The sequence below is a fragment of the Podarcis raffonei genome, chromosome 3 (genome assembly GCF_027172205.1).
Source record: "Podarcis raffonei isolate rPodRaf1 chromosome 3, rPodRaf1.pri, whole genome shotgun sequence".
NCBI lineage: Eukaryota > Metazoa > Chordata > Lepidosauria > Squamata > Lacertidae > Podarcis > Podarcis raffonei.
In genome coordinates, this window is record NC_070604.1 from 47,179,032 (window position 1) to 47,251,120 (window position 72,089).

Genomic DNA, 72,089 nt, shown 5'->3' on the forward strand with positions numbered 1-72,089 from the left:
TTAGAGCCACTTGAAAATGCCTGAGCTCAGAAAGAGCAGAACAGACTGAAATAATAACCCTTAAATGATGCAGCCTCTGTCACAGCCCAACTTCGGGGGGGGGGGGAGGAGAGAGAGAGAGAGAAAAAACAAAACCAAAACCCCAACAATTCTTCTTCAACTACTCAAGCATGGGCTCATCTAAAATCAGCTTAGTAACAGTTAGTACCAAGGAGAAATCCAGATGGAAAAAATTAGATGAGAATGAAGAGGGTTCCCCCCCTTTTCTTTTGGATGAACAAGAAAGTGTAGTGAATAGTTGTCATGTCAGAGCTACTATTTAGGCTCACTGCTTCTGGATGAAAGATCCAGGTACCTAATGACTCATAAGCATATGAGGATAGCCTGCAGCTTTGACCTTGACTACCCCTCCCCCTGATATCCCACAGAAAAACACACACACGCTTTACTTGATCCAATAGACCAATGATTCAACTTAACTCTCCATCTTTCCCCCTGACAAGTGGCCTGTACTGCAGGCTACAAAGGGATTGCATAAACCACGAGCAAAGTTTTGAAGGTATATGGAATTGTCAGTCCCCCATGGTTGGCTACCTGCTTCAAACAGGCAAATGCTTTGAGACACCAGAGGGAAGATTTTTTTCTCCATTCCCAAGCCATATTGGCTGAAAGCAATTGATGATCCTAACATCTAGAAGTTCTCACAAGGGGCCTATTTTCATTTTGATTTATTTTTTTAGGAATGTTGGGGGAAGTATAAAGATACTGAAATGGAAACTTTTGCTTTGCTTTGTTTTCCGTTTCTTCTTATCACTGCCTATAAGATAGTTGTTACCGGTAACTCTGCAAATATTTGCTAGTCTGAAAGCCCCTCTGTCTGTCGGCCAATCAGTCTCCCCATGGATGCAAGCAACATCCTGTAAGACAAACTAGTAATAATGCTACCTTTCCCCTTTTGTCATAGCAGTAGTAAGTTCACTAATGGAAAAATGTCAAAATAAAATTGAAAGCAACTATTTTTTATTGTTATGCTCCTCACATAACAGATAGCTCAGTCAGCAGAGCATGAGACTCTTTAGCTCAGGGCTGTGGATTTGCTCCCCACTTTGGGCAAAAGATTTCTGCATTGCAGGGAGTTGGACTAGATAACCCCCTTGGTTCCTTCCCACTCCTCAATTCTATGATTGCATGGTTTGTTCGCCATGAATTATTCCTCAGACCAACAGCAGCCCAGCAGGTGGCACTAGCAATTTTCTTTTCCACAGAGAAAAAACTGAGCAAGCAGGGCCCATCCACACAACACATTGATTTCAGAGGATTTCCATTCTCAAGAATGCCAGCATGGGAGTCACTTTACTCTTTTTCTTAGGAATATCATCGCATCCATCAACTTGTGACTTAAACTAAATGGGAAAGTATTGCTGACACCAATATAGGTAGTATGTGTGTGTGTGCATTATTGTACAGTGGTACCTTGGGTTAAGTACTTAATTCGTTCCGGAGGTCTGTTCTTAACCTGAAACTGTTCTTAACCTGAAGCACCACTTTAGCTAATGGGGCCTCCTGCTGCTGCCACGCCACTGGAGCACTATTTCTGTTCTCATCCTGAAGCAAAGTTCTTAACCTGAAGCACTATTTCTGGGTTAGCGGAGTGTGTAACCTGAAGCGTATGTAACCTGAAGCGTATGTAACCCAAGGTACCACTGTATCAGTGTTTGTATGTGCAAGAGATTGAGATATTTGACCCAGATTTGATATTGAGTTACAAGCATTATGTAATTTGTGGAGTGAAAAGAATGTGGACATGATTAAGAAAAACTTCAGCACTTCTTAGGGCAAAATTAGACAATGGGTTAAATACATAGAGGCGTTTAATAAGTCTCTTTAAAATAGAAACAGTGGTGAAGAAGGGGAAGAAGTCACAGAAAATGCCCCCCCAAACATTCATGGGGGGCAAAGATGAATTGAAGGCAGGTGCTGTGTGGGGACAGCTAAAGGAGGATGATTTTAAGTAGATGGCAGCAGGCAGGAAAAGAACAATGCAATCCTCATCCTGCCCCGCTTCATGCTCTCAAATTCAGCCTACAAGACTGCTTAAAAATAAATCTTTGAGGAAAGAATCGCGTAAACCATGTTTGATCTGACTCTAAGTTATGTCCTTAGTTATCCACGCAAATCAAAGAGCAATCCTTGGTGTGTTTTCTCAGAAGAAAGGGGCATTGAGTTCAATGGAGCTTACTCTCAAGTAAGTGCATATAGAATTACAGTCTGAAAAGTGAATCCTTTCATTAGTAGATTTCTCTTTTTTAACATTTTCCAGTGGTCTCAGTGGGAAGGAAAATAAGTATACCAGCCTCCGGTTCTTTGTATTTTTATGAGGTGTCCATGAGGGCAATGGAGGACTTTGTGGATCCACCCCAGAATGCCCCCTTTTTGTCTTCTCTACCACTGGAGCATCAGTGGTGGAGGAGCAATGGTGGTAGACCTTTCTACAGTGACAGAGAGGTGGTTTCGAATATGGATCTTGAAATATACTCAGAGTCGCAAAGTGATTTCATGCTCTTTATTCAGCTCATAGTGGTGAGGAGGAATGAATGTCCCCTCAAAGTATCTGCTTTATATACATTATTTACACAATGGGCTGCACATGATTGGCTAATTCCGGAATTCTACTGTAAGCCAATCAGGTTGTGGATTCACTTCTATCTGGAGCATGATTGGGTTGTTCCTGCCAACCAATCATACTGCTGCATTGTTCTAGGACCAATCAGACTGCTGCCTTTTGGATCCTATTGTTCTAGGACCAATCAGACTGCTGCAGTTTGGATCCTATTCAACTCAGTACATAACAGATCTCTTTCACTGTTCACTAAGAAGAAGAATGGCGAATCCTTTTTATTGACTCAGATGATGCATCTTCAAATTGCACATTATGTGCAAGCTGTTTCTGCATAGCTCTCATCATCCATCTGGTCCCCCCTCACTCTTTTAACAAACTTTTCTAGGTGCCTGTTTCTGCAACCATTTCTTTCAGGAATACAGTCTCCATTTGACTCTGTTTGGGGGAATGAATATCCTACTTACAATATTTTTTATTAAATGTATAGGTGGGTGGTTTCACTGTCTTACTGCAGATCATTAAATACATTGCCCGGTAGAAAAAATATATCTTGCTCTGGCCTTCTTCTAGTCATCTTTCTTCTCTGCATCTCTATTTTGCCTTCCTTTTCATTACTCTTTTTTTTTTCAGACTGATCTATGTTTTAAAATTTTTCAATCTGCTATGAAAAAACTGTTTCTAAATGAATATGCATTTTCCCAGCATCCAACCTTCTCAACATATTTGTATCTCTAGCTCTTTTTTTTCTTTCTTCATGTGCCCCCCCCCAGCTTTCCTCCTAAGAACAGCAGCTGTCTTGATTTGGGTGGGTGTGGGGTGGCTTTTGATAGCTGCTGTATGAAAGGGAAATCACCCCTCTCTCTTTGCAGCAAAGTCTCAATCTTCATCAAGCTGCTCCTGCAGTTGCTATTTAGTGTTGTTGTTTAGTCGATTAGTTGTGTCCGACTCTTCATGACCCCATGGACCAGAGCACGCCAGGCACTTCTGTCTTCCACTGCCTCCTGCAGTTTGGTCAAATTCATGTTGGTAGCTTCTATAACACCGTCCAGCCATCTCGTCCTCTGTCATCGTCTTCTCCTTGTTCCCTCAATCTTTCCCAACATCAGAGTTTTTTTTCCAGAGAGTCTTCTCTTCCCATGAGGTGGCCAAAGTATTTGAGCCTTCCAGTGAGTACTCAGGGCTGATTTCCTTCAGAATGGATAGGTTTTATCTTTTTGCAGTCCATGGGACTCTCAAGAGTTTCCTCCAGCACCACAGTTCAAAAGCATCAATTAGCACATTAAAACAAAAGTACATTAAAACAAAACACAACAACAGATACGTTAAATGCATTTACACACTTCACATTTTGTCTAGTTTGATCATAGGGTTTGAGATAGCGGGGAAAACCTAACTGCAGGGTTATAATCCAATTGCTTCTGTCCACCAATACTGGCCCTTGGTTTGCCAGTTTAAGGCAGTACTACTGGGACATTAATGTCACATGGGAATATTTTGAAAGATCACAATGCCTCATCATTATCTTTGAATGCCTGACGATCACATATTCACCTGTATTTACATAGGACTGTGATGAATCATCATGATGCAGCTCAGGCCAAGGTCGAGTTTTACTTTAGCAGGGCATTCAACACTGGGTGACTACCGACAACCATCCACCAAATGGGAAACACATCATTGGCTGCCCACTTGATAGCCACTTGGTCCACTAGTCATCAGTTTTGTCCCATGACATAGGAAGAAGAAATCTGCCACTTTCTTGCTTTCCCAGATTTCTGATCAGGTGCAGAAATACCTTTTTTTATCATCTCCCTGAAGATCTACCTGTTATATTGGATATCACTCTGCATTTTATTTGACACTTTCCAGAGTTGTATAGTCTGTCTCAAATTAAAATCAAACCATGTGGGCCAATTGTTTCAAGGACTTGTTCAATCTCTCGTTTAAGCCCTCAGCAGCCGAGGCTGGTCTCAGGAGCTTCTAAACTTAATAAGCATGTGTAACACACAGTGTGACATGTCTTCTTGCTTAATTGACTATCCATGGTTATTGGCTTTATCACAGAAACATAATGTTGATTTATCTGATACAGTGTATATCACCATGAGACGTGCAGGAGGCCATAAAAGTCTCTCCTCCCTTCTAAGGGCACAGGCGATATATTTCAGCATGCAGTGCAACAGACCAGCTCAATTCCTATACATGAACTTCTTGCTCTCTTTTGAAATTGATATTATTTGTTTTTTAAAAAAACTTTATTACTCTGTTATAAAATGTGATTACAGTTCTGGAACAAAGTCATGTATTGTAAATATTGCAAGTTTTGTGGGGGTTTTTTTGCAGGGAGACAGGGTTAAGAATTATGGACTCTCATATAATATGAAGATAAGTCAGTGTGTTACTAATTTATTAGAGCTGACAAGGTTGTTAATTGTTCTCTTTGGTTCATAAACTTCAAGGTCTGCCTGTGATAGCTGTCGGGTATTGTCTGGTCATGTTTTCCAAATATGTACTATTTGTGTCAACTAGGAAGGGAAAAGAAAAGTGTGCCTGGGAATGTAACCATTTTTTTCTTGAATCACTGACAAACTAGGCTTGTTGGATTATTCCAGAGATAGGCAACAAGGCCCCACACGTGTTCTGGACTCTAACACACATCAATCTCAGCAAACATGGCCAATGATGATGGGCTTTCGTGTGGCTAAAATGTAGCTTAATATACAAAGGTAAGAGTCACATCCATTGTTCTACTGATTTTCCCTCTGGTCCTGCCCAACACTGGAATGTGGCCCTTGGAAGATGGTCCACATGGCCCTCATGTTCCCTTTCATTGAGATACAGCATCCAGCTTCAGAGGCTGGGGTCACTTTCTGGGAGCCATAGATAGCCATTGCTATCTATGAAGCACTCTGAAGGCCACACATTCTGTGATGTTTAGTGCTGAAAGGACCCTGACAGAATGTACCACAATCACAGAACAAAGGAAACAAAAGCCCCATACAGGTATATGGAATTAGAACCATGTAAGAGAAGAGCAGGGACATGCTTGCTGGTTCTCCCCCCTCCATCACATTGCTGTCACCCTCTACTATGTACTGCAGGATAAGTTGTCTTCTGTATTCATGTGGCTTAGAACCCTGCATGGTCAGTGTGCGCTTCCTCTCCCTTATCACATCAAAGTCTGTGTAGAGCAGTTATCATTCGATTACTCATGTCAATGTGCTGTAAAATTACTTTGCAATCTCAAGCATAATGGTGTGGCCCTCCGGAATCCCAGTAATTTATGACATGGCTTTTGTTCTCATTTCCTAAGGATGCCATCTATTGTCTTTCACCATGGTTAATCTGCACTGTTTTCACCTTGAAGATGGATGATTGTGGAATGGTTGTGGGTGGGTGGTTGCTAATCCATGGCAGCAGAGATTTTCAATCCACCCCATTACGTGTTATATCAAATATGTGACTGATTAGGAAGGAAAGGGTAGTATGTGTTAGAGGGTGTGGTAGAAAAAGATAAAAGGTGATAATTTTCCTTGCATCTCCTACCCATAAAATGGTTTACATACAGCTCCTATAGAGGTTCTATGGAGCCTACTGCTTGAAATGTTTTCTTTACAGATCCAGAAGGAGTTTACATACAGATAATGCAACATCTGCTATTTCCTCAAGAAAACTTAATTAAAATCAGGACAAGTTTGGTTTTGTCATATTTTTTTTCCCCTAAGAGCAACCTGAAAGAAAAGGAAACTGAGAAAGAAGACTTGGATTTTTTCCCATAGTTTAGGATCAATATATAGGATTTACTCCCTTTCTGTTTATTGGTTTCAATTAATTAGCTATTGTCTGTGGGATGTTAAGCAGATCAATGGATCTACTTCTCTTCCAATGGGTGGAACTTCCATTGATCTTAGTTAAGAGGGCTATTGAATACTGTGTATTTTTACCACAGAGGGCTATGCAAAGAACCCTGGTTGCTACCTCTTTCCTTGCTGTTGAATAAAAGTTGGGAAACATTACATAATTGTGTAACGGGATTAATAGAGAAGAACTGCAAAGAAGGCATGAACATTGCTTTATTGAACTGAAAAACACCGTTAAGCCAGTTAATGTATGCTGGGACAGGAGCTCTTAAATGATGGCCTGGAGAAAGCCAAGCTCTCTGGTGCACTATGGCAGCATAGAATTCTCTCACTTCTTCCAAATTTGTACATATTGCTCAATAACAAATGTATGTTTCAATTTATGCCACAAACTGAAAAGTTGATTTACAGTGGAATCCCATGGATGTCTATTAACTGAATTCAATGGGACTTACTCCCAGGTAAGTGTGTATAGGATTGCAGCCATAGCAGTCTTATGGAGATGCACTGGAATTCCTGAGAAAAACCCAGGATGCATGCAAGTTTTCTTCCATGTGCACACATATAGCTTTCTTGGATTACAGCCATAGAGACAACTATAGCTGAGCTTTAATTTAGAGGCCTTTCAATCATCCATCATTTAAAAGACATGAAGTGATGCAACAGTAGTTTAACATACAGTCATTTAAATCAGTGTTTCACAAGTGTAATGGGTTCTTTAAAAGTCGTTAAAAAGTGAGCAGCTTTGCAGGACCAATTATCTGGGCTTTTACACAAAATAAACTGGATAATGCATAACTCACTCTGGAATAACAGCTCTCTCTTGGTTCTGGCTCAACACAACTGGAACGTCCACTTTGGAAAGGTGGCCAAAAATACCCTTTTCCTTATGTTAAACCACCCGGGTTAGCAGGACTGGCCCAATACATTTTGCTCCCTGAGGCGAAAGGCAAGATGGTAGCTCTCCCTATTCCATGTGCAAAACCCAACCAAATTAGCAGTTGAATCATAGAACTGTAAGAGGCCCCAAAGATCATCTAGTGCAACCCCCTACAATGCAATGAATCCTTTTTTAGAAATGGTGATGGGACAGCACCCTCCATTGTACCAGAGTTGAGAAAAGCTGGCAAATTTGGAGGGTTTAAGGCAGGTCATGTGACACTCACAGCTCTCTCCATGTTGCACCCCTCAGCATCTGACACTTGATGCAAATATCTCACTTTGCCTAATGGGAGGGCTGGCCTGGCCGATTACTTTGTACTACTTAAAAGGGCATGAAAAGGATATCCTATCTATATTAAGTAATATTGGGTTATTGTACTTGAGCAATAACCAATACAACTGTAACAGTTACTGATCTCTCCTGAGAAAGACCCTAAAGCTCATTTTGGGTAAGGCATACTTCTGGGAGGGAAGCCTTAGAAGGAAAGATCATCTGCTGCAGCAGCTGGAAGTTAGGGGTGAGAACGTATCACCAGCATCTTTCCACACACAGCAATTGACAGCCCCAGTTTTCCAGGCTTCTGAGAAAAGATGCTTTTATCATTATCTCCCAAAATATATAATAACATAGTGAGTCACTCCAAGAAAAAAAGGAGAAGATATCAGACAATGGCAATTAACTGCAGCAACAGGAAAACTGCAACCGAGGAAGTGAGAATTGTTTGAAGGCAACTATTGTCTGATGGCAGCAGATGTTACCTAAAAATGCAACAAACTTCGGATCGCAATTTTGCTATTTCTCTAAATGTGAGCAATGAACTGGGTCTGTATCAGAAGTTCAGCTGCTGTGACATAGAAATTCTAAATGTGTCAGTTAACTAAACTGATTTGTGTCCTTGATCTACTTTTGCTGGGTGGATTAAATTTTGTTTTTCTTGCAAAAGCTGCAGCTTATATTACCCCTGTTAGGAATGTAGATGTGCTCTTTTCCCCACAAGGTTTGATCTAACCTCCACGTCCAATACCGTCCCCAAATATATCAACCTTGTTCCATTGGCTCTCAGGCACCACCTGCTGGCCGTTTGTGCTGCAGCCTGATTTTCAAGTCTTTGGGACATATCCAGATGTTGTCTTCATCTATAAAGGGGACAGAGAAAGAGAGAAAGAGTGAGAGAGAGAGAGTTAAGTTGCTCGACCACTCTCTGTAGTTTCTTTGGCAAATACCTGATAACAAAAACCATGAAAACTTTATAAAAATGGATAGCAATCCTTTTTCTATAAGATTTCTAGAGTTCAGCAAATTAAGACAGATTTGTAGTTTGTCCTGCATATAGGATGCAGATCTGGTAAAAATAATTATTAGTATTATTAGTGTTAGTTTTCTTTGTTGAGAAGACACCCACAGTTTGGGGATCTTTCCATTAAGGGTTTTCTTATTAGAGGATGAGGCATTTGACTTTTGATATTTTACCTCATTCAAATATTTACTTAGCAGCAGCAGCAGCAGCAGCAGCAGCAGCAGCACTCCACCATTTCCATGGGGCTTTTGACAGAATCCCTATAGCTTTTCCAACCCTACTATAGCCCGGTCTGTAACTAAACGTAAGCATGTGTCACTGAACAACTGCAAATTGCTCCCCTTCCAACAGCCTCAACATACCCAATTTGAGATGGTAATTTCCTTGGGGCAGGGTACAGCGATCTTAAACTATGCAAAGTATTATGCACACTGCACAATGTACATAATAGGTAAGAAAATTTTCACTGTTGCTATAGTTGCGCTTCTAATTAGCATTTTGTTTCTTTTTCCAGGGGAGGGGGAAAGCCAAAAGCAGTATACTCCGCTGTAAGAGTGCACACAAATTATTTCTAAGCTCTAGGGGTCTCAGTTGCATGTCTTGTCCTCAGCACTGACAGTTTCAGAGGGTGAGCAGGGTCTGGCCAAAGAAGAAGAAGAAAGAAATCCATGCCAGCTTCTGAGGCGTTTACAATCTTGGCAGGACTCTCGTCTGTTTGTCTAAAGCATCTTTGAAGTCAATGGAGCAGCACAAAATGGATTTAGGCAAGGCCCATTACTCATAACATCTCATAACCAATGCTGAATATTACCATTATACTCTGACTGTAATGTGAAGGGGTGTCATAGCATTTTCCATTAAGGCTAATATAAACAGGCTACTTTGCAAGCAAAGTGAAACTATCCTTCCTGGCAGCCAAGGGGAAAACCAGCAAAAACAAAGCAACTTTATATTTGTTTTAGTACATTTATATCCTGCCCTTCCTCCAAATTGTTCATGGTTCTCTTCACACCACTTTCCATTCTGTCACAACATTTCTTGAGAGGTAGGGTAGACTGTGAGATGGTGTCTGGCCCAGTTGAGTAGGGATGTGGCTGCATATGAGCCTGGTATTTACCAATACTCTACTTCAACCCAGACTATATACTTTGGTTCTCATTACTCCATGAGCAAATAATAATAATGATAAGTTATTATTTATACCCCGCCCATCTGGCTGGGTTTCCCTAGCCACTCTGGGCGGCTTCCAACAAAACACTAAAATACAATAACCTATTAAACATCAAAAGCTTCTCTAAACAGGGCTGCCTTCAGAAGTCTTCTAAATCACTGACCCACAGTCAAAAGTAGACCCCAAAGTAGAAACCGAGGAAGATGAGGAAAGAAGTTGTTTCAGTGGCATGACTCCCAAATGATTTGAAATTATTTTAGTCATGCATGTGAAATCCCCAGAGCAGGGGCAGACCTTGGTAATATGCTGCCTTGTGTGAGGCCATTTTCTGCCCTCCCAGCACCAGCTTAAGCCAAGTTTTGGTGAGGAGATGTGAGACTCTGGCAGGGTCCTAGAGCCCTCTGACTTCCTTCTCAAAGCCTAGTAAGACCTTGGGAAGGAGGCATTTCTAGTCCCCCCACTCTGGGACTAGAAATTTTCAATGAAGAACAGGCTAATACTGCAAACAAACAAACAAACAAACAAACAAACAAACAAGACGCATTATGTTGACTTCAAAGGAATGCTTCTTTCAAACTTAATTTGGGGGAAGAGGAGAGAGTACCAGGAAAGTTAGCTGTGGGTGTACATGAACCACACTGGTGACTTTTGCAGTACAGTCGTACCTCAGAAGTCGAACGGAATCCGTTCCGGAAGTCCATTCGACTTCCAGAACATTCAGAAACCAAAGCTCGGCTTCTGATTGGCTGTAGGAAGCTCCTGCAGTCAATCAGAAGCCGCAGAAGTTGTGTCAGATGTTCAGATTCCAAAGAACGTTAGAAAACTGGAACGCTCACTTCCGGTTTTCGATCGTTCGGGAGCCAAAACGTTTGGCAACTAAGCCGTTCGAATTCCAAGGTGCGACTGTAGAAACTAAGGGCCCTTTCACTTCCTACCTGTAAACAGTGCCAAGTGATTTGTCCAGTGACTATGTTGAACCAAGAAGTAACACACACACACACACACACACACACACACACACACCCCTAGTAGAAACTGAACCCACTACTGCAGAGGAGAGTGTGACTTCATCTAGAGCAGGCCCTCAGCCAGTGGTGGTCTTCAAACAATGATCCAAGATCTGCACAGCCTCATCTCATTCGGATGGTATGGAGGGACAGAACTCGGTGTCACAACTATTCCCCCACTTGTTCCTGTTTCGGAGACAAGTGAACTGAGGTCAAAAGATGTTTTGCCTGAAGCCACTTTGTATATTTATGGCTGAGCAAGTCAGGTGTGAGGAAGAAAAACCTCTCTAGTCACTTGGTTAAAATGTAGATATATCAGCAGGATGGCTGTAACTAAGACATATTTATAGGTTACAGCACTTTAATCTCAGCAAGACTTAGCTGAAGGTTGGTAGAATGATGAAATAATTGCGGATCTAAAACTATCATCTTTCATGTATTATTTCTCTTTAAGTGAACTAGGTAGTTTTATATGTTTCTAATTAAACACTGAAGACTTGGTTTCAGATTCAAAGTTCTGGGCTATGAAAGGATTACTCAGCCCTGGATCTGTGCCGGCTAAAAGCAGCACATTTTTGATCTTGAAAAAAATGGGAAATGTTAGATATTGGACTTTCTAGCAAGTTTTAGGTGTCACGGTGGACTGGTGAATGAAGATGTCTCCTGGGAACATAATGACAGTCAAAAAGTAATAAATGCAGGCGAGAGGGAACAATATGGATAATAATATACTGCCATAATATAAATCAATGATAACTGTATGTCCTTGAATGCCATTTTCAGAGTTGGCCCATCTCATTTTAAAACGAGACTGCAAAATATAGACACAGCTCAGAGAAAGAAAGGGAGCAAAAATGATTGAAGACATGTGGCTACAGGTATTACAAGGAAAGATTAAAATTCTGGTAAAGACCAGAGATTAAAAAGATAATTTAGCTGAAAAGGTATAATGGATGAGCTAATTCATCCATTTCTGTGCTATATGAAATATAGGTTACTCTTACATTTAAAAAGGAAACATTTAGAAGCAGATCATACTTTCCATAAAAAAAATAATTGATTATTATTATGAATATTTTTTTGCAAAGCCTAATTAATTCCATTCATTTTCATTTAATGCATATAATTCAGAAGACAGGGCATTTTAAAAGAAAACAGGTGTGGTTTTGCTTCATAGAATTCAGAAAACCTTAAACACACTGATATTACAAAGAGAAGGAAGCAATAATTCTTATATTTCAGAATATCATCTGATTATTCAACTGGAGTAATGAAAATAGTTTTCTCCAAAGACAGGTGTGGAGCGGCAGAGTTGAAATGGCCTACTGTAAAATATATGAGTGTCTTTGTAGACTGGTCTCTCAATTACTGTAAAAACTAATCTGCACAGCACACATGCTAGTGAGCATTTTTCTTCAACCACTACTTCTAAGAATTCAGGATTCATCTCCCCAGGCACCAGTAGTAAAAAAAATGTTTTTGCAAGAAGAGCAGTTTTATGAACCTCCCAAGCCCATAGATTTGCTACCCATTTATGAAGCCCTAAACAACTTGGGACCTGGGTATCTGAGACAGTGTCTTCTTGCATATTAACTTGGCCATTCTTCAGGGGAGCACCTCTTGGTGGTGCCACAGCCTTCAATGGTCCATCTGGTGGCATCCAGGTATAAGGCATTCTCTGCAGTGGTGGTACTTGCCTTGTGGAACAGTTTCTCCCACCCTGCCTGCAAGCAAGATATGACCAATTGTTGTTGTTGTTGTTGTTTAGTCGTTTAGTCGTGTCCGACTCTTCGTGACCCCATGGACCAGAGCACGCCAGGCACTCCTGTCTTCCACTGCCTCCCACAGTTTGGTCAAACTCATGCTGATAGCTTCAAGAACACTGTCCAACCATCTCGTCCTCTGTCGTCCCCTTCTCCTTGTGCCCTCCATCTTTCCCAACATCAGGGTCTTTTCCAGGGAGTCTTCTCTTCTCATGAGGTGGCCAAAGTATTGGAGCCTCAGCTTCACGATCTGTCCTTCCAGTGAGCACTCAGGGCTGATTTCCTTAAGAATGGAGAGGTTTGATCTTCTTGCAGTCCATGGGACTCTCAAGAGTCTCCTCCAACACCATAATTCAAAAGCATCAATTCTTCGGCGATCAGCCTTCTTTATGGTCCAGCTCTCACTTCCATACATCACTACTGGGAAAACCATAGCTTTAACTATGACCAGTACCTCCACCAATTAAAGACATAACCCCTTACCAAAGCATTTATTTGACACTAATCCCCTCTTGTTAATTTGGTGTATTTTATTATGGTGCACTGCTTTGGTACTTATGTGAAATGAGGTATATAAATATTTTAAATCAGGGATGTCCAACCAGTAGATTGTGAACTACCGGTAGATCCCCAGCGGATCCTGGTGGATCCTGGGATCCTTATCGTGTTACAAAATTTATGGGGGGAAAGCTAAAAAACTCTGTGCAATCCGCCTCCCAAAAAGCTCAACAACTCTGGGCAATCCACCCACCCCACCCACGCTCCTTCTCCCTCCAATGACAATGGGTAGATCTCTGCACAATGGGTAGATCACTGCCAGGTTTTTTCTTAATACTGGGAGTAGAGCACAGTCTCTTGGGAGTTGGACATGCCTATTTTGAATGAATGAATGAATGAATGAATGAAAAGATCTACACACAGCTTTAACAGAGCATCATCAGGTTCACGGTGGTGTGGCTGCAATAACATTGTTCGTAATGAAAGATGGGTAAATTCCTGCAAGCGGCTGGTCAGTTTCGTATTCATTTGTACAGTTTTGTCATTATTAGACTCTAATACAGCACTACAAGGCATACGAAATAAGGTTGAAGAATCAAAGCAGGTACTGTACTCTGGTGCTGAAACTTTGTGGGGGGTTTTAAGGGTTGTTTCTGTGGGTGAGTCATCTCCATTTTTGCCTCTTTCTTTAAACCTGTTGTGTTCCTTGTCAACTCACTTTCTACCGAGTTGTATCTGGCAGTTTTGGCTGTTACTACCATCTTAGCACTAACATAGATTTCACCACTGATTTAACACACTGTATCTGGTGCCAACTGGTGCATATATGAGACTGGCACAGTATTCCTGTGTTTATCTAATGTGATTTTTCACAGCCAGCCTGTTGGGTAGGAAAATTAATATTTTAACAGGCAAATTAGTCTCAGAGAATTTCTAATGATACCCAGTGTATCCTCAGCAGCAACTAAATTTGCCTACCAAATGATGGAAATGTATATATGATGTAGTTGTACTGCATCCTGTACATTTCTGAATACTGACATGCATTCCTGACCCTCTGCTTCCAGGTCTGTTTAGCATATCTGTCTTTGCTTCTGTCCTGGGCATGCTGCCCTCCCAATCAATAAAAATAAATGCAAATCAATACAAATCTGAGGTTCTGCACCGCCCCCCAAAAGCCTGCCCCTTAACAAAAATACTGGCTATGTCCATGGTCCTGGTTATGAGAAGTGTTGGTTGCTAGACATACAATTAGATCTGAAATGTCAATACACTGCTGGTGACAGAAAGCCTTTTCTATCCTCATATGGCAGAAGAAACCTGTGTAATTTATAAGATAAAGAAGATAATTGGTTGTCTCTTCAAAATAAGAAGTTGAGGGTTCCAGTCTGTTTCTACTCAGCTGTCTAGTTTATTATTCTAAGCTAGAGATAGTGATGATATGTCTAGTTTCTGAGTTAGATATTCAAATACAAGACTAGAATTGTGGGCCCAAAATTCCTATCTGACATAGATTTCAGGACTTGGGAAATCGTATGTCAACCATTACTGGTGAAGAGACCCTCCTCCCTTCCTCCTGCTACCATTTGTTACAGCAGGGGGGAAAGTAAGGAGTGGGGTGATGGGGAGGGAAGCAGGTGAGGGTGGAGAGGAAAGAGGGATTTTTAGATTGATGATGGAGGGGGGTGGGGATTGAAGACACAGAGAGACTGAAGACACAGTTGTCGTCCCAGTGATGGTTTTTATTTGGGGGGGGGGAGGGTGTTTAACAAAATCAGAATTTGGCTTGGAATTGTAGTCCCAATAAACCAAGCTATTTATCTGAGCTTTTTGAGAAAGGGTTGCATTTCCATGAGCCTTGTTTTGACCCTGTGTTCAGCTTGGCAAAGGAATCCATGCTGGAGGGACACTGTTAAAGATTATCCTGCTTGCACAGACATTCTTTACTGCCAGCCCCAGTGACTGTAATCTGAAGTTGTTTGACCTAGGATGAGCAGTGACTCCTGACCCCCTATGGTGTTCAGCTGATGGCCAATTTTCCCTTGTACGCTATTTTATTCTGCAAAGTCAACACGGTTTAGACGTACAGAGAACAGCAGGAACTGACCACGAATGAAGACTAAACACAAAAATGAAATGAACCTCAGCAGTGTTAAGCGTTACGCAGAAATGTATGATGACAGATCAATAATGAGCAAGACACCTACGAAAGATTTTGCATGAGTCGGGGGGGGGGATTGATTTCAAGAAGTTTATTCCAACACTTTCTGCAATTGTGCTTGCATCCTAAGACTGAGACATGGTAAAAGTCAGCATATTGACAAAACAGAATAGTAGCACCCTGCTGGTGCAGCTAAACAGATAATAAATGGCACCATAAAACATATACAGATGGCTAAATATGACTCAGCAACAAGGTGGGGATCCGCTGTCAATTCAAGCAAGCAGTGATTATCTCATACTAATGCAGGCTGTAAATACCATCTTTAGACAAAGAGTATCATTGCCAAAATAGCATGCCAGACTCTCAATTGGAAACCCATCTCAGTTAAAGCAAAAGCAAAAACAAACATGAGAGGTTTGATAGATGTGAAGCACACATTGCCAAATAATTGGATCTACTGTTCTTATGCCTGGGAGTCAGATATATCGATGCCAATCCAGCAGTGGATAAAAGTTGCTAAAGCCATCAGAGAAGGTATTTAAAAGGCCATGCCAAGGGTGAGTTCTTATGATCCCCATCAGTTCCTACATTATCTCTCCCTGCTTAGAAGGACCACAGCTCATTCAGGTGGGACTATATGTTTTCACATGGCTTGGAGCCACCAGGGAAGGACTTTTACATGTTGGAAAAAATTGTATGCCAGTGCACCACTCCCAATTTCGTCGTGTGAAATTACAGCACAAAACTCCTTTGATTTCCTGAGCTAATTGGGGTTGCAAACAGATTTCTTCCTGGAAGCAATTAACATGGACATGAGGGTACACCTTCCACTAGATTCCACTATATTTCCAAAAGTAGTTTTTTACCCTGTATGGAAGATCACATAATATATTTTTTGTCCCTGATGTGGTGGTGTCCCCGGAGAATGCTGCAGTTGGGGATACCACCACATCAGGGACAAAAAATATATTGTCTTTGTATTTCAGTTACTCAAGTTTTGATGTATCATGAACAACTTTTTTATTGATTTATATCACTTAGTATGTTTTGAAAATAGTCTTGAGAGCAGCATTCTTCACTAAAACTCATTAATAATCCCTGGAATGTTTTCCCAAACTGGAAGCTCCTAACTCACATCACATTTCACTTTGGGGAAAATTTGGAAGCAGTTCTAATACCTTCCTGCTTCGGAGAGCCATTTAGAGCTTCATGACAACTCTGCAATGTCCGTTAGGTTAAGAGAATGTGACTTGCTCAAGTGTGTCTGTGTCTGGATTCGAACTCAGGTTTCCCACATCCAGACCAGCTCTTCTGAGCACACTGGTCTCAATAAAAGAGGCAGCATCATTATTGCTCTCATATCAGTGATGAACTCAGCACAATAAAGATCTGATTATCATCTCTGCTGTGATAGTTTACGGTTAGGAAAATCTTTCTCTCTTCCCTCCGCCTCCCTTTTAAGGGAGTTTAATTAAATTGCTTGCTAGATATGGTTGATTTTTAACCATCAGAGTATTTCTGTGCTGCTTCTAGAAAATAAAATTTTGGTTCCTGATGCCAAGGAGCTAAACAAATAAAAATACAAGTGCTGGACAAATGGGGTAGGATCCTGGATGCTTTCTAGGCAACTAACACCACTATAGCTGAAAGAAAACATTTGGGAATCTCTTGGTTCTCTAGAGCAATGATACAACAAAAAATGTGGCTTTTATTCTAATGGCAAATTGGAAACTGGAGGAAATTTTTTTGAATGCAGCTTCTTCTGAAGGTGATATTACTGGGTGTGGCACAAAATGTTTTAGCATATGAATTATACATTTATCATCTATTTAAAGAACCATTTAATCTGTTTTTCTCTGGTGATTTTAACAGTTCAGCTGATTAATGCCAGCAGCAGTACAGAAAATTGAAAGTAGGATAGCTCCAGGTGTAAAATGTGGATGCTTCATTGCCCTGTTTAGTTAAGTAATAAATTGAAAGCTCATTGGTTAGAAATAATCCTCATTTTATCACACATCTATAGATGTGATGGGATGATGAGCTGCTTGTGCGTAAAATCCTAATCCCTCAGAGTTTGGCTAAGTCCCCAAACCTCTGTCTGTGATGGAGCTCCTTAAACATGACTCCATCAATCGCTCGTTGAATCGGACAGTGGGCGTTTACGGAACTTCTTCCAGCATACAAGCTCCTTAACGGAAACGCGTCTTCTGGACTCTCGGCGTGACAGTTTCCGCCGAGGAGTGGGTGTCCCTACAGGAGGTCCTGAAATCTCCCCGCTGCTCCCGCTTGAAGTGTCTCTGAGCCCTCCCTCCGACTCACTTTCCCTTGGAACTCCACTTCTCCCCCTGCTGGTCCCCTCCTCCGCTGAATGGTCTCTCTCACCCTCCATGAGCCCTTTCACCTCCTTAGTCTCAGATGGCAGTTCCCTGACATCCACCTCCCCTCCAGGGCCCCCTTCACCCCCTTCCCTCCCCTCCTCTGCGGGAGGCGAGGGAGCAAAACCCCTGAAGGAACCTCCCTCATCTTCCGAAGTTTCGAACACTTCCCTCCACCTTTTGCTGTCTCCGGTTTCCAAGTACTCCTCCTCATCGGAGTCTGTTCCTCCTTCCAACTCCGATTCCCTGAATCCCTCCAGTTCCTCCTCATCGTCGGTGGTGCCAAAGTACTCCCTCCGAAACCTCGCTACTGGCTGAGGTTTCCTGGGGAACCTTTGGTGGAACGTTTCGATCAAGATCTCGTCACGGACCTCCTCTGCCTTCACCCAGGTGTTTTCCGACTCCGGTTCCCCTTCCCACGCGACCAAATACTCCACCTGATTACCCTTCCACCTGGAGTCGATGATTTCCGCCACATGGTCGCGGCTTTCCCTTTCTTCTATGGCTGGCCCCCGTGTGGATACCCCTTCACCTTCCCCCCTGTATGGTGACAGTAATGACCTGTGGAATACTGGGTGCAGTTTCATGTGGTTCGGTAACCGGAGTCTGAACGCCACTGGGTTGACCTGTTGGATGACCTCAAATGGTCCCAATCTTTTGGGTCTCAATTTCTTGCAACCCCCCTTGAACGGCAACCCTTGGGTTGATAGCCAGACCCGACTCCCCACCCTAATTGTTTCACCTTCCCTTCTGCTCTTGTCTGCCTGCCTCTTATATTCTTCCTTGGCCCTTTCTAAGTTGAGTTGGAGTTGACGATGGATCGCTTCCATTTCTTCTACAAAAAGTTCCGCGGCCGGAACACTCCATCTTTCCCCTCCTTCCCCTGGAAACGCCCTGGGGTGGCACCCATAATTAGCCAAAAAGGGGCTCATCCCGGTGGACACATTCTCAGCATTATTGTAAGCAAATTCCGCTAGTGCCAACTTTTCGACCCAATCGTTCTCTCTGTCATTGACATAACACCTCAGGTATTGTTGGAGAATACCGTTTGCTCTCTCCGCCTGCCCATTGGTCTCAGGGTGCCTGGCAGTCGAAAAGTTGACCTCTACGTGCAATAAGCTCATAAGTTTCCTCCAGAATCTGGACGTGAACTGTTTCCCTCTGTCGGAAACCACCCTCAAGGGGGCGCCATGCAGTCTGAAAATATGTTCTACAAACAATTTCGCTGTTTCTTCCGCCGTGACTGCATGTGAGCAAGCTACAAAGTGACCCATCTTAGTTAACAGGTCTACTACGACTAGTATGGCGGTTTTCCCCTGGGATTTGGGCAGATCAGTCATAAAATCTATCGACACCGCCTCCCACGGTCGTTCTGGTGTGGGTAACGGTTCTAATAACCCCGCTGGTGCCCGCCTTTCTCCTTTGGCTCTCTGGCATTGGTCACACCTTCTCACATACTCCCGTACATCCTCCCTCACCTTGGGCCACCAAAACTCCCTGGTCACCAACCACATGGTCTTGTGTTGCCCAAAATGCCCCGCTGTGGGATTGTCGTGCAGCTGTTTGAGTACTCTCCCCCTCAATTCCCCTTCGGGTATATATAGCGCCCCTCTGTAATACAATGCCCCGTTTCTTTCTTCAAAACCCCCGGGGTCTTCTCCCTCTCTCCTTAGACCTCTGAGCTTGTCCTGGGCGTACTCATCATTTACCGTTCCCTCTACCAGTTCTCTTTGCCCCACCCAGGCCGCACCACACACCCAGTGGTCCTCTGGGATAATATGTCTCTCTTCCGGCGCTCCCTCCCCCTCCAAATATTCAGGTTTGCGAGAGAGAGCGTCCGCTCTGATGTTTTCTGGACCTGGCACATAGCAAATTTCAAAATGGAATTTGGAGAACTCCTGGGCCCATCTCACTTGTCGTTGGTTGAGCACCCGTGCCGTTCTCCAATACTCCAAATTCTTGTGGTCCGTACACACTTGCACCTTATGTTGTGCGCCAATTAGTAAGTGTCTCCATCTCCGGAACGCTTCGTGAATGGCGAGTAGTTCTCGGTCATATACCGTGTAGTTCCTCTCGGATTTGTTCAGCTTACGCGAAAAGAAGGCACACGGTCTCCATTCCGACTTATTGCTCCCTGGCTGAAGCAGCACCGCCCCCACCGCCCGGTCTGAGGCATCAGTTTCCACTCTCATGGGTTTTTGTAAATCCACATGCAGGAGCTGTTCTTCCGAAGCGAATGCCCTTTTCAATTCCTCAAAAGCATGCTCCGCCTCCGCCGTCCAAACGAATTTCTTCTTGCTGCTTAGACAGTCCGTGATGGGAGCCGTTAAGTGGGCAAAGTTCTTGATGAATTTACGGTAAAAGTTCCCAAACCCTAAGAACCTTTGCACATCTTTTTTCGTTTTCGGTGTCTTCCATTCCAGCACCGCCTGGACCTTGCCTGGATCCATGGCTAATCCCTTGTCTGATAAGCGGTACCCCAGGAATTCCACCTCCTTGGTGTGGAACTGACACTTCTCCAATTTCACCCACAACTGGTTTGCTTGCAGCTGGCTCAGCACTTCCCTGACATCCTTTACATGCTGCTCCTCATTCTCTGAATATATCAGCACGTCATCGAGGAAGGCCACGCAATTCTTGTAGAGCAAAGGTCCCAGTACGTGGTTCATGAGCGATTGAAAACAGGCGGAGCCTGATTGTAATCCGAATGGCATAACGAGATATTCAAACGCCCCCAAAGGGGTGAACATGGTGGTTTTCCATTCATCCCCCTTCTTTATTCGTATCAGGTTGTATGCTCCTCTCAGGTCCAGTTTCGTGAATATCTTTCCCTTCCTCACCCTGGTCAAAATGTCATCAATCCTGGGCATGGGGAAAGTCACTGGTTCTGACACGGCATTTAGGGCCCGGTAGTCCACGACCAATCTCGGTTTATCCGTGTTTTTTTTGTCCACAAAAAACACTGGGCTCCCCCCCACCGCTCTGGACTCTCTGATGAAGCCCCTCTTCAGGTTTTTATCAATAAACTCCCTTAACTCCTGCATTTCCCTGTCTGACATGGCGTACAGCTTGCCCACGGGGAGCTGGGCCCCAGGGACCAGATTAATTTGGCAGTCAAAGTCTCTGTGCGGTGGTAATTTATCTGCTTCCCTTTCACTGAAGACCTTGCTCAGGTCAGCGTATTGTTTGGGCACCTTCCCTTTGTCCGCCACTTCCGTCCCTGCTAGAGAGGCTTTTGCCCCTTCTGGCACCTTTCCCTCTCTGCAGTGTTCCAGACAATGTGCTGACCCAAAGGAGACCACTCTCTGATGCCAGCCCACTAGCGGGTCATGCAACGCTAGCCAGCTCATTCCCAAAATGACTGGAGCCCCTCCCAGGGTGGCTACATTGAACGCTATCCTCTCAGTGTGCCTGGCCACCCTCATAACCATTGGGACGGTTTGTAGGCTGACTTCTCCTCCCAGCAGCTCCCTCCCATCGATCGTGGTGACCTGCAGGGGGTTGCTTAAAGGGAGTGTCTGTATCTGGTGTTCAGCTGCAAACTCCTTGCTCATAAAATTACAGGAGCTGCCTGAGTCCAGCAGCGCCTTAGTCTTTAGTGGGTATCCGTTTGCCAGCTCTAGCAACACCTCTATTACTAGGGCTGGTCTTGGAGGTTCCGGAGTGGGCACTTTTACTGCTCCTTGGCCTGTCTGCAGTGCCCTGACAGAGGCAGACAGGCGTTGGCTTTTACTGGCTCCTGGACTTCCTCCTCCTTCCCCCCAACAGCTCCAGCCATCCCTTGCCATTCCTTTCTTTGCGGGCAGACTCTGGCAAAGTGACCTGGCTGCTGGCAGAGATAACATTTCTTGGCGCTCTTTCCCTCCTTCTTCCTCCCTTCACTGGGATTTGAAACTGCGCGCGCGCGCGCTGTTCCAACTTCCATCGGCTCTCCTGGCGGGAAACTTGGTTCTGGAATCTCTGGAATGCGGAAATCCCTCCAACGCTCTCCTTTCCCCTCCCGCTTCTCCAAGGCTCTTGCCTCCTGGCGTGCTCCAATGGTCAGCGCTGATTTGGTCAGCTGGTCCATAGACTCCGCCCTGGGCGCCCGGGAAAGTTCATCTTTCACCGCCGAAGAAAGCCCCTCTTCAAAGAGCATTTGAATGGGTTCCGCCGAAAGGTCCCACCCCAATCTATGTATCAACATTGTAAACTCAGTCCAGTACTCACGAACCGATCGGCTCCCCTGTTTGCACGCCATCAATTGTCTGCGCACCAGCCCCTGTTCAATCTCGCTGGAAAACATCAAATCCATGGCGCGAAAAAACTTCCTCGCGTCCTTCAGCATGTCACTATTCCCTGCCATCAGGGGTCTGACCCAATCTCTCGCCCCTCCTTCGAGATGGCCAATCACAAACGCCACTCTCGATGCCTCGTCGGGAAAGTCATTAAACTGCAGTTCAAGAGCATACTGCATCTCTGTCCTAAAGGCTTGGTAGTTCCTGGGGTCCCCCCCAAACTTCTGCACCATTCCTGGCATCTTTCTTGCTAGTGTAGCGCCTTTTGCCTTTTCTGCATCCTGCGCCCTCCTTTCTTCTAGCCTCGCCGTTTGCATTGCTAGCTGGAGTTCCAACACTCTGTACCTTTCTTCCAGGCTTGGACCCTCTCCAGCTCCTGCTGCTCCTCCGGCTCCGGCTGGGTTACTCATGATGCCTCTCTGCACAAGCTGCTTTCAGGGACTGTCCGATTGCTGTGATGGGATGATGAGCTGCTTGTGCGTAAAATCCTAATCCCTCAGAGTTTGGCTAAGTCCCCAAACCTCTGTCTGTGATGGAGCTCCTTAAACATGACTCCATCAATCGCTCGTTGAATCGGACAGTGGGCGTTTACGGAACTTCTTCCAGCATAAAAGCTCCTTAACGGAAACGCGTCTTCTGGACTCTCGGCGTGACAGTTTCCGCCGAGGAGTGGGTGTCCCTACAGGAGGTCCTGAAATCTCCCCGCTGCTCCCGCTTGAAGTGTCTCTGAGCCCTCCCTCCGACTCACTTTCCCTTGGAACTCCACTTCTCCCCCTGCTGGTCCCCTCCTCCGCTGAATGGTCTCTCTCACCCTCCATGAGCCCTTTCACCTCCTTAGTCTCAGATGGCAGTTCCCTGACAATAGATCTCGTCTTTCCCCATTTTCGATGCCAAACTGTTGTTTAATATTTGCAAACAGCAGATTTAATTTTACATGCTGCTAGACCTTTTGGTATTTGTTTATTTTTTAGATGATAAAAAATGCAGCATACCTCATATTTTTAAATAGCACATTAGATTTATTTATGTGCAGTTTCCAGCAGGGCTTATGTGTAACTCTACACAATGACAGCATTTATGAACTGTACAAGGAGAAAAGATAATATTGACCTGCTCTTGTTATCAAATAACTGCAAAATTCTAAAACTGGAACCATTCATTGAAACGAATATACAATTAGTGGTGGGGACTATGTGATAATCAACAGTATTTCCCCCTGCTCCTTCTCTGTGCTGAACAGAACTGCAGATCGTCCATAGATCTGTGCAACAACGAAAGGATAAAACAAATAATGGTTGATATGCACAGTGCTACACTATGATAATCCAATTATTTCCCATAGTGTGGAAATAACATGCAATTTCCACACCTGTGACTTCAGAAAAGTTGTTATTTGCACAGTCTGGATCTGAATACATAGTAAAAAGAGAGAATTGCTATGGTGTTGTGGCGCAGATTTACATTTTTTGCTCCCTAAACTCCACAATCACATATTCTCTCTCTCTTCCTGCATGTTGCAATATGTGCTGCCCTCTTGCCCAGTAGGGAATCCAAGCTGATGATCAACCTCCAGCATTTGTCACAAACATGACACCTGAGATGACGAGTTGCATCTCCACAGTGGGAAGGAAGACAAGGGAGAAGGGACCTGTACTTTTATAGCTGTTCCACCTGCCAGTTAGAGAGAGGAAGATCAGATGTTAGGTGAATAAGCCATTAATACTAAAGCGTACTAAAATGTGATACAGTGCTCTTTGCTGTCACTGGTCCATAAACATTTGCTTCATTTAACCAGTTTTTGTGTGTGTGATGTTTCTTCTTAGGTAAAGCCTGTGATTTAGCCTGGTCTTTCAAGAATTCAAAGCCCAACTGCTCTATCAGTCCCCAGGTCAGAATTTGAGTTGGCCAACTCCCAAGCTGAGGCAAAGTGCCTCGAGGGATTTGGGTGCAGGGCCATCTTATCCATAGGTGCAAGGGTGTGTGACACCTGGGCGCCAGGCTCTCAGGGGCACCAGGCCAAGAGTCCAGGGCCCGAGAGTTGAGTCCGGGGAAGTCCGTCGGTCGGAGCTCCGCGGGCGGCTCTGCACCGCAAGTAAGGGGGCAACTGAGCCAGCGAGATGCTGAAGTGGCTGGCCAGCTCTGCCCTCCTGCGCGCCTGGGACTGGGCAACTGGGGAGCGGGGCGCCAGGTGGATCTTTGCACCCTGGCGCCGCATATGCTTAAGATAGCGCTGTTTGGGTGTTTATTCAAAGAGAAGTAGGATTTTTACAGAGCTACTGCAAGAGCCAAAGCAAGGACCACTGAGCACTTCACAGCACCTTAGTAAATATAGACATTTTAAAAAGTTGATAGAATCAAGCATCTACTAAAATGTTTCTAAGCTTACCAAATAAGGAAAACAAAAAGGTGTGGAGGGAAAGGGAAGACCTTTGCGACATTGAAACTTATGTTTAGCTTAAGAAACATGCCAAGTTCAGAAGGAGGGGGGAGGGGATCCTTTGGGACTAGTAGGTCTACTTAGCACTCGTGGGAATGATTTGGAGAGAGATTAGCTCAGCAAGAGAAAAACGTACATCTCTAAGTTGAAGGAAGCTGCCAGGTTTGAGGGGGGGATAAGGTGGATTAAGAGCTCCAATGTTACTGACTTAGGGATGGGGGAGAAAATTGGTTTGATTTGCATTTTAATGCAAATCTACTTAATTTTCAGTTCCTGCAATAATATGCGAGCTGAAACACAGCTGCCACACAAAATTCGCACTTGTCTGAATATTGTGATGCAATTCTTTAACCACATAGGGCCAGATTCAATTAACTGGTTCTGCAAGTGAAAGCTCATGCAATGTCTTCTACAATTTTTTTAGGCCTGAATATCCTTGGTGTGCGTCATTTTTTAAAATTTAAGTTTTATTTGATGAACTGTTTTTTGTGATTCCAGCCGCCGAGAACAATTAGGGGCAGGGAATCTGTAGAGAGGCTGTTTTATTGTTTCTTATTTATAAATATATTTATATCCATTCCACTTTTTCTTCAAATAACTCAAGATGACATTCATGCCATCTTGAGGTAGATTAGGCTGAGAGATGGCACCTGGCCCAAGTTAAACAGTAAATTCCATGCCTGATTTTAACTCTGCTGTCCCAAATCTTAGTCCACTGAGTATCCCTCTAGCTTATTCTACACTCTAGAGGGGGGAAAAGTTGAAGAAGTGGATAAACTGATGGAAAGGAATAATTATCTCCCACTGGTCTGGAAATTCATGGGGTTCCTTTTGAACTACCCTGCATGTCACCTTTAAGAGCATCCAATTCAGGCTGCAGCCACATTCATACTTACCATGGAGCAATCCCTGTGGAATTCAGTGGGGCTTACTTCTGAGCAACATGTCATTACTGTGGTATGAGCCCATTTAGAAATGGGCACCCCTCCATCTCAAAACAATTAACATGCTTAGTATTGAAAAACTGAAGTGTTTAAGTGTCCACTGTTTCTTTGCAAAGGAGGAGGATAGGGAGAAAACCAGAACAGGTCAAGGGACACATAACTTTTCTCCCAGCAGAGAAGCAGCTGTGACAATACGGACCCCTTCTGAACCAAAGTAAGACACTTTTCAGTTTAGTTAGGTGCTAACCATTTGTAAAACTGCAATGCTTAAGTGTTGCAGCTTAAGTATTTTTGCAAGGGAGGAGGATGGGGAGAAAACCAAAATAACTTGGCCATACCTCTGTGGCCTCTCACTGGCCCAGCCCCCTAGAGATCTCCTAGCAGGGTACGAGTGATTGCCAAAGAAGAAAGAAGTGGGAACCATTGATCACTGTATGTGCATGCGTGCAGATCACTTATTGGAAAGTGGTCCATGTCAAAATCTTTCTGACATGTAAACTTTCCACATGCATGGAACTCTTGACGCTTTTCATACAAGCAATCTCCCTGGCATTCTAAAATGGTTCCAGATGACACATTTCTTCCCAGTAGTGTAAAGTAACTTGGCTAGGGCAAGACTGTAAACTGCTTTGAGATTTCTGGATCTGCACGTACAATAATTTCCATGTATAAAAATCAGCCAACTGTCTCACTCAGGAATTTTAATGTAAGAATAACAATAAAATGCTTTCTATCAATTGTGCTTATCCAACGTGAATTGCTTCTGAGATTTAGGTTTCCGTTTTCACCTCCAGTCACTTTGAAAGATTTGTTTACTTACTGCCCGTGATATATCGCTCTTGTGAACATCAGCCAGGGATAAACTGGGATATAATTTGGACTACTACGGCAGAGTGGTCTAATTAAAATCTAATCAACAGCATGGGGAGAAACACCAAGTGAGAATCCTTTTAACATCAACTCCTTGAGGCTCCTTGTGTCGTCTATATGCACAGACACTGCGCACTGAGGCTGAAGGCTTGTTAGCATGCTGAACACATTTTAGCTGCAATACTGCTGTTCCTTTCAGGCTCCGACATGGGGTAATCTTATTCTCAGCTCAGTGATTAAACCTATGCAACCTTTTCTTTTCTGGTGGACTGAAGGGGGGAGGGGAAGGTGCAATTAAAAAGAAAGAAAGAAACGTTCACCCAGGACCTTGCCGGAGATGGTCTAATTATCATCTGTAGCCATAGTAGTTTGAACTGGGGTCTCTCCCTCTTTCCCCCTCTTTTCTTTTCAAGGAGCTGGTGTCTGTTGCTTCATCAACCCAGAGGCCATATACTCTTATCTCATTTGCAAGGACATTGACAAAAAGGAGGCTAGAGCTATGCCTAGCCGTACACAAGGAGAAAGAACTGGCAGTAATAGCCCTGGACTAGGCATCCAAGTCAAAGAAACATCTGAAATAATCCATGGGGGAAACAAATTTGAAAAAGGGAGGGTATATTGGATGCCCTAGGCACATTAACGCTTCAGCTGCTGGCAGGACAATCCTTTACATGTGCACTCAGAAGTCTGTCCCACTGAGTTCAGCGTGGGGCTTATGTATAGGACTGCAGCCTGAAAGATACAGGTGCCAGTCCATTAATGAAATTGAGGTGTCTGCAGTAGCACAGATTGGCATAACTGTTTCAATTAAACAATGCGGAATATTCATTCTCTGTGCTGTGGTTTCTTAGCGGCTCTGCAGCCCTTGGGCTGTCTGAAGAAGAAAGCATATTGTTAACCACTTCTAGACCATTGAGTGCAATTCTATCACCGCACTGAGGCAGCAGTTCCCCAGGTATTCATGTATGGGTTACAATGCTTGCCTCAAATTGTTCTTACTATGATCTTTATTTTATTTATGCAGCTCCATCAACGATGGTGGCAAAGTAACATCAGTGGCCCAGGTAGGTCCCTGCCCCAAAGAGCGTATGATCTAGAATGCATTCTAAATTGCAGAGATTATGGAAGAAGAAGATGGAAAGGGGTGGCCAAGGTGACAAGAGATAGAGAGGCAATGAAAACAAAGGCAATTCTTTGTAATGCAGCCATGGCCTACCCAAATGCCAGCTTCTTCCATCTTCTTCCCCTCTGTTGTCTCCACACACAGCAGAAATACTGTCCAAAGCTTTACATAGTTCTGAGAAGTTAGGATAGACTTATCTTCCTATCATTCCAACATTTTTGGCCCGTAGGAACTGCAGAGGTGAAGGGTGGGTGGCCAACAGCATGTCTGTTAGCAACAGGGTTCCCTTTACACAGGAGCAGCTGACTTTGCCCACAGAATGGATACTTTTAATATAATTAGGAACACAATCAGTGCCACTGAGGCATATGTCAAGTTACAAAATTCATATGCTAGTGAGCATTCTGTGCATTCTTTATCTTGACAGCAATCTTGCAAGGTCACCCATGTTCCCATTTTATAGAGAGGTAATTGAGGTTTAGAACCAATCTAGAAGTTATTTGCTGCAGAAAGAATCTGACACCAGTGGTATTTTAAGCAGCTTTTAGAGGGACAGCTAAGATAGGGCTATGCTATCTTCTTTCCCTAGCCACTGCTTTCCCAGTTGCCAATCTCAGCAGCTCTCCCCACCTTGCCCCAAATTCCAGATGCGGGAAAAAAGGGTATATGGAGTAGATACAGAGGGAGGAACTGGTGGGCTGTAAGTCCACAATTTCCCCAGGTCTTTTCTGAAGAGGTTTCACAGAAATGCCCTCAGTATAGACCAGGGGTGGCCAACTCTCAAGAGACTGCGATCTACTTTCAGAATTAAAAAGTGGCAGTGATCTACCCCCTTTTTTAGGGGTTTAAAAAAGCTTTGGGGGGAGAGGTCTGTTTTTGAGGGGGTTAAAGGCAAGGGACAAAGGGGTAAAGTCACTCACAAAAAGATCGCTGTGGATCAAAACAGCAGCACAGAGAAAACTCCATCTTCCCTTCCAGAGATCATACAACAATGGAGGGAGGGGCGAGGGGGCGGGGCAGGAGTCAGTTTTAGTGACACTAAGGAAAGGGAGCCAGAGATTGACCACAATCTACCAAAACCTCATGAGGATCTACCAGTAGATCGCGATCGACCTGTTAGACATCCCTGGTATAGACATTTATACTTTTGCTTTCATACATTGCATAGTCTATATTGATGATTTTTATTTAGAGATTTTACTAAGGGAAATCTTTGCTACACAATAACCAACCCTATTCCCTCAGTAAAAAAGGGAAACTTAAATGGGCACTAAAAAAGCTTCAAAATGAATGTTTATATCTATCAAATGTTCCATCTTTTAAAGTTATAAATTTATATAAAATTAAATAAAAATGTTGCAGTCTTTTATTTTTATTTTTTTTAAATCTACATTAGCAAAATCTGTGATCTAAAGTGAGGAAGGAATCAGGCCTACTGTCAGTACTCAGCATTCTCAAGTGCCTTGGCAACATCCAGTGGTACTGACATCTGCCTTGGCAGATCATCCAACTGTGGGCACTGCCAATCAGCCTCCTTCCAGCTGTGTTGCTGACCAGCGTAGTTGGCAGGTCTCCTGTGCTTCCACTGCTTCTAGGACACTGTCAATGCTGGAAGGTCACCACTTTCAGTTTCCCACAATGCAATGTCTCACAGCATCAAGACGGCATTGCCCCAGGAGAACTTAAAGCTTGTAGCCATCCTGTGCTAATCAGAGTTGATGCTGTGCCAGCAAAGTTCACGTAGGGAAGGCTACAATCACTAGCTTGCAGAGGCCTCTTGTGGTGTTGTGCCTGATCAGTGGTGGCACCAGAGGGAGGTAATCAACAGCATCATGCTGAGGGGTTACTCAAGCCTGAAACCAGCCCTCCACAGATTGCTACCAAAAGCAGACGTTTGCTGAGAAGGAGAAAAGTATCAATCTAGAGCTCAGGAATCCCATCCTTGCTTTATTTTAACAGTGTGAGCTGCAGGCACATCAAATTATAAACAGGACCAAAGTGGAACCATGCCCACTTTGGTGTGCAAAAGGAAGTGCAGGAAGCAGCCCATGTTCCAAGCAGGTGTGATGTGGCAGGGTCTTGCATGACACTGCCATTTCTTTTATCAGTGGGGACCAGGAGAGAAAACTTCTGCTTCTGCTAAGAGTGGAGTCCAAGAGACTGCACAGGTGCAATGTAGCCTGTGAGCATCCACTGTATATCTCAGCTCCAAATACTTGCCCTAACAAGCATACTCTCAATGGTTCTGCTTCTCCTTTGTGCCCTTGCGTAATCTCAGGCTCAGGTCTCTTGGCACTTGTAAAAATGCAATGGAGTGTTGAGAACAGTAAGAGGCATTGGCAGTAGTTAAAACAGCAACTTGGGTAAAAGGGATGGAATTGTTTGCTTGGGAAAAGCAGGTTCCCCCTGGGTCTGTGACTCTGCGTGCACAAAGCAGTTAGAGATCTGCTTAGAGATCAAATGTGCCTTTCTCCAACATGACTAAGAATTGCAAGATGTCGTCTATTCTGTTCAAATGGCAAGCTCCTTGAAAGTTGTCGTAACACAGAGAACAGAAAGGAAAGATATGTAAGATTGCTTGAGTGAGCAGCAAAAGCTCATTATGATGATGATGATGATTTAAATTACATGTCAGAGGCTGGGTTTTAAGGGCTCTTTAACTGGGTGTCTTTGAGGCTGACAATTAATTGCAGGTGTCAAAGACAGGCAAATTCCATCATGGGTGCAAATCTTGGGCGAAACAAAAGACGTTGGCACCAATGCCAGGCCCTCAGGGCTTATCCCGCTCCACCTATTCAAGTGAAAAGCAAAACGTCCATTGATCTGATAAAGCAGGATCAGGTCCAAGTAATTCAGCCTTGTAACAGCAACCAAGGTCCTTTTTTATTTTTTAAAAAATGTATATTGACATGCTGTTGACTAGCAAGCGCTGCTCATTATGAATGCTGGGATTACTTTACAGCTTAGCGCACTGGCAGCTCTAAACAGCCGATGACCTTTGCAAAATTGGAGCTTGAGAAATTCCAACCTATTGCCTGTGCTTCTGCGTGTTGTGATCCCCAGTGCAAGAAAATCAGATCTATTAGTAGGCATCGCGTAGAATCTGACATGCACCACAGCTACACTGTAAAGGCAAACCAATTCATTAGCAGCCCTGGTTACTCAGTAACTTGCGTGTGTTCTCAGCGAAACAGCCTGCCATCGCTTTTTGCCAGGTGCTCTTGTTCGCTTCAGTGAGTAAGTGCGGTTAAGGACAAAAATGTGTACTTAACTGGCCAATAAATCTCTCTTAATACTTATTTTCCCCAACTTACCTCCTGCATTTGAATATCATTAATGCGATGGGCGGGTGGGAAATGGGGATAGTTAAATGGCCCAACGGATACCTCGTGGAGGTCATTTCACACCCTTGCAACTCACTGGGAGGATAAGTTTGGGAACATCTCAGAGGTGAGGCTAGAAGCTTCTGAGACTGACAAGGCACAAACAGTTTCATTTCCCAGCACTCCACAATGTCACTCCTGCAGTGAAATAGAAGGACATGCCTATTCACTTAGCTCTCTTGGTCATGGAAGGAGTGTCCCCCACAATCACAGACTTGAAAGCAGATTAAAAAAAAAGAATCATAACAACAGATATGGTAGCTCTGAACAAAATGAGTATATGCAAATCCCCTTTAGCTCACCCCTTGCTGTGGGGTACTGCATTTTTACCTGTTAAAAGGAGAAGAATATTTTGAATATATGATGGGTGGATAATTGGTCCAGCCACCCCAACATTGCTCTGACTGGCAGCCACAATGCAGGGTCTCTGGCATGAATTTTTCTCAGCTCCTTTATCCGGAGATGCTGTTCTGCAATGTTCTGCATACCAGTCATGGGCTATGCCACTTGCCTAAGACTACGGTATTCCCTCTCCCAACTGTTTCATTGCATTCACCATCTCTCTTGCTTTGCATCCCATTTCATTGTTGAATTCACATGCAGGTGTATTTGTTTGAAATTACTGGAATACTTACAGTGCAATCATTACACACCTACACACATCTACCCACTGAATTCAGTGGAGTTTTCTTCCGCGTAAGTTGTTACAGAACTGAAGCTTAACATCAACATCAACAACAATAATAAGCCGAGTGTGTCATACACGTTGCAAAGAAGAATAATAGGATTGGGGAATATATTAAAAGCAAGGGATATGTGTCTCAAAATAGCGAAATAGAACCATTGCCAAAATAGAACAATAAATAGCAATAAATAAGTAGCCAATTAATTAAATTTGTGGGATGGGATCCAAGAAACTTCTCAAATCATTCTGTACACCCAGGAGTTCTCTGGGCTTGTATTTGTTAAATAGGTGCTCTTTCCACACCACGTGGCAATCTACTTTTAAAACTTTCAAAGAGGTTTTGGTATGCCACGGGGTGAGTTGATTGCCTGCTCCTTAAAGAAAAGCTGGAAGGGAATAACCATTACAGTCTGACTGGGCATGCCCAAGTCCTTCTTTTGATCTTGACCATACACTGTCATTTCCTCTTATGGTTCCCTCTACCCTTCACCACCCAATAAGCTGCCATCTTTCATCACTAAAACAAGGTAAGCAGCATTTCTTTTATTTCCTGAAAGGAAATAAGCTCTTTCAAACCTGCGTAGTATAGATGTATAATATGGGCAACACATGGACAAGCCATAGCCTTTCCAAATGAGTGATCTTATTCAGTCATAACATTAGCATCTAAATGAAACCGCGCTTGCTGGCAAGAGTAAAACCAGAAACTATAATAATGGCCACATAGTTTTATTTTTTAAATACGTGTGTGTGTGTGTATGCGCCCCCCCCCCGCGCGCACACACACACACACACATATCAGCAGAGAAATCAATTATGGATTCGCCCCTCATCTGCTCCTTAGACACATCTGAAGCTTTGACGTTGTGAATTCCGTTTATTTGCTGCTGGCCTAATAATCCCCTGCATGCTGGGAAAAACCTTTGTTCTCTGACAGAAGTAATAAAGCTGTCTCCACGATTCCCCCTTGTGAGACAAGGAGTGCTCCCGTTTTATTTAATCGGCTGGTGTGCTGCCTTTTCAAAGTAAACACTTCACAGGGACCCAAGGCAGAAAGACATGCCAATGACAGGTCTGCCATCGTGTTGTTGTTTTTTAAAGAGAGCTCTAGCCTCTCTCTCTTTTTAATAATAATAATAATAATAATAATAATAATAATAATAATATGTCCTCACTTAAAAAATAAACTCAGCCCTTCATGAGAAACTCAGGTCAAGCAGGCCTTGACTTGGAGCATGTATCTCCTTGTGGAAATGCTTCAGGTCCCTTTCCTGAATGACTCCCCCTCTCCTCCCTTCCCTATTCCCCAAGTCTTCATTCACTTGTTCCCAGTGAATAGAGAGCAGGGAGAAAATGAAGCGATCTTAACGACAGCAGGAGGCCGGCTGCTTTCTTTTAAGCATGTCCTGAGCCCAGTCACCCAGAACAACTTGTGATCCCTGGACAAAGCCCCTCGCAGCAGGTGGCCATATCAAGAAATTTTCCTCCTGGAATTAGATATTATCCCAGGAATCACTAGTGAGTCAAACATAATGCCCCATCCTGCTGGGTCAAGTAGGATTTCATTTCAATTTCTTTACACAACGATGCGTTTCATCTTGTCTGCGCACAATGACAGTGCTCAGGCATGAAATAAATTGAAGTGCTTGAAAGGCTGAATTATCCCTTGAACCTGCAGCATTCCCGACCCCCAAACATACATTGTCAAGTGAGTTCCTGATAAGCGGGATCTTCAGCCAGTGTTTGTGCTGCTTGGCTTCCTTTAATCATACTCCCTTTTGTAAAAGGGATTTTGAGGGGGGAAAGATAAATCATTGCGGAGGAAAAAGGTCATTTTCAAAAGGCTTTAAGAGCTTCATTTTGTGTGGCTTTTCAAGGTGAAACAGGTAATTCAGTGCAGTGGAAGTCTTTTGTATTCAACTTAATTCACACTTCACACCATCATCAAAAAAAGAGAGAAAGAAGTAATGAAATAAGCTTGAACAAAGTCCTTTATTAAAAGTGCTTCCCATACATATGTGAGGTGAATTTTGTTGTTTGCTCACACACAACGCTGAACATTAAAAAAAGGAAAGAAACTTATTTAAAGCTGTTTAGCCAGGCTTTCACCCACCTATTGCTCCACTTTTGGTGTATTTTATTTGCTCCAGTAAAAAAGAAAAAGAAAATGAAACCACGACTCCTTTCCTCCAGTCATCATTTCTGTATTCCCTTCCCTGGTGTACAGATGCACATTTTCAGGCATGGATTTGGACAAAATGACCAGTGAGCCTACCGCTGAGGAAAAGAAATCCAGAATAGACACATTTGTATTCTACGAAGGTGAAATGAAGAAGAGCCTTCCTATCTCTATCTCTGTATCTATATCCTGCTGTTTTTACAAGTTGGCCAGGAAAATAATTGTTTTGCTCAAGTACTGGTTAGAAAACAGCAAAAAAATATTATGAAGAGAAATAGTCAGTAGGAGAGGAAATAAATATGTGGTGCAGATGTGGGATGTTATGGAGATAAGGCAAGCCTCAGATATTGCTCTGTGTTACAGTGGTTAAAATCTGAGATCTCATTTCTTTTAGTGAAAGTAAAGATACCTGTCAATTAAAGAAACGTGTTTCATCCACCCCAAAATAAACATTTCATGGTACTTTTTAATGACAAAAGGCTAATGCTTTGTGATTGGTATATTGTGCAGTACATTTTATGTAAGCAATGCATAATAGAATATATCATTCAGTCAAACAGAAAATTCCAGTGAAAGCTATTATATGAAACGACTGATAGTTGAATTAAAATTCAATAAAGCAACGGAAGACTTAAAAAAAAATTCAACAGGAACAAATATTTCGATGAAATCAGCATTTATTTCAAGACAATTCAAGAAAAGTTTTACAGTTTCATTACTGTGCTTTTCTGATTTCTTTGTGATCAGTTATTTAAAAATGGGAATGAAAATCGCCTCCTTTCCCTAACGTATCCTCAAACCTGCACAGATAATTGGGAATGGGGGTGGGTGCATTTTAGGATGTTGATAGAGTAATTTGTTGCTATGATGTAGGAAGCCATGATAGTTTCTCCTATGGCATTTGATTAGTGATGCTTGCGGAATTCATTCTTTGCAAACCATAACACACAGACACCACACATACAGAGAGAGAGAGGTGCACACCCCAGAATGTTTATAACAATTCACATTTTAGGGAGGAAATATGAATGTGTATTTTGTGACATAAAATACATTTGAAAACATTTATTGAAATACATATTGAGAAAAATTTGTATGAATTAAATAAAAATTTACAGTAATGCAGAAATAGGATGGGAAAATACATGTGAAACAGACACAGACTGTAAAACAGCCTGATTCATCCCTCTTTTTAATATAGCAGTAGGCTATGATATGGGTTCTGATGCTTCACTGGATAATGACTTACAACACAGGAATGGCGTGACTAATTCCATGTCTAAGTAACTTTAGAGTTCTCTCCCCTTAATGCTGTGTATTGTGGAAAACACAGAAATACTGATAAATGAGAGAAGCGCGTTTTGCGATCACATTTTCCCTAATACAAAAAAAGGCAATGCACTTTAAAATTTCTTAAGGAGAGGGCAGCAACAGATACTTGGATGTACTACTTTTGAAATGGTTACTTTTGAAGGGAGTAAACAAAAGAGTGTGACAGTTCCACTACAAGAAACGAGCACATGCAGAATTCAACAGCGTTTGTTACAGGCAATCCTTTCATGCAGGGCAAATAGGACTTTCAAAGGTTTGCTTCAGCTGCTGCAAGGAACTTGAAAGAACAACCAGCACTTCCACTGAAGATCAAAAAGTCTAAACTCCGAGGTCTAGCATTGGATTCCATGTCTGAGTGTAGTCATGCTCTAGTAGCACAGCGGAGTATTGTAATTTTTCTTTTCTGCAAGAATATTAACGGAGTTCATTTCTCCACAGCAGAATCCCATCAGAGCCAAGTGCCTGTGCAGGGAGCATATGCACATCACTCCTGGTAACAAGGGAAGTTATGCTCCAGTCAATAGAAAACGAAGGACTACTTATTACTGTCATATGGGTAATGGGCACTTTAATTTGTATGGAAGATTCCAAGATAAAAGCACATTTGTCCTTTCTTTCCCCCCAAGCTGCCCTTCTGGGTGGGGAAGAAGCAATTTTATTTGTGCAAAAAAGCAGCGTAGAGAGTCAATGGGGGAGATAATAGTTGACCATGGGGAATTTCATGAACGTATATAAAGTGGTACCCCTGGTTACGAACTTAATTCATTCCGGAGGTCTGTTCTTAACCTGAAACCGTTCTTAACCTGAGGTACCACTGTGGCTAATGGGGCCTCCCGCTGCTACTGCCGTGCGATTTCTGTTCTCATCCTGAGGTAAAGTTCTTAACCTGAGGTACTACGTGCGGGTTATCTGAGTCTGTAACCCGAGGTGTTGTAACCTGAGGTACCACTGCAGAGTGGATCAGGAAGGCTTGTATAAATTTAGGGCCTGGTTCAGCAGAAGGGATTCACTATCCGCAGAGATTCTGTGATCAATCAATATTCCAGGTAATGAGGTCCTGCTTGCAAGTTCAAACTTCTGTGGAACCCAAAACAACTTCCATACAAAGTGTGGTCTTTGGAGAGGTAACTCTAGAGCTTTTGGCTCCATCCTAAATACAGTTACTAGGGAGTGGTTCCCATTAAACTCAACTGGACATACTTCTGGGTAGACATGCCCAAAGTTGGGCTGCTAGGTTTTCTTTTTTTAAAAAAAGTCTCTCTCTTTAATGGCATCTGGGAAATTAGCAAAACAATTCTGTTCTGCTTTGGGAACGAGTCCTTCTGTGTTGTTTACTGCATTTTGCAATTTTATTTGATTTTTATTTATGGTTTATGTGCTGCTGTTTAATCAAAATATTTTTATGTTGAAATATCATAATTATTTGAACAGCACTTTGGGAATTTGGACTAAAAAGGGGAACGGATAAATCATGTAAAATAGGTAAATAAATTAGTGTGCTTTGGCGCTTTAACAGAAATGTCTATGTTGGATTTTTTAATGTAGCTTTGATGGCTTTCCCTAGGGTCCCTATTTCAAAACAACTCCTGGATTGGGAATCTGTGTTGTTGTTTTTTATCTTTATACCTGTCCCTGTCATCTGTCTCTCTCCTTACAAGAAATTCCATGAAGTCTACGGCAGAATATTATGCACACACACACAATACAGAATTCTTTATTTGGATTCCGAATGGAAGCAGGTGCCATCACAAAATGAGAATGCGCAATTGTGAAATGAACACAATATAGCAATATAATGCAGAATTGTAATGACAACCAGCAAGGCAGAAAAAGAAACATGCGGACAACAAGGTGTGAGTTACAAATCAGGCAGTGAGGCCAGGTCCTGACTGGGGCCAGAAAAGAAGAATTGATCATACCTCTTGCTGGTTGGTTTTAGTGAGGGGATTAAAGGTGAGGAGGGTAAGAAATGAATGAATAAAAACAAATTATGTGGAAAGCTTTGTAAAGAACCAGCAGATGATTTTTGAAAGTTCAATTCCACCTTAAATAAGATGGAAGAATTTCCTGCCTATTAACATTAGGCATGTACCTTCATTGTATTATTTTCGACATCTACCAAGAACTTTTCCATTTAGGCACACCTACAAAGTCCTGCAATGTTATTACATTCATTAAAATTGTTTTAAAATTGTTGATTTTTAACTACATTGCATTTCAGTATGTCTGCTAATTTTATTGCATTGTCTATGATTCTATGTAAACAGCTTCACGGTTTTTTCTCATTAAGTGGTATGTAATCATTGTTAAAATAAAGAAATAAATTTCTGGAGAACAAAAAAATAAAATAAAAAATACAATTTTTTAATGTAGAAATTGTTCATTTTCATTTTTATATAGGATGTACATTTTTCTTCTTCTGTAGGACACACTTTTCTAGTCAATAACATTTTAAGCAAAACCAGTCCCTCCCCCCCAACTCCATTTTTTAAAGGACATTTTCTCCTGGTTTCATTAGAATGGATGAATCAAGATGTCATCTGTTTGACTGAATACAACGTATCAGGACTAATGGATGATTATTGCTGGAGGGCAAGATGGATGCTAAATAAATCAAGAAAAGAATGTAGCTACTTTTATTTTATTATTCTATCTGCACTCTTAAAGAATAAAATATTATTTGGGTGGGTAATAAGGAATCAAAATACTTCTCTTTCGCTTGCAATCAAATTACTTCTCTTTTGAAAACTTACTCAATAAAGGATATGTGTTTTATAAGGATGGATATGTCCCAATCGGAATGTGTCATTTTGAAATACTTTGAGTGATCAAAAATACAAATACATGCTGCCAAATGCAACACAGGATAATCCACAGATTCTAAAGCACAACAGGGACATGTAGAAATACCTAGTTTATAAGCAAACCTCTGAGTTTGTAAGAGTTATTCCTCTTTCTTCTTTATTTTAGCTAGAATTAACTATTTTCCCCTACATTCTTAATTCATTTTAAACCAAACTATCTACCAATTATATGTAAAGATAAGAAGGATTTCCAATATGGCAAGATAATAATTTCCATGGCACTCAATATTTAACATGAATTGTAGGGAAAGAATTTGCAATGCCATTTATCGTATTTACAGTATGGGAAGAAAAGACCCTAAAGGCATAATGGATTCTTTCAGATGTCTGGATGCTTTTTCTGAAGATTAGCAGGTAATTATCTGCTTTTAAAAAAATATTGCACTTGGGTTTAGGAACATCACAAGGAAAAGATATTGTCATTTTGATGCCTCGAGTCCCAAATGAACCTCAGAATGGTACAGATGCTCGTACATTATAATGCTTTTTTTTTTAAGAGCTGGGTTCAAAATTAGTTCAAGTGTAATCAGAGAAATATGGAGCAAAAGCCAATTTACTAGAAGTCAAAATGCGGTTAATTATATGTTAATCCATGTCTGCATTTGTACGTCTACATTTTGGCTGCATTGAGTGTTTTAAGCCAAGGCACAGTCAAAATAGACCAATTCACACATGGGACGAGGCTTCCACGTATGGCTCTGTATTGGTTGGGGAGCCTGGAAAACAAAATCCTGCAGTCTGCCATCATGCTTGGAACAAAATGTAGGGGGAAACAGTCTCTGCATTATCCTGTTATATTTAGTTAAAGCGCATGCACATATCATGTTAGAGCCAGTGGGTTTTGCAGATGCATCTGTAAGAAACAGGATGTTGGACTTGATCAATCTTTGGCCTAATCCAGCTTGGAGCTCCTTAGGAGAAAATCTTTACAGTATTGAGTTCTTTTGCCTTTCGTTCAGCATGGTGCAGGAATATAGGAAGGAAGGGAATCCTCCTCTAGTCCTCCTTTCAAAGCTTTCTGGTCCTTTCCCCAATGTCTTCCCTGTCTGGAACCCGAGTCTCTTCACTCAGTTTCATTGCCTGTGATTGTGGAAGGACAGGACTTTCAGATCTGTACAGTTATGAGGGGTATCACTCACAAATTCCACCACTGATCCAACACACAGGGACTGCATAACTGGGTCCAGTCAGATCACTTTCCCCAAATCACAACATGCTTGTCAATTGATTGGAACGTTGAGAACTTTCTGCTTTTTGCAGTCTAAGTAGTTGAGCACAAAGTTCAAAGCATAAATGCCAGGGCTTGTTCCAGTGTTGATGAGCCTATTGGCAGAATGCCACCCCGACAGGCACCCTTCTGCTTTGGCAGGCTCCCTCTGCTGAATGAAGCAACAGCAATGAATGGCCATCTGTAATGGATGTTTTAGTTGAGATTGCAGGGGGTTGGACTAGATGACCCACAGGACACGTTCCAACTCTACATTTCTATGATTCCAAGAACAGCAACAGTGGCAAGCAGTGGTTTGTGACTAGGTTCTGGCTATTTCCTTTTCCACAATAGCCTGGTCTTTATAACAGTTGTTGCACAACTTTCTACAGATTTCTCATTGTCGCCTGGATTGGAGAAAGAGCCCTTTCACATTCCATGTACCTCCCCCATTCTCTCTCTCTCTCTCTCTCTCTCTCTCACACACACACACACACACAGAGAGAGAGAGAGAGACTGTAACAGTAGGTACAGATGCCTTATACTCTTCAATGTTTAAATCAAGACAAAACAAAGTATTTCTTCACACCTCCATCCTGGCTGGCAACAACCAAGGTGTCCACTGCCACACTGCCCTTCCCCTCACGTGCTAGTGCTGGTGTTTGTGCTTAACCCCTTTAGACCATTCTTTCCAAGAAAAAAACCTCCCCTAACTCCTTTCTCACCTTTCTCACCTGTAGGCAAAGTGGATGTGGTTGATGTATAGTGATCAGTTTGTTGGGTCCCAAGTTGTACCGTCTTGGTCTAAAACCTCACCATGGAGATTTATGGCATGCAAAGCGGGCATCGTCAGAGCCAGATTTCTATATTCTTATAGAAGCTGAGAACTTGATGCGGCGTCCTATACCGATGACACAGAGAAACGTTTAATGAACTGTCTGACTTTTTGCCATCCTTATGAGCCTCCTGTGATATTCAGAGTAACCAGTTATAAGGGAGACAACTGCTCCGTCTCTAAGTATCCAGCTGACCAGCCAGCCTGCCAACTCTAGAGCGGAATTTGTTCATTAGCAAACTCAAGCCAGTCATCAGGATGTGCTTGCAGCATTTATTGCCAACTTAATGTCAGCATAAAATGTCCGCTGAATTCCCCCAACAACAGCAGGAGCTGCTAAACCAGCTGAACTTCGGCCACACTACCAAATTAATGGGCAAAATCATTCTGCAAATAACACTTTTGTTAGTGTAATTGGGATATTGAACTAAGCACGTCTTCCTCTATGGCCCAACAGTGACTAACTCTGGAGTCTTTGATACTACGGATACAGCAAACAAAAATGACCTCTAACGATTTATTTAAACACCAGCTTGTATTTACTGTTTCTCAATTTGCACAAATGGAGCAGATATAATTCATTTAATTGGTATGGACTCATCTTTGCTTTGGTTCTCCTTAGAGAGCCTTGTAGTTTAGGAATTGCAGTATCATTTCTCTAGTGTTTATCCAGTCAATAGCCATAAAGTGCAATTGGTAGCATCTCTCTACAGTTGCATTGTTTGCAAATAATTAGAACATTGGTTGTCGTTGATCTTAGTGGACTTGCCCATTTTTTACTCTCTCTTTTTTGCAGCATATGCATTTGTTATTAAACTGCAGAGTAAGCACAGAATAAATACAAAAAACATGCCCATAAATTTAAAAACATCCGTTATAAATCAGCAAAGCCAATAGTGTTTCTAACACCAATGTTATAAAACACTTCTCAGCCTCCTCTATATGAAACAACAACAAATCAGCCAGCAGTGATTAAGAACTGGCTCAAAATGCAGTGGTTTTTCTGGATAACAACAATAAAAACCTTCAAAACCCTTAGCCCAACCGTTGAATTGCTTCAGGCACAAATCCAAGACACGGCAGGTGGTCCTTAGGATGGCACAGGATAAATAAGCCTGATTTGTGGGCCGCAGATCAGGACCATGGGGCAGATGGGTTGGACAATGACTGTGAAGAACCATCCCAGAAGATGCCATAGTGAAGATGCCAAGTCTCATGCCTTGCTTCAGACAGCCTAGAGACGGCCTCCCCAAATTATCTTAAGGTATGCTGCAGGAACATTTAGAATAGAATCAGCTGCAAACTGAATCTGATCTTGCTTGAGGGGGATTCAAGATGGGCTTGTCCTTTAACCAAAGGAGGTTAGGTGGGTTGCAGGTGTGGGGAAGCAAATCAGGTAATATGCATTGGGTGAAGACATCCGTACCCTTTCATTACTGTGTACAGCAACATAAAAATCCTACTTGAAACAGTGAGGAAAAACAGCATTGTGGCATTCTAAGCTACACAGCTCCCCTGCCCATGCTTCTCTTTCTGTCTTTCTCTATATTATAGAATCATAGAATCATAGAATCATAGAGTTGGAAGAGACCACAAGGGCCATCGAGTCCAACCCCCTGCCAAGCAGGAAACACCATCAGAGCACTCCTGACATATGGTTGTCAAGCCTCTGCTTAAAGACCTCCAAAGAAGGAGACTCCACCACACTCCTTGGCAGCAAATTCCACTGTCGAACAGCTCTTACTGTCAGGAAGTTCTTCCTAATGTTTAGGTGGAATCTTCTTTCTTGTAGTTTGGATCCATTGCTCCGTGTCCGCTTCTCTGGAGCAGCAGAAAACAACCTTTCTCCCTCCTCTATGTGACATCCTTTTATATATTTGAACATGGCTATCATATCACCCCTTAACCTCCTCTTCTCCAGGCTAAACATGCCCAGCTCCCTTAGCCGTTCCTCATAAGGCATCGTTTCCAGGCCTTTGACCATTTTGGTTGCCCTCCTCTGGACACGTTCCAGTTTGTCAATGTCCTTCTTGAACTGTGGTGCCCAGAACTGGACACAGTACTCCAGGTGAGGTCTGACCAGAGCAGAATACAGTGGCACTATTACTTCCCTTGATCTAGATGCTATACTCCTATTGATGCAGCCCAGAATTGCATTGGCTTTTTTAGCTGCCGCGTCACACTGTTGGCTCATGTCAAGTTTGTGGTCAACCAAGACTCCTAGATCCTTTTCACATGTAGTGCTCTCAAGCCAGGTGTCACCCATCTTGTATTTGTGCCTCTCATTTTTTTTGCCCAAGTGCAATACTTTACATTTCTCCCTGTTAAAATTCATCTTGTTTGTTTTGGCCCAGTTCTCTAATCTGTCAAGGTCGTTTTGAAGTGTGTTCCTGTCCTCTGGGGTGTTAGCCACCCCTCCCAGTTTGGTGTCATCTGCAAATTTGATCAGGATGCCCTTGAGTCCATCATCCAAGTCGTTGATAAAGATGTTGAATAAGACCGGGCCCAAGACAGAACCCTGTGGCACCCCACTAGTCACTCTTCTCCAGGATGAAGAGGAACCATTGATGAGCACCCTTTGGGTTCGGTCAGTCAGCCAGTTACAAATCCACTGAGTGGTAGCATAGTCAAGACCGCATTTTACCAGCTTCTTTACAAGAATATCATGGGGCACCTTGTCAAATGCCTTGCTGAAATCAAGGTAGGCTACATCCACTGCGTTCCCTTCATCTACCAGGCTTGTAATTCTGTCAAAAAACGAGATCAGGTTAGTCTGACATGACTTATTTTTCAGAAATCCATGCTGACTATTGGTGATCACAGCATTCCTTTCCAGGTGCTCACAGACTGTTTGCTTAATGATCTGCTCCAGAATCTTCCCTGGTATTGATGTCAGACTGACTGGGCGGTAATTATTTGGGTCCTCTCTTTTCCCCTTTTTGAAAATAGGGACAACATTTGCCCTCCTCCAGTCTGCCGGGACTTCGCCTGTTCTCCAGGAATTCTCAAAGATGACTGCCAGTGGTTCTGAAATCACATCTGCCAGTTCTTTTAATACTCTTGGATGCAGTTCATCTGGCCCTGGAGACTTGAATACATCTAGACTAGCCAAGTATTCTTGTACTATCTCCTTAGTTATTCTGGGCTGTGTTTCCTCTGCTGAATCATTTGCTCCAAATTCTTCAGGTCGGGCATTGTTTTCTTTATCGGAGAAGACTGAGGCAAAGAAGGCATTGAGGAGTTCAGCCCTTTCTGTGTCCCCTGTTTGCATTTCACCATCTTCTCCTCTGAGTGACCCCACTGTTTCTTTGTTCTTCCTTTTGCTACGAACATACCCATAAAAGCCTTTTTTGTTGCTTTTAACCTCTCTAGCAAGCCTGAGTTCATTCTGTGCTTTAGCTTTTCTGACTTTGTGTCTACACGTGCTGGCTATTTGTTTGAATTCCTCTTTGGTGGTTTCCCCCCTTTTCCATTTTTTGTACACATCCTTTTTTAATCTTAACTCAGTTAAAAGTTCTTTAGATAGCCACCCTGGCTTCTTTAGGCACCTTCCATGTTTCCGTCTCATTGGTATTGCCTGAAGTTGTGCTTTTACTATCTCCCTCTTAACAAACTCCCAGCCATCATTATGTCTACATGTGTCTACATTCGGCAGAATTGCCCCCATTATGTTCTGAGCAATGCGAAGAACTGGGGAGGAGGATATTTTTTTGCTTGGAGTTATCAAAAATGGGCTGGAATCGTTTCAAATCGAGATAATTTTTATTGCTGAAAATGATTCTAAAGGTGATTTGACCCAGGATAGAAGAAGCTGCAACCATTGGGCATCTTTTGGGATCATTTTCTCATTTTAAGATTTAGGTACTGGGACAAGAAAGGGAGGTCATTTCCAGGGAGTGAGATTCAAACTTTTAGGACTGTTTGGCCAGCCACAGCCATGGCTGAAATGACCCTATGTTAGACAACAAGAGGATGCACAATTCTGAGAAGTGGGACTTTTTGGAAAATGGCTATCATAGCTTGCTACTAAACCCAGCTCTCTAGAATCATTTCAGCAGTAACAACAACCAATCCCAAACACTATTAACTACTCCACACCCCAAAATTTTCCACTCCTGACTTGGGAGTGGAAATATGCTAGCTGTTTGTAACTTGCGGCAATAATGACTGGTGGCTGCAGCGGTACTCTGAAGTTTTAAAAGTGCACTCTTCCAAGATTACTAATCAGCTCATTAAATACTTAAATTGTCATAATCTCATGTCACAGTCCTTAATGTCATCAGATATCACTTCTCTCTGGAAATCTGCTAATTGTTAAAACATACTCGCTCCGCTTCATGATAGGTACTTTATATAGTTGTCAGTTCAGGAGACTAGCCTACTTTGAATTCAGCGATCGCAACCTTAATGTTCCCAAATCTGACAAATGAAGCATGGGGGCTCCTGTTTGTTTATGCCAGTAGTGCCTAAGTTTGGATCCAAAAGGCCTAGGTGAGGAGATGTACTATCCTCTAGGGCAGCAGTGGGGAACTTCAGGCTCAGGGACCAAATACAGCCCTCCATGCTTCTCTACCTAGTCCTTATGACTCTCCTTAGGCCACACTCTGTTCCCAGAACATGCCCCTCCCCTATCCTGCTCCACACCCTTCTTGAGTGCTTTTGGCTGGCTGAAGGGTGTCCTTGAACTGTGATGATGTTGCATGCTCATCTGGATGGTGTGTGTGTGTATAAGCCTCTGATTTGTGCTACCCAAAGGGTACAGTCTCATTCATTGTTCAATCCACTTTTGCACTGACCAAACTTGCCACTGGCATGTGCTCCCACCCAAAAAGTTCCCCACGAAGGAGTATGGCCCTCAAGCTCCAACAGTTTTCCTACCCCTGGACCATCAGGTTATTAAGTTCATCAGGCCCTAGCAAGTGCTCTGCTTGATGAGACAAAAGACTGTCTAGTCTACCATCCTTTTCTCACAGTGGCCAACCAGAGGCCTAGGAGAGGCCCCCAGCAGGACCGGAGCTCAACAGCACCCTTGTGGTTGACATGGCTGAATAGCTACCAAATCCCACACCTTCCAAAGGGGTGCACTGCTGACCCTCAGAGCATCCTGGTCCTCTTCCTCCTCCTTTTTGCCCCCTACTCAGCTACCCTTTCAGAGCATTAAAAATGTGACAATGGTAAGAGGGAAAAGGAGGAGCATCTTCCCCTTGCCTTCCTTTGTATTCTCCCTCTGGGCAGTAGTGCAAACAGACCCAGATGAAGAAGGCAAGTGAATGGGCAGCTGTGATAGTGGTGAGGAATAAGGCCTATTTGGCTCTCCATGAAAACTTTGTTTTTGGAGGGACCTCTGAAATTGTGATTCATCAGAACAAGGAGATGACCGCAGGCTGCAATTACAGGGGTAGTCTCTCACATAAAACGAACTAATTCTCGCTGACTTCACAATGTGAAGCAGAGGGGAAGTTTTACATCACTGCAAATAGTAATACTTTTACATACATATTTTATGAGCCAGGTGACAAAGGTATTCAAAATGTTCTGGAAATGTGTACATCTGCTCTCTGAATTCAAGTTAATCACACTCAAACATTTTGCAGGAGAAATGGAGCTGTGGGCGTATAGTTGTCGTCTGAGAGGTAAAGCTGATACTAATTTTATAGGTTACACTGATCGGTGCTCCCTGTGAAATAGCTCTCTAGTTGGGAAAAGAATAAAGTTAGATTTAAAAGGCCACACTGATATATACTGTGGCATGCCAACCCAATCTCCAAGTGGTGCATTTTCCTCAGAATGAGGGACAGTGGAGACTATGGTGTCCTTATGAAAATATGGTTTATTTATACAGTACATATATACAACCTACAGTGGAGGGGCTCACAGCATTCACACTGGAATAAAGTATTGCTTCTCCCATAGCCACAGCCTTGGATTCCAGTAGAAAGCAGGCATGGTTCTGTCTCTACCTGCAGCCTTGCTATAAACCTCAACTCTCAACTCTGGCCTTACTCTTTCTAACTACCAGTGAGCTGAGGGCAATTACCTAACCAGGAAGCTAGCCTGGCTATTCCAGGAATTGAATCCTTGCTGGAGCCAGGAATTAAAGGGGTCACAGGCATACAGTCTACCCTTTCAACTCATAACAATATTATTGTGGTTCTTGCCTCTTTTAAAATTTATTGTTGACAGATACTTCCTAAGATATGCCCAGCTCTTTACACAACACAGCTTTGAAAGATAATGTAGAGGCTAGGTCAAAGTGATTTCTAGATCTGGAATTCTTTTAATGTCATTTTCTGTGTTGTTGCATCAAATCCTGCATGCAAGGTCATGCATAGGTGCTGTTAACACAGATCTTTACATATTAAAAAATACATATTTTGGAAATTCTATTTCTAGAGAGGAATTCAGTGGCAGCTTCTGAATGATAATTTGTGGGTACAATCGAAACTCCAGTGTGGAGAATAATGGAATAAGATCCCTGCTGGATCGGATCAAAGGCCATCTTCCTGAGCATTCTGCACTGCAAGGGGGAGCACTCATCACTGAACAAGCCTGAAAATGGGAAACCCCGGGGCCAGGGGTCAAATGTGGACTCCTAGTCCTCTCTGTCTGACCCTCAAGATTCTCCCCATACCACATTCCTCTCCAGACCATGTCCCTCAAGGGCCCTGCTCTGCACTCTCCATGAGAACTTTTACCTGCCTGGCATGTGCCCTTGAGATATCATCATGCCTCTTGCCTGCCTGAATGGATATAAGCATCTCTGTGTAGAAACCACTGACAGGGTAGGATGTAGCCTGCTGCACAAAAGCGAGAGTTATACCTGTTGTTCTATGCATGTTTGTCTCTGACTATACCCACCACTAGGCAGCAGAGGGTACAACTTAGACTCTTACAAAGCAGTTGCTGGAAGGTTGCTTACAAGTAAATGTAGCCCTTGGGCTGAAAAAAGAATGTTTCCCCACTCCTGTTATATGGAGTATTTCCTCTCTGCTTGTTTTTAAGACTGCCAGAATTGCCAGATGAAAAAAAAAGAAGGGTTGCACACCTTCCCCCTTCCTTTTGTTCAAATCACTAGATTTCTTTCAAAGTGGTGGTGGTTGATCATGACTTATAAATGTCACATCATGTATAGAATTCACTGCCACAAAATCAAACCTCATTTTAAGGTTCTCTGGACTGCCACTTTGTCGATTAGTTTCTCCCACAGTTGGTGAGGACCAGGTACAAGAGAGATGACCCCCTTGTTGCTTCTTCCACCTTCTGGGAAATGAAATTGTTGGCACAGCAATTAATGAATTTGTTGGACCTTACACTCTTGGCAGAGTTGGAGTTCCAAGAGATATTGGTGTAGATGAACTCTCCCATGACTACAATGTCTTAACTTTTTGAATGCTTGGTAATCTGCTGTAGGAAGGCATCATCTAAGTCTTCAGTCTGGCTTAGGCAGACTGTATAGCAGACACCCACAGTAAGGTCACTGTTGTTTCCCGCTCCTACAATTTTTTTGGATTCATAAATTTACTTGAAGCCTTCAAATTGCTAACTTTAGAGCCACTTGCATAGCAGATTACAGCTCATTTGTAATATCACATCTGCAGACACCTGTTGGTACACATAGATAATAGCTGATTTCAGAAAAGATGGGACAGGACGTGTATGGTTTTTGTTTTGCTTTTCCTGAGCCAAAATTTAGTCATCTGGTTGTGAAAGAGCTGTTGGAAATTCTCAGAGATAATAATGTTGGGATAATTGCTTTATGCAAGTATTATCAATTGATTTAAATGGTCCACAATGAGCATCTATTTTTCTGCATATTAGGCATTACAAGAATAACCATGCTTGAGTTGATGATGCACGGAAAAAAACCAAGTAATTATGAAACTAATATAGGCAAACACACAAGTGTTGCTGGGTGGGAAGAGAAGAAAATAATGAATAAATCATTTATACCGAATTATTTTTTAAGGCCTTATTTGAATGGACACCTCAGGTGTTGCTTAATGGGTGTCTGAGACCCCTTCTTTTCAATCACAGCCAATGTCAGGGTTCTCAATTGATGGCAGGATTCTGCTGAATTTTAATTTCCAACTGCAATGCTTTGTACAATATTGTTGAACTAAAAATTGTGGTTTTTATATATGTTGTTCTTTTCATCCTTAAATTGCTTCATGATGTCTCATGGGAAGTGATTTGTAAAGAAAACAATAAATAAATAACTCTGCATCCAATTTTGCCATCAAAGAACTCACTACTGATAATGGCAAACATGGGTTTCTCTCTGAGCAACACTTCCAGCGACTTGGACTTTAGTTAGCATGGGAGTGTTGATTTTCTCAGCCTACCATGACACCAATGTGATTCCATTAGCGCATTTGGACTGAAGAAGGTTGTTGTAAATCTTATGCCAATTAAAGGGGCAACGAAACTTGATCAAATAAAGTAAAAGAAGAACACCGCAAACACAATTGAAAAGGTCATAGATTGTTTAATAAGCCAAAGGCCTGGCACCTAAAGACATGTAGTGAAGGCGCAAGGTAAGCCTTCCTGGTGAGGGCATTCCTCAAATGGGAAGCCACGGCAGAAAAGGCCCGTTCTTCTGTTGCCACCCTCCAGGCCTCTCGTGGAGGAAGCTCACAAAGAAGAGCCTCAGATGATGAGCACAGCGTCTGGATCAGTTTGTATGAGAAGAAGCAGTTCATGAGGTATTGCAGTCCTGAGCCATTTAAGGCATTATAGGTCAAAGCCAGCACTTTGAATTGGGCCCAGAAACTAATGTGTTTCTTGGGACTCTACATAAGCTGCAAGCCATCCTGCTCTAGAACCCTCCAGTGGCACCTTCCTTGATCACTTTGGCCTGGTTAGGATGTAAAATTAGGTAAAATTAATATTATTTACTCCACCCACTTTTGCCTCTGGCCTCCAGAAGGTTGCTGGAAAAGATTCCCAGCCCCCGGAAGGCCCATATATGGACTGATTAGAGACTCTTTCATAATCAGGATCCCTGAAATTATATGAGCATAGCTTGTCTGAAACCCTGGAGAGCCGGGGCGCTTGCTGGGCCAATGGTCTTATAGAAAACAGTTTCCAATGATCCTATGTAGGACCTTTACATGGCTATGTGGGGTTTGGGTCACCATGCGTGATACCACTCTCACCTACATAGGATCATTGGAAACTGGTTTCTATAAGACTATTGGCCAAGCTAGCTCCACAGCTCTCCAGGGTTTCAGACAGGGACATCTCTAGAAGATGCTGGGGATTTGAACCTGATACAATGCAGATGCTCTACTGACTTATAACCCTTCCCTTAGATGTGTTCCCTTCAGTCTTGAAAGGCTGTCTACTCTTAGACGAAGCATTCTCTCTCTCTCTCTCTCTCTCTCTCTCTCTCTCTCTCTCTCATGCGCTCTCTCTCTCTCTTACATGAGGGACAGTGCTGGAACTAAAGCTACGATAAAATAAAATAAAACACAGAAAAATTATGTCTGAGCTTCAAAATGATTGCTGCTGCAATCTTCACATATCTGACTGCTCATTTATGCAAAACAAACAAAAGTAATATTACAATGGATATGGTTTACAGTTACTATTCAAATTCAGAAGAAGAAAAGGTGCCATCAGCATATTTTACCTACTTGTATTGCACAAGAGCATTTATCCACAAAGTATATATGCTTTAAAATCGTAGGAAGCTGGATACTAATGTGAGGTTTTTTAAAAAGAAAGTATGCCACAGTATAAACGTTGAAACGTACAGCCCTGAGAGTTAAGCTTTTTACACTGCATTATTCTTTGTCACATTAAATTGAAGGTATTTTGGAAATGCAGCCATGAAGAAGGGAACATAGGATTGCAGGTATCCTAAGCCAAACCTGCATACAGAGCCAGTGTTATGCTTGTGCTACTGAATCCACTGCAAACTTCTCATTTTCTTTATTCAGTATTCAAAATGTTGTGGGGCTACTGCCCTGCATCACTGTATAAATTAGATATCGAAGCACATTTTTAAAATCATTCTTAATTTATGTCCACTTATGTCCTGCCTTCTTTTTGGAGACTGACGACCCAGTAAAATGGGGCAAAGGAACTTAAGCTGACTCCTGCCCTACTTCCTTATATATGCTTGAAAAGAAGCATTTCGATTTAAGTTGGCTGTAGATTGAACTCTCCATTCATAGATTTAGGAAACTACACTCTGACATTTGTTACATCTTTTTCACAGATTGTTTCCTAGGGGGAAATCTCTAGTCCAATAATTTTCTTAATCTTTTTAAAAACCATGATTTTTTAAAAAGGTGTTTGAAGTCCTTGAATTTACCCCAGGGCTCTTGGCCATCTTTAATTCCCATTTCTAATCCCCTAACACCCTTAATCAAGTCTTCAGTAGTTTTAATTATTATTCAAAATATTATTTAGGATTAGAATTTTTTTCCATGATTACCCTATGAATGTAGATCATCAAATATTCATTGTACTGCCACAATTAAAAATATAATTCCCCCAAAGATGTTTGGAACAATTTAAGCTGAAGAGAGTGAGGAAATTGGAAGCAAGATTCATGGGTTGATGAAGAAACATGCGCATGCAAACACACACACACACACACACACGGGCTTAGAGTAAGGGAAAAGTAAGTACTACTAGCAAAGTAGAAATGTAATGCTTCTTTCTCATAACATGTTCCAATGTTACCTATAAGTGTGATTTCAACTTCTTTTCAATAATTCATCAGGAAAGATTCCTACATGGAAATAGGTTTATTCCCACAAGCAGGTTCCTTTTTGTATTAGGTCCTTTGCAGTTGAAATCATAGTATTTGCCCTTGCTGGATTCCTTATTTCCAGGACTCTAAGCATGACCCTGTTGCTGAATTGGGACGTTGTCACTCTGCTTTTTGATAGCACCAACTGCTAGTTGTTTGTGTGGCAGCAGTACGGGCAGGGGTACCTTTACCTTTACCTTTACAGTTGCATAATGGAACTGCAGCATTTGATCAGTATAACACTATGTTGCACTAAATTTCATTCACAGCAGCAGCTGCCATTGGACATGTCACCTCCTTTTAAGGCATGCATACTCCTTTTACCCCATGTTTCACTCATGAAAATGGTGGGAAAGAACTGTATGCCAGAATACCACCTTATATGCATGGCCCATGAAAACTGCAATGCAAATCTTCCATGATTTTTCCAGGTTGAAGGGGTTGCAATTGGATTTTTTCCCCCTCTGGAACCGAGGAATAAGACTTTTTCTTTCTTTCAGAATTCCACTAGACTTCCAGAAATGGCTTTTACCTCATGTGAAAGATAACATAAAATGTGAAAATCATCGGGTAAGGAAACATTGGGGGAATGGAATAAAGTGCTGTCTGAATGCACCTTCTGAAAGCGAGCAGCATCAACTATCTACAGAAGCAACTACCAAAGATATAACAGGACATTCACCCTGTCCTGCACACGAGGATCTGTGGATCTGACAACTGCTTCTCTAGTAGCAAGGCTAAATGAAATTTACCATTTGGAATAAAGTGAATGTGCTAAGCCCTGAATCCTAAAACATGTTGTAAGTACTGTAGACAGGAAAATGACCAATCCAAAAAAATTTAAGAACGCAAGAGACTCTGATATAGATGTGGGGCATCCTTCCTGCAACCCAGAGACACATTCATGCCACTGGAGGTAGAATGCTTGCATAGGGATACCTTTGTGTGGAAGGAAGAAAATAACATCCAGAATATGTATTTTAAAAACCCCACAGCCTTGTTTTTCACAGCTTAAAAATGGTTTGTCTTTCGTCTGTGCCCTGAAGAGAAAACACACACCTGGCTCCTTAATATTTTCTGACCTGCACCACTGCATAAGCCCTGTGAATAGAAAGCATTGTGTTCCATTCTGTTCTGAAGCCCTTATCAGTGTTGTTCTCTACACTGAATTTATCTAGTGCCTTGAGATATTGTTGGTGCAACCTGGTAGCAAAATTGATTGGGAGGGAAGCCTCCCATATTATACAAAAGTGATATCCCCAGAGTCAGTGGCTGAGCATCTCAATCAGTTAGATATAGATGTGGGGGGGGGAGGAGTGTTCCCAAATTCTCAGGGCTCACTCTAAGAAATCTTATCTGCAGAGGGGCAAAGGAATCAAACAATTCCAAAGAGATTTCCCTTAGCAGATGGCTCAATTTGTGCTAGTTCAGCAACTGAATCAAGGGGAGGGAGGGAGAAATTGCAGCACTGGACAAAGTGAGCATTCGGCTTGCATGTGTTAGTGTTCAAAAGGTGGCATTAAGACTCAAAATCATCCCGGTCGTTCTGCATTTGAACAGATGCTTTCTATATTATGAAATAGCCCACAAGTGTTCTGAACCTTACCACAAAATATGATTGAGGCCCATTTGGGACATCCTGAAACTTTAGAAAAGCAGTATTGGATCTGGGGGATTGGATCCTGCTTTGCAAGTGAGTCACTGATGCATCACAGCTGTTCATTATCATATGAATTTAGCACAATTTTCAAATCCTCTGGATCATTGTTATCTGGGGTTTATTCCTTGTTGTGAGAGGCAACATGAGTCGTTATTTTGTTTATCTGAAGACTGAGCTGTGACAAGCAATGCATCAAGAATAATGATAGCAAATGCTTTGTGCCAAGGTAACTGTCACTGTATAAAACTCCCCCTGCCCCAAGAATAAAATTCCTGTAAAACTTTAATTGATGAAACAGGTGGTGCATCTTTTTAGAAAAATAAATGTCCTGTTACTTGTTACACATCCCAGTCCACTACATAAAGGTGGAACTTGACTTGGATTTTTTGATTCAGCTCTAAATAGATTGCGTACCAAGTTCAGCCTCTATAGGTTGACAGGTATGTCAAGCCAGGTCCGTGTTGCAGGTTTTTATATTATATGTATTAAATGCTGCTTCTGTTAACAAAGCAAATCACCAGTGAATTTTACAAATGTACATATCTGCGATGAGCCAGAGATTTAGAAGAGCAACATACAAAATAGTATCATGGAAAAGGCAAGTGGGTATTTCAATCATGGCTACATTCAGACACCACTTTTTTCCATTTTCTTGATGTTTACTTACATGCTTATTTCTCTCATTTTATGTATTTTTTCACATAATGTAAAATCTACTTCTGTAAATCTAGTGGAATCTAGCAGAAGTTTGGAATTCATTTCCACGTTAATTGTTTCCAATCTATTTTCACCCCATGCATGTGCCTATAAGGTAGCAATTGGTCCAGTAAAGTCTATTGCTGTGCTGTAGTGTGTTCACAAATGTGAACAAAATTAAGCAGTTAATCAATAAAAATGCCACAATTCCATAACACAACCAGCTACCGAAGTGTAAAAGAGACATTAGAAACCAGGACAGAAATGTCAGCATTATAACCAGGGGAACTGATACAATAATTTCCATGTCTGAATGCACCCTGCATTGCAAATCCCATAATAGCTTTAAACTATAATGCAAACAAAAAATCTCCACTTACTGTCACGGCTGCTATGGGTCTCTCTCACTGGAGACTGGGTCAACCACTGTCAGGGTCAGTCTTGCCATCTTGGTGATGATGTCCTGAGGTATACCACTTCCCCCCTTAGGAGTGAAGAGCTGTCACACAGCGGTGTGGGGAATGTAAAAAGGTGTACTCAGAAACATTGTTTGCTCGCTTGCTTATTATAAGCGTTTATAGCTCACACTTCACTAGACCTGGACAGGTTACATGTAGTTGAATACAATACATATCTTAATTAATCCAATAATTAAAACCATATTAAACAGCAGTCTAGACCAGGACTGCAATAGGGGGTGCTTGGATTTCATTCTCCAGCCCCGAGAGCCTGGGCAAAAAATATGTATCATGACCTGCTGTTGAAAAGCATATAGAAATGGAGCCAGATGGCCATTGTACAGCTTGGGGGCCACCACAGAAAAAGTTTTGCACCATGACAATGACTGGTCACTTGCCTGGTTAGAAGATGTATTTGAGGCAAGGGGCACAAATATGTTTTTGAGGAGTGAATCCGACCTTACTCTATTCAGTTTCCCCCTTATAATTTATGTGGCTTCATTGAAAACTGAGCCTGCTCCTGTATGTATAGTATCTTAAGCATTTCTGTTACATTGTGACAGAGCTCAGGATGGCTACAGGATCTTGGAGACAGGCACAGGACCAAAAAGGCTACAGGACCTTGAAGACAGGCATGTGAAATCTGTCTCTGCTCACTGCCACATACCCCTCTGTTTGTTCCTCTCTGGTAGCCTTTCCCAACCTATATCTCAACCAGATATAGTTGGACTATAACTCCCATCACCATTGACCACTGGCCCTGCTAGCTAGGGATGATGGAAGTTGTAGTCCAACAACAACTGGGGATCCAAGGTTGAGAAAGGTTGCTCTGTGGCATAATGAGATGTGGATGTTTTTCCTACAGTGGTAGAAATTGCTTTAGTCCACCCTACAACTTGTGACATCCTACAAGGGCATTCATTCATCGGCTGGAGTTAGCATACTTAATTGCCAGTGCAAGACTCACAGGATTGAGCAGAGTCTGCTAGGTACATTAGTCTGTGAAACATGACAAGAGCCAAATAATTATTCACTGTGAGCCATGAAAAATACAAACTATACACAAATGGCTACAACTAATTTTTGCAGTCTTTTCATTCAGCTAACTGGAGCTGGTAGTGTCCAAATTCCAAAGAGAAGGTACACTGGCAACATACACTGGCAAGCTTGATTCTAAATGTCAGTTGATGAACAATACTTCCCCACAAAACCTTTAGAGATTTTGCATGAAAAATCACAATCCTGTAGTAGCTGTCTTCCTTTATTTTATTTTATTTTATTTTAAGCAGCAGAAGAAAATGTAATCTCAATTTGTCTCAAAGAGAATTGTGGGCCGACCTCATAGATTTCAGTTTATTTTGTTTCATTTTATTTTTTTAAAGTAGGGAAGTGATGGTCTTTGGGGTAATGTGGCTACTGAAGTAACTATTTTTATATGGGAAAGTATTGTTCTGTATAATTCCCAAATGAGAACCTGTCATCCATCTCCTGAATAGGCTTTATCCCTCTTTCAACGGCTAGTTCTTGAAACCACCAATGACTCCAACCAATTCTTTCTAACTTTCTAAATAAAGACGTCAGTCTATTTGCAAAAGAACAGTGCAGGACAGGAAGGGGGCAGCTGTCTCTTGGGGGGGGGGAGGAGAGCTCTTACCAGCTTAGTTAAAAGCTGTGAAACATTATTATTGAGTGTATGTCACTGTGATGTGTCCGTACAGTTTAAAGTGCTGCTTCAAGCGGAAGATTTCTCACTTATGATATATCAGCCTAAGTATATAAAGTGTTCTGGGGAAAGACTCCTACCACTCCATCAAAGGTAATTAAAGGCAGAAAGTAAACTTCAAAGACAAATGGAACAGGGTTGGAGGGGATGAAGGAATGAACTTTTCTTCTCCAGTTATTATGGAAAAAAGCTATTTATTCAGAGTTTCTTACAGGAAAGGACAAGCTCAATGCTGTTATGTCTTATTTATATCACAGAGAAAAAGTGAATGTAAGGGTTTCTCAAAGATGAGGTATTATGCTTTCAAATGATGGGACCACGGTTGCTAAATTTTCTTAAATGAGCCAGTAATTCCATCTGCAACACTGATGTGAGCATTCAACACAATTGGTAGCTTACAGTTATTTTTGAAAAACTTCTCTCCCCTTGCCCCAGATATGTGGTGTCAAGGAAGCCATTTGACCTGAAGTATTTTGCAGGCATGAATAATCGATGAATGGGAATAATTGTATGATGGTGACACACACACACACACACACACACACACACTTCAAATAACATAGTTGAGAATAGAATTTAATTATTAGATTTTCTCTCCTGTTTCCATTGGAGAACATCTCACAAAATGTAAGCTTCCTAAGCTGCCCGTTTTAATCACTATACTTTGTTATGTTATTGCACAGCTGCTGCAGCTGCATTTATTCAGCACGACAGCCACCAGGATGTGACATCCTGTTCCCGGATCATTTCAATGAGAAATTCCAGTAAGGACAATGAGATAAGATGGGGATTTGGAAGGAGAAGGGTTAGAGTGAGGTCAAAACCCGAGAAAACTCTGCCTGATCGTCTTCACTATTGTCAGGAGGTTAAGGAGCTGCTGTGTTTCTCAGGTGCAATGCATCATATATAGGCAATTATATTTGAAGCTGAAATATGAAAACTTTTTTTTTTTTTTGGAGGGGAAAATAGCTATCTATATTTTTTAAAAGCAAAAAAAAAAAAAAAGGAAATCCAAGCACAATGAAAATTAAGAGACAAAAGCAGGACTGGACTTACCATGAAGCGAGCGGTGTGAAATAGTCCGCTTCAGACAGCCAATTCCAGAGGGGAAGCATTTTACTGCCTCTGATCTCCATTTAAAAAAAAGAAAGAAAAGATATTCAGTCCAGAGCAGAGTGTCGTTTTGATTTTTCACTTCAGGTGTGAAATGTATACAAGTCAGCACTGGACAGAAATAATTTATTTTTGCAGTCGCACAGTGTTACTGCTATTTAACATTTATATGATGTCAGAAATGGTGAACTAGGTACTGTGTGAAAGAATGTCTTTTAACGTAGGTCGTTCAGAAGAGCACGCTCCTTTTTAAAGATGGGCAAGAGATTTTTGTGATCTTCAGTGTGTTCAGAGGAGTCAGGCAGTAATGAAAGAAAAACTAAAATGTTAATGTTTCAGTGCCAATTCACATACTCAAGTTACATACTAATATCTTAAATTTACAAGAATAACAAAAGGTGCACCTTAAAAAATTATTTGATGTATAATAATAATAATAATAATGTATAATGCAAACTCTTGAGTGATGGTCCTTTCAATCATTGACTTTTGTAGTATATATTTTGTATAGGAATCTTTTTTTGCGGGGGGACAAACCATATTGAATACTGCGCTCACATTTTCCTGCCTGATATGACCTATGGTTTAAATGAAATATTAAATGATTGATAATACAGACTACAAGTAATAGTAATATTCACAAAAAGATGGCAAATTGTCAAAGACCACACTTTGAACTTTCTGACACTGGGGGATCTTTCACGTTCAGAGTCAACACTGCTGTATGTTTGAATAAGAGCTAATAATATATCTAACTCAGTGGTCTCTACATTTATTGAAAACAGCTCTCTTGACTTTCAGACAGGTCTCTTCTTCACTTCACTCCCAAGTCCTACCTGGATATGCTAGTGATTGACCCTGGGACCTTTTGCAGGCAAAACAAGTGTTCTGCCACTGATTTAAAAACAACTTGCAACTCAGGGCATTAGCCATGGGGCAAGAATTGCTTAGACTAGAGTCTTACAGAATGAAAAACTGTGTATATATCACTGCTCTCTCCCCCAATTTCCTTTGAAGGTCTGAATACATGAAATCAAAGTTAACTGAAAAAGCAACTAATTAATGCTACAAAAAAACCCACATAAAAAGCATGACGATTCAGGAAGCATAATAACTATTGCTAAAATGCAAAAAATAAAAAAATAAAAATCAAGCTATTAATTGCCAGGGCTCATTGGGATTCACTATACTAGCTTGCATTGCTTCCAGTCTTTCACCAGCTTGCTCTTTCCTGCAGTTTCTCACTCTCAACCATCTTTCTCGATATCACATTTTAAAGCTCTTCTTAGCCCATGAGTGCTGGCAACTTAGCTAGACGTGTGTATTCTGCAGGCTTTCGTAAGTGGAAAGAGAGAAAAGTGATTTGTTATTATGGGAGATGTGGACAGGCAGGGTGCGGGGAAAGGAGTCAGTTCAGTCGCTCAGAAAAGCATGGCTGTGTGCACGGGTGTACATGATATTTGAAACAATTCTGAGATCAGGGGCCTCTATTGTCAAGTTAAAATGTTAAACTTTTATGTCTATTTCTGACATACGAATGTTCTTTTAAAATGCATTGAAGCAGCAAGTCATCAGCAAAATTTCATGATCTGCCTGGCATCATCCCATTTTGAACGCTGAAAATGCGTACCTATGCTTGACTAGTAACTGGAAGGCACTTGACATAAACCCTCTGAAATTTTGGGGGCATAAAACTAAATTTGAAAATATCCCTGTCAAAATGATCCGTTCTAAAATTGATGACACCTTCACACATTTCTCAAAAGGAAAGTGTTTTCTTCTCAAGAACTGGACAGCTTGAGAGCCCGATATTAAACAAATACACAATCACTAATTACAGTAAACCTATTTGGAACCTTTTTAGATAACCTGTGCATAGTAAATATTTAATATCGGGCACTGGAAGATTAGAAACCGTGGTGACAAGCTTTCCACACAGGATATCTTTCTCTGCCTGTCAAATATTTTGCAAAGCTTGCATCCAGCGTGATTGAAACTTTGCCTGTAATCTTCAAAGAAGCCAGGAAGGCAAATGATGTGGCTGCTACAGGAGGAATTGTGTGGGATGTATCCAGTTGTTCTTTTTAAACAAAGGAAATAAATGCCAAACTGTGCTGCACTCAGAGGAGACTGTCAGACCTGATGTGGTTTTCACACGTTATTTTCCCCGTTATTTTCTCTACCATAATAAGGAGGCAAGCGGAGTAAATTGAGGAGAACAGAGAGGAGAGCTCTGTCAAGAGGTGCCCTAATTGAATGCTTACTACAGCATTCTTTGCACATGATGGCTTAATTAACCAGCTACAGTGTGTAGCTGCTAACCTTGGGAAGAACTTATTTGTTGCTTAAAAAACAGTTTTATGCACTGGCTCGAGATGCCAACAAACAACAAGAATAATACTTGATGATTTAATCCAAATATTACTAGCAATCCTTTTTTAAAAATCCTTTCCAATGGCATTCAATATAGTCCTTTAAAGAACTATCTGGTAAGACAGGACACTTGATATTGTCCTTCAAATCAACACCTTTTTCATAGGACCTCATTGTGTAAAATAATATTAACCATTTTGGAATGATGCTATGCATGTTCATATACACATCTAGCCCCCCTTTTTTTAAAAAAATGAGCCTGCAGTAGAAAATTGCAGCCCCGTAACTTTTGCTTCCGGCAGCCTTTGCCAGTTGCCATTAACCATTTTCCTTCTAGGAGAAAAAAAAATCCACACACATTCAACATAAAATACCCCAGAAATGCTTTGAAGTTTTCATTGAGATGTGTTTATTACCTCAGCCAATATTAGTGGTTTCAGATAGTGAAACACTCCCTCATTTTTTAAAATAGACAAATGGTCAGGGACGCATCTAGAAAGTGTCAGTAGGTTTGCATGAACTGTATAATATCACCTGAAGTCAGTTCTCTCACCGAGAACAGCTTTCATGCAGGTTTCTTACTGGGATTAGAAAATCACTCCCAAAACATTAGTTTTCAGTTGGCACAGTGTTTTCCTTGAAGGTTTACACTATTCTATTTCATTTTTGTAAAAAATATTTTTCATTGTTTGTACTTAATTGTTGTAACTGCAAATAAAAACCAAAGATTATTAAAATATCAGGAAATTGTGTTGTTTACACAATATGCAGAAGCCAACATTTACTACACAGACCAATTATCCCTCCTCTGAATAAGTGTTTTCTGGCACTGGCTGTTTGGGTATTGACAAGCATACTTCATCTTACACTACAGACACATATATTATTCGGGATCTACATTCTCCACCCCACATATATTGGAAAACACACTGGGGTAAAAAAGCACCCCCCTCAAAAAAACCAAACCCATTAGTGTGATCTTTTTTCCAGCCTTCGGATAAAGGTTAATAGCCCCCAACACCATCAACACCACCTGCTGATGTATATTTCTATGGTATTCAGGCCCAATCTACTCTTGACATTGAGATTCCTACAAAATTTCATCTAGTTCTGCAAAAATTGTGTGTGGAGGGGTTATAGTTATTTTTATTCTTCCCATTATAGTGAATGGAGTACAGAACTAATTCCATTCTGAATAATGAGCTGAATTCGAAAGACACGGAATAGTGCTGAAACAGATCTAGTTGCTTCCAAGAGCTACAGCTACAACCTGAATATTCTGGCCACTGCACCCCCACTACAAAATACAAGTAAAATAAAAATGCTAAATTACATGGCTCTCTAGGACATCAGAATTCTGGGTTATGTACTCAGAGCAGTTTCAGAGTTCCAGTGCTTACAATTTTATGTGTTTGCGAGAGATCATTTTGGACGCAGTTGAGTTTGCATTGCTATCCCACTGGCTGTTTGTGGCGATCTAATGGAGATATGTATCTCCAGACACTCTGGGACATGCAGTGGACATAGCTGGAGAGTCGCATTTGGCTCTCTGGCGCATGTCCATAGCTTGTTTGGAGAAAACACATTTCCCTTTCACACTTTATGTCTTTATCCCAACAGGCAGCAAGTGCGACAAAGATGGCAATCTTGGCAAGTCCAACTGCCCTGTAAAGTCTGAAGCAGCTTTATGAGTGTGTAATAACTCACTATAAACAGAATGATGGCCACAAAATATGGTACTTGCATGAAATTTCACATATGTTTAGTAGCATAAAAAGGTATTAAGTAATGGTAATAAAATAACACTAATGCAACATAGCTGGGGCAAATGCAGCAGCTCCGTCTTCTAGAGTTTTTTGTATGACATGCAATTTTAGCCTATTGTCAGGCATTTTATGTACATCCGTTGCTTGGTGTTTTCGAATCACATTATGTTTAAGATTGGGAGGAGGGTGACACACATCCCTTTCCTGAAGGAAAGCACTAATGGAAGAAAGCTGGCTTCAAGCTGCATTTGCATTAATGACGGCAGACCTTTAAAAACAGCTCTGCATTCCTAATAAAGACAACGATGGAATCCAAAGTAGGTCAAAAGAAATATACACCTGACTCACAACACAGCTCCTGGAGATCACAACTGGGCAAAAGGGAAGCCCCCACTGTTCTTTGGAATTGCTACTAATGAATAATGAAGCTTAGGTGAAAATATTCTTTTTTATATAGAGCAAACTGGAGGCGCACTTTTCAAAGGGGGGTAAAACGTGTGTGTCCTGTGGTTGTGTCACATGTTTCCTAGGGCATCAGCTAGGATACCCTGCCAACAAAAGGCTACAATATATTCTTTTAAAAATAATAATAATAAGGAGCTTCCTGTTTCTGGCGGTGGGAAATGGCGGATCCCACACGATCGGACTTCAGCCGTTCCAATAATTTTCTGTCAAGAAGGGAGTCAGCAATAATTTACAATAACTTTCGGTGAAGTTATCTCTTTATTCAAAGAAACAAAACAGCTTACGCCTAGTGATCACAGCAACTCTTCCCCGTATGTCTTGTTCCAATGAGGCAGTTGTGAGAATTAAAGGTCCCCACCTTCTCGCCATTCTCTAAGGCTCCTGTTCCCCTGGGTCCTTCCCCAGCAACCTGAGGATCTTTCATCTTCTCTTTTTTTGCTCCACCCTTTTCATTCCTCTTTGTGTTCCTCTTCCCTGGGAGACTAGGAAAGAGGGAAGCTGGTCACAGCAGGAGGGGTAGACTCCCTGGCTTCCTCGGCAGCCTGCCTCATCTCTGTGTCCTGGCCCACCTCCCCTCCTGCCTTCGAATTTGTACTGCTTTCTGCCTCAGCCTCTTCTTGTTCACTAAAAACCGGTTGCCTCTTCAGCTCCCAACACCTCCTTCTCTCAGTCTGTTCCCACTTCACCCTCTGACCACTCATCGTCATCCCACCACCAATCTTCTGGCTCTGAGCCTCCTTCCCCTGGGGGTTCCTATGGGGCTTCCCCAGCTGGTGCCTCCCACCACTCCTTTACAGACGAGCTCCCCTTACGATGACTTCTGGGATAGTGGCAGTGGCAAGACTCAGGGGCAGGGGCAGGATCTGTATGTGGGCTCTCTCTCCACATAGCTAAATAGGTATTAAGCAGCTCCAAATTGTTCCACAATTCTACAACATTGGTGTGGCAATTTCAGACTCAAATGACAAGGAGGTCAAGAATATTGATGAATATGTCTGTAGCTGCTAACAGAAAAAAGAGCACCACTTCTTTTTCACGTTATTAATTCATGGTAAACCCCCACGTTTCAAAGGCAAGTGTTATCTAGGAAGCTTTTAACTTTATTTCTGAACTTCTCTGAACGACTTGAAAAGCTACAATCAGTTGCAATAAAGAGCTACTTATCATATGGATAGATCTCTACAATTAAGACAAGGAGAGACTCTGTAAGTGAGAGGATTTTGAAATATTGGCTTGCCTCCTACACAACACAAAACAAAGGCTCACTCTGGTGTCCAGGTCAACCCAGTGTGGGCCAAGCCTGAGCTCTGATTTGCCCCATACAATGAATTATAATAGAGTAGAAGCAAGAGCTATTTAAATATATGAGTTAAAATTACCCGTGACTGAAGGGAGTACATCAATCAAATGTTTTGGCATGTAATGAGCTAGACAAACTGGTATGGTAAGCTCGGGGGCAGCAAAAGTCTCTTTCCCGCATTTAGCATTTTTCCAAATTACCATGACATCTCTTTCTATAAGCCACCCAACCTCCAGCAGGTGGACTTTGCAGGCATTGTGTGGGGAGGACAAAGGCGATTCAGATAGAAACATTTCATTTTGCTTCCTGTTTGGATGTTCTCACAAACTAAAAATTGCATAACCCTAAAAAAAAGAAGGTGAAAAGAAAAGCGACTTGGGAGAAGTGAGACTTAAATGGGAAATGTCATCTAGCTGCTGCTTTGTTCAAAGTTGGGACACGGGTGAGAATTTTAAAGAGGGGCAAATGGAAGTGAATGGAACTTGTTTCCCAAGTAAATGTAATATCTGACAAACAAAACCCAGGCAGCTCTGTCAAGTTCCTGAGCCTGAAGAAATCAGAGGACTCAGTGAAACCTACCCATATCAAAGCATGACTGTTCTACATTGTACCAACATCTCAAGTGACTCGCGGGGAAGCTAGTTTCTTGGCAGGTGGGTTGCTGATGCTCACCAGAGGGGAGGCCACAGGAAGGTTGGAAAAGTGCAAAGGCACCAGTAGAGCCAATCCAATGCTCCTGCTGGTCCAGTTAGATCATGCCTGTTTCATGGGTGTAGCCAGGGAGAGAGGGCAGCCAAAGTTTTTGAGCTTTTTTTTAAAGAAAATCAACATTGTGGGCTTCTGTGGTGGGGGGAGCAGAACCTCAGATAATTGATTACTTTCAATGCTACGCCCATGTCCAGTTCCCTACTGAGAAACTAGTTTAGCAGTTCTGTCCGACTTAGCAGCCTGCTTAGGATCCTGTGTAAGCTTCAATCCTTATGAGTTCTGATCAGTCTAATTGTACAGACAGAACATAGGTACAGTAGTACATGGCAAGAACCTGAAGGATCAGGCCAATGGTCCATCTTGTCCAGCATCCTGTTCTTACAGTGGCCAACCAGCAAGCAGGAATCAAGCACAAGAGTATCTCTCCTCCTGTATTTTTCAGCGACTGGCATTCAGAAGCATTTCTGCCTCCAACTGTGGAGACAGGGCATAGCCAACGTGACTAGTAGGCATCCATAGGCCTCTCCTACATGGATTTGTCTAGTCTTCTTTTAAAGCAGTCCAAGTTGGTGGTCATCACTGCCTTCTGTGGGAGCAAGTTCCACAGTTAAACTCCAGTGGCAAAGGGTGGAACAAAGAGAGAAAGAAGAACATGAGCTATAGTGTGCAGTATTCTCTAGTATGCAGAGAGGGAAAAGAGTCTTCTATCAGTGATGGTTGACGCTTGACCCTCCAGATGCTGCTGTCATCCCTGACCATGCTGGCTGGGATTCATAGGAATTGTAGTCCAGCAATCAGCAGAGCCCCAGGCTCCCCCTGCCATTGTGGAAATGCATACGGAAAGAAGGCTAATAGAGAAAGGGTTACTGTGAGACCAATAACAGTTCAGAAAGAGAGAAGACTTCTGTGGGGCACAAAGAGTAAAGCAGGTTAACAGAGACTAGGTTGCATATAAACATTGAGTTAAAATGGTAATAAAAAAGCTATTGTGATGCAGCCCTTTTGCAAAACAAACAAACAAACAAACAAACAAACAAACAAACAAACAAACATGGAAGTGGCCTTCAAGGTGCTTTGAGGTATGCACCCTGGCTTCACATACACAGATGATGTCTCTTATTAGTCCATTGATTTTTCAGTCTACAAGGATCTTGATATCATTTCCACCCCTTTGATTTTAATGCTTTATCACAGCCCTCCGAAGCTTTCACTCAAAGCAAAGCAATGCATTTATACTTAGCAGGATGTACTACCCTCGTGTCTTCAAAGAGGTGCAAACTGAATGCCTTTAGTAATTTCTGTGCTGCAGCCTGTCTGGAGGCAGCTGGCGGCACCCCTCCTAAATGTTCACACTTCATCAGCAGAAACCGCTGGCACAGATGTTTATGTGATTTCATTATTGTTGGTAATCCCAACATTCACTAGTCTTTAGACTCACCTTTCCACCTGTGTGGTGTGACAGTCTGGTTTTTGTATATGATATGGGTTGTAATATAAAAAACAGATTGTGAGGCAACTGGATGCTTTGGGTATTTTTTTGCAATAAAGCAGAGAATGTCATCTGAGCAAGTAAAAACACTACTGAGATGGGGGTGACAGCTGCAGTCTCCTTAAGATGTACTTTGGCTTCCATTGAATTTTTCCATAACTTATCTACCTCCTCTTTAATTGTGCAATATCAATAGGGATGGGTTGAGCAGCTGATTCCATCTCATTTCAGCATTTCAGAAACTTAGTCAAATGTCTCTTCCATCTTGTTCTGTTATTGCATCCTGGTCCATCCCTTTGCATTCCGTTCTGTCCCATTCCATCTTGTTATATGCATTTTGTGCACACTTTCAATATAACACACACACTTTTTACATACCTTGCACATTTTTCAATTCACTCACCAGTAAAATACATATTTAATGTAATATACATTTTTGGTACAGTTGTTTTTGCACACAAAAAAATCATTGCAACATCTACTGAATAATCTGACTAGGAATTATGTGCTGATCCACAAGAGTGTCAGGTGCTGGGTCAGCCTATTGCAAATAATAAAATAAAATAAATCTGAATTTCTACAGAATTTACTTCTTAAATATAAATATGCAGAATAGATATAAGACATCTCCACATCATGGTTCATTAGCTGCTACTGATTCCCCAGGGCCTGCTTTACCTCTCCAAAAAGTTTTGGATAGCATAGTGCAATTTTTAATTTTTCTCTCTCTCTCCCCATGGATTATTGCAGAACAGAGAAGTGATGAGATTGTGATTAGATTATCTCAGAAATCTCTGCTAACATAGGAAGTCAGTACCCTCCCACTGAATGAATGTGTGGAATACAGCGCAATAATCTATTGAATATGATACTGGTGTACACTGTATGTGATTCTTGCATCAAAAATGCACAGAATACATTACAGTGCATGGAAATGCATATATTTAAAGAATTACACTTGCAAATATCAAACATGCATAGGTTTATAAGTGCAGTTTTTTAAAGCAGCTGATTGGTGTGCAAATGAAATAGAATGGAAAAAACAGTGGAAAAATGTGTGCCTAAATGGGCCATCTCTAGTTGGAATCACTGAGGATATATGCGTGACTCCTTTCCTGCATGTGAAACACTGTGATTTGGATTTCAGCTACATGATTCCTTACATTCATACCAAAATTGTCTTTCATCTAGGATTATCTCTGCCCAATTTGTATTGTCCAGGAGTGCCTCAATACCGTTGTTATCTAGAAACCAAATAGACAATTAGCAAACACCTCTTGTAACAGAAATCTCCTTTGTAAGTTGAGCATTGGGACCTGTCTTGAACAAGCCCCTAATATGAATCAGGAGACACCTGTCAATGTTAGATTGCCACTTTGCCCATAACTGATCATGATATACAGAATCAAAAGCCAGCGATAAGTCAACAAGAGCTGAGAATAAAAACTTTTTAGAGCCAGAGGCATATTTAGGGATCAAATGATCAAGCACAAGACAATGATCAATAGTTCCTCTTTCCTGCCTAAGTCCAATCTTCTTTGAAGATTGTGTCTTTCTGAAAAACATGAAAACGTCAACACAAAAATGATAAAAATAATCCCTTGTGGTAGCTATATCAGGTGCTACTGTTGATGGCTCTTTTTCTTCTATATAAAGATTGCTCTAGTTAAAGACATCTGTAAAAAACACTGCTGAAAACAATTAGCAAATTTTTCATCCATTCATTTGGCTAGAATGGATGAAAACCTGCATGTTGCACATAATAGTTACTTATGATACAATTGTGCAAAGTTCTGGGTTTTCTTTTAAAGAAATCTTCCCACCTCTTTCTACCATTAGAGAGAATTTAATATTGTAGGCTTATTGTTTTCCTATTTCTCTCTTTTCAATTTGGCCCAAAGATAAATAAAGAGAAATGTTTACATGTTTGTAAACTGTAGGTGTTTGACGTCTAGCACTCAGTAGTCATGTAAATGGCATCAGAACAAGGCTGTTCCTCCAAGGAAATTCCACAAGTTAAAGTTGTACCTATTATGGGACAAAGTGACTGTATTATCTGATTAAAAACCAAATAAATGTTTTCAATTTAACATCTGGCATTGTTTAATTGCAAGATTGCATTTGTTATTTCTTAAAAAGTGATGGTAGCTTGGTGAGACACTGGATAAACAGAATTGGTCTTAATATTTTTGTGAGCCACAACAACCTCACTCAGAATTTCATTTGTTACTTAGATGTACATTATGCATTGAATACAGAGATTCTGTGAGTAGAGTTCTACTCAGTGAAGAGTCTTGATTTTTCCTGCAGCCCAGAAAATGTTGTCTGGCAGGTTGGAAGAATTCTCTGGAACAGTGTGAGACATGGCATAGGGCAGATTGAAGGCAGAAATAAAAATAAGAAATCAATTCCTCTCCCTGTTCTGTGAGTGGGTGGTTCTGCTAGATTGCAGTACGCTTTTACAAACATAAGGAATCTTTCTATTTGTGGATGAATTACTCTGGTTCTGAAACCATTGTCACTAACTATATCTATCGCTTTATAAAATGTTCTTCTTGGACTAGTGCTTAGATTCAGTAGTGGGCTGGATGAGAGCCAAAGGGTTAAAGCTGAATCCTGATAAAGAAGAGGTTTTCCAGATCCAGGAATGGAGAGGTTAACTGTTGTGAATGGGCTTGCACTTCCTCTGAAGGAACATCTACAGTATGTGGCTGCTCATAGAGCCAGCATTGTCACTGGAGTTTCAAGAGGCATCCATGGCAAGGAAAGCCTATAAACAGTCCAGCTGGTTTGCCAGGTACAACTGTTCCTGGACAGGGGGAATGTTGATGCAGTGATTTGTTCATTGGTAACCTCAAGACTGGACTATTGTGATCCATTCTGCATGGGGTTGCCCTTGAGGTCAGTTTGGCAGCTACAACTAGTGCAGAATGTGGCAGCGAGCTAGGTTTATCTGAGGGGTGTCTGCCATGAACATATTACACCAATTTTGAAAGAATTGCAGTGGCTGTGTATATGTTACTGAGCCTGGTTCATGGTATTTGTGTTGACGTAGAAAGGTCTAAAAAGTTTTGGGCTTGGATACCAGAGAGTATGCCTTAAAAACAAAACAAAACAAAACAAAAGATTGTCCGTTTTTTATGGCTCTGTGAAGACTGATGATACATTAATGTGAAGGATAGCCTTCTCAGTGGTGGCACCCTAACTCTGGAACTGCTTGTCCTTTGAAATAATGGCTGGCACCTACATTTTTAACCCTATGAAACCAGCTGAAGACAAAGTTATTTGCATAGGCAGAATTTAGTGTGCCAGTCTCAATGTTCATTTAGTTGACTGGTAGTGATTACCTGCCTTGTTTTTGTTGAATCAAGCCAAAAGTCAGAGGAATTGGCCACCCTCCAGGTGCCCGGCTTGAATCCTTGTTGACCTCCCTGTCTGCGACTCCCGGCAAGATCAGGCGAGATCTCAATCGGCGATCCTTCCCAACATGAGAAGAACACACCATTCCTCCCCCTCCATTCCCAGGGAGGGGAAAGAGACAGACAGAAATGTATTTACATGCCTTTACTTCTGTCCTTCCAACAGTACAGAGAAACGTGACTGCTCTCTCTCATCACCAACAGCAGAGAGTGAAAACTCCTCCCATGTACTTCCAGTACAGGGTCATGTGACACTCTGAGCTAACATCCGGTGCTCAGTGCACTGAATAGACTGTCCCTTTGTTCCCACGGTACAGTCCCATAGCGTCAACATCCTGTTTGGCTTTCCAGCCATCTGGAGCACTCAGCTGCATTGCTCCTTTTTCGTAACAGTTTTTGCTACTTGTATTATATATCCAGATTTGATGTTCATTTCTCAGGAAATGCATTTTGCAATGAAGAGCAGAAAAGAAAAGTTTTAAATTAATAAAATAGTATGTGATTTCTTTTAATAAAATGGCTATAGATTTCTTCTAGAAAGATCATACGAAGAAGGACAGAATTGTACACGGACTAAGAAAAGGGAAACCAAGTGATAGATATGCAGAAAAGCACAAAGTGCTGAAATCCCTGAATGAGAAATATTCAAGGGGCTGATTTAAGTAAAGTTCTGAAAGAGAAAAACAAAATTCATTACATAAAAAAAACCTGAATTCAAAAGACAAATTAAAAGTAATTTCCAGAAGAAAGAAGCTTAATTCTAAAAATCTTGAAACAAGGCAGGACAGATAAATTACTTCTTCTTCATATTTTTTAAAGGATTCAGAATATTATTGTTGTTTTTTTAAAAAAAAAACACCATCCCAAGATAATGTCCCTTTAAGCAATGGGAATTAATTGTCTGTTTTTATCCTCCTTCTCCCCCTGCAGAACATAATCACTGTCTGTCACACTTTGATGTCATAATCATCCAATGAAGTGCCACAGCTAAGGAGTAAATCTGCTTAACACTCACTCAAATAAAATAAAATAGGTATGCTGGGTATGTGTTGGAATCGAGACCCTTGCATTTCTGAGGCTCTTTCATTTCTTTGTGGGTAATGGCCAAATATTTCAATTAAAACAATGCCAGAAAGTGACATATTTTGTCCCAGCCACTGGCATATCAAAGGCCAAAAGAATATTTATAAGACTATTTTCAGACCATCTTTATCTTAATTAGTTTCAACTGTAACACTGGCTGTTCGTCTTTCACTAAGTCCCCCCCAAACCCCTTTTGTGTACTGACTAAACCTAAACCTAAACAGAACTTTAATACATCTCTCCAGAACCTGGAATGATGCTAAAAATGTATTTGGGTAGTTGTGGTTGGGTTTTTTTGCTAACATTTGTTCTCCTCCCCCTCCTCTTTTAACTAAAGAAGAAATCAGCACTGTGCGCCTTCTGTTGAAGATAGCATCCAGTTCATTTCCGAAGAAAGCATCATTACCATTGGCTTTGAGAATTATCTTTGTCGCTTTACTTGCACTGCCAAGGCAAATAGTTTCTTTGTGTCTAATATCTCCTTTGATTTTCTTGCTTGGAACACTCATTGTTCAAAGAAGTTAATGAATTCCTGCTCATGATTTGTCTAACCTTTTGAGCTACTTAAATCACATATGATGCCCTGAAACTTCCCTTTCCCCCACCTTATAAGATGAATTACATAATCAATACAGGGAAATGCCTTTTTCTCATTTCCAGTAATGCTTAATGATTTCTTTGGCTGTGTGCATGCCTGGATATAATGCAAATGGGGTCCAACAAACAAGAAAACTCCCTGTACTGTGGTGTCTTGCATGCTATAGGAGGGAAAATACCATCACCATGCCAAAATCCAACATACACAGCTGATTTCCTTTTTTTAAAAGAGTACTTTTAGGAGGTGGTGAAACTGAGCTCAGATGGTATGGGAATAAGGAGCAAATTGGGGAATCAAAGACCTTTGCTCTTCTCCCATTGCCTTTTCTCTATCTGCTCCTGTTTGTTTCCCTTTCCCTGCCTCTCATCTATAATCTCATTCCACTCACCTTCATTCCTCCAGATATTACCCTTGAAACATTTCCTTCCCTGCCTTCCTTCACCAGTTCCATGTATCTCCTACCCACCTCTTCCCTGAACCTGAGTCACAGAGCTGCGCTTGATCCATGGCCAACCCTATTGCCTGATGGAACTTTTGTAAAGATGGTGAGCAAGAGGACATGGTCCTTTATGTGGATGGGGTGGAGTGATAGAATTGGGTCCTTCCAAGCCAATTTGAGTTCCTCTTTGAGCTCCTAGCTGAAGGGAAGCAACCCATAGCCACAGCCCACCCACTCATTGGCAGAACCATAAGGATAACACTGCCACACTGTTTCCTGCTGCCATTTTTTCCCCCTGGCATTATGAGGGCAGCATACATGCACATCATTATCTTCAAAACTGCATGACTGGCTTTCAACACCATTATTCAAGACTCTATGTGTGTGTGTGTGTGTGTGTGTGTGTGTGCGTGCACACACACACACACACACAAAATACAAAGTATATATTTGTGGAGGTGTGAGTCACCATTTTAAGTGGCTGTTCTGACCTAACGCACTCCTTAGTCAACTGCTTAAAAAAAAGCCATCTTGAAACAACGGAAACAAACATTTTCAAACATTCTTCTGAGGTAACGCTTTCAGCAAGTCATCTTCACTTAATGCTTATACTGAAGAAAACTGCAGCAGTGAGGTTTTTTTCTTTTTTCTTTAAAAAAAAACCTCCAACCCACTGTGGCTCATAGCCCACTCAATGTTCTTTATATTGTGTTAAGAAGCTGGTGGTTTCAGCTTAATTATCTTTCTGTAAGGTATAGTGCAATAGTTACAGTGCAAACGGCTTTCCCTATTAAGTTCCTCTGGTGTGTTTTCCTGGCTATTGGGTTTCTAAATGACGTTCCATTGTACAGTACGTAGGAAGAAATTATGGCTGTAAATGCCTATGCATTCAACTCAGCTGGTGGATATAAAACCGATTGGCTTTGTCGACAAGATCAGAGTAGAAGGGACTGTTGCATTTCATTACACTTATTATGTACCAATTTTGGGCTAGTTTGGGCTATAAGTGCTTCCGTAACAGCATAAATAGTTGAACAGTGTGTGGGGGGGAAAACCTCATTTTAACACAGGCCCTACATTTGATCAGCTGTTCTTTGCCTTGTCTCTATTATATTGCAGCTGCTCTGTTCAGTGTAGGGATGAAAGACAGAGATGTTAATACTTAATGTGAGTCCTTCCACTATACTAAAACAGCATGGTCACACCACATTGTGCTACAACTGTGCACAATTGCAAACTCCCCAAGCCCACCCCACAGTCAATCTCATGGATCACTTGGTGCCCTATTATGGTGTTTTTGAAACAGTATGCACTTTGGACCACGTTCAGAAGGACTTCAGTGCCACAGCCTGCTCAGTTGTTGTTGTTTTTTGCCATTGTGGCTGCTGCTGCCCTGCAGCATCAACAACTGTGTGGGCAGGCTTAGCCACCATTTTGTATCTTCCATCATCCTAGCATCATTCTGAGGCATCGTGTGAAGGAAATGGTGACTACTACAAAAAAAGAAAAAGAAGCAGAAGGGGAATATTAGGAGGAAATTCTTCCTGTTCAAGGGTATGAGAGAAAGATAGGAAGAGAAAAAGGCCCTGGCAAATTTCTTAGGAAAATGTCCTGGCAAATTTCAACTGCAGTTTTTTGAGACCAAAGAGTCGGAAATAAGTGTTTTGATGATTCAGTATGTAGCTAGTTCAAACTTCTGCTAATACTTGATGAATGGCATGCATTTTGTATGGATACTGAAATTAAAATCTGCCACTGTATTCCTAAAATTTGTTGATCAGGACCAACCTTAAACCCTGGAATTCTTTATCCTTAATTCCTGGGCTTGCATAAGTGATATCTTGGTCAAGTACATGCCTAATTTGTGGGAATGATATGTAATCACATATCAAAACACTCATGAAGTCTCATTAAGTCTGTAATTTAGCAGCAGCTGTTGGCCATCTTTATCCACTTGCTTGTAAATCATACTCTGTGGACAAAGGTTCTGGGAATATACATTTGTCTAGGTCCCTAAAGCTCTGTAGCTTACAAGATACATATCAGTTTTCATTTCCACATCCTGGAAGAGCATTGTAAATGTGAACAATAATAGACCCGGTCTAAGTCACTACATTAGCTAGTCATTAAATTATTCAGTTTATTTCCATTAAATACAGCACCTGAGACTTGATAGTGACATTTTGGGGCTCCTGTGTTGTGA